Genomic DNA, 61,435 nt, shown 5'->3' with positions numbered 1-61,435 from the left:
GGAATCATGGAGTCCTAATTTGATTAGGATTTCAAACTAAATTAGAATCCTATTTGGAATAGGATTTCTAGAGTCCTAATTGTCTTAGGGCTGAAATTTGAACAAGTCCTAATTAGATTAGGATTTTCTTAAGTCCTAATTAATTTTAATTTTAATCTAATTAATCTCATGACTCCTAATTGGATTAGGATTGAAGAGTTCAATAGAGTCATGGTTCAATTAAATCCTAACTGGATTAGGATTTGGAATGAAAGGAAATGAGTGCACCTAATTCTATTTTGAATAGAATTGAACCCGTGCATTGGACCCAAACCAAATAGCCACTTAATATGATTAAGTGGCTAATTAAAAGGGATAAGAGGGAGGGGCGTATGCCCCTCCCTTGCTGCCGAATGTGGAGAGAAAAGGAGGGGCGTACGCCCCTCCTAACTAGCCAAAAGAAGAGATAAAGATGAGTTCCTAGAAAATAGGAACTCATCCTTATCTCTTAAGGAATTAAAAGGGAAGGGGATTTCGGCCAGCATTCTTAATGTTTTTTCTTGGCTTTCACGGCAGCAAACCTCCTCTCCCATTCCTCCTTCCATCTGCAAGCAACAAGGGAAGAAATCAAGGGTGATGTGATCTCCTTCCCTTTCTTCTTTTGGTTCTAGCGCAAGGAAAAGAAAAAGGCTGCAGAGAGCCTTCATTTCTTCTTCCTTGGCACTTCCTTCTTCTTCCTCCTCTCAAGCCAATCAAAGGTTGATTCAAAGGAGAGGACTTCAACCATCCATAGCCATCTCTGCAAGGGAGCTAGCACCCCGGTGAGATCCAAAGGCTTCGATCGAGTCAGTACTTCGTGTGGATATCTGTAGAGGCCGGACGCGTGTGCGGCTTCCACTGAGCCTTGATCAAATACCACGTAAATCAGATTTGCGGAGACCATCTACCTACATAAGGTGAAGATCTGATCTTCTTAATGATTTTAAAATGGTTTAAAATAATTTAATTCTAATCTATCTACAAACGAATGGTTTTAAAATACGTTCATGCGATGAACGGATCCCGCATATGTTTTTCCGCTGCAATCTGAAAATTATTTCGAAATTTTCATGACATATGAGGGATGCTAACAGTTGGTCCAAATATATCAATCGAGATGTCAAAAAATTTCAATTCCCTCTAATTTTTTCCATTTACCATATCAGCTGATATCAACTGAGATCTCGGTTCATCTTAGTCTCAACCACTCATTAACATAATCGATATGGCAGAATTTAAAAATCTTGCCAAAAAATAAAAAGTGAAGAATTGATTTCAAAAGGAGCACTCTTTTGAGCAACTAAGCCTTAACCTGACTGCTGCTTGGTTCATGATAGTAACATAATACTTGCATTATGTTTCTTAATTATTTTTTAAAAGTTTTTCCAAATATATGGAGAATCCTTTGCCAAGTACTCCATACCTCATTACAATAATAGTCAAAATGGTAGCCAATTATTTAATTCAAACATGAGGGGACAATAGCATCTAGATCTATTATAAGAAGTCACAAGTCACAACATAAAGAGACAAGTAATTAAAATACTTAGAAAATAATAGTAATTAGCATGTCTGAGAGAAAGAAAAGAGCGATATCAACATCATTATCATTATCATATCCTTGTATATAAAGCAGCATGGGGTGCACAATGAGCTTATTGGAAGGTAAATCTAAGTGCTTATCTTCAAGAATTAAAGATCAAGCTAGCTAGTTTCTTTCCTTGCTATTCTAACACAGGATAAATTTGTTACCGTTAGAAAACTTGGCTTGTGCATGCTTTTTGACTAGAGAATCATAATTGCTGAAGGAAACCAGCCCAACAACTTGTGCAACCTTTAACCTATGGATGAGCTAACATGGAAAGAGTACAACATCACAGCCTGCAGCACAATTTGCATCCCATGTACATGACTAGAAGTGCAGTAGCTTGGTCTTCCTCCTATTCTTAAAAACCTACCATGCAAAATATCCAATAGCTAATACTGTTATACTATGATCCTGTTCCCTTGAATTGTAAGGTCAAGACCAACTTTGGCATTTCACCCAATTATTATGACCAAGTGGAAGTATAATTAGCTTCATTAGATCGGTCATGCCGGTTAGGTCTAGATTTGTCCCCCAAATTTGTGGTCCCTGGTTTCGAGCCACCATGCTGCATGGTCGCAGCCGATCGAATCCCAGGAGACCATGCAATTGTAAGTTTGATCAGCCTCCAATTGAAACCTTGGATCAGCCTCCAATATTTCAGCTGCTCCATTTTGTTCCCGGAGTCTTGGATCCTCCCTAGCTAGATGTTTTATCCAGTTGTGTTCAATTCAATTGTTCACCATCCATTGCGGGGTCCCACTAATTAATCAACTGGTACTGAGTACATGGTGGAATTTGTGGATATATCTCCTTACGAGCTACCTTAATTATTCAATTACCTATTGTTGATGGTGAAGTCTCCTACTTGAATAGATGGTACGTGGTTGAAGTAAGAGAGGCACAGAACTGGTGGCTGAAGTGGATAAGAACTCTCTTGAAGTGGCACACATGCTCTCCCTGGTAAAAGTGCTTTGAACTTTGGCCAATATGGGGAGAATGATTGGCTAGAGATGCTGAAGCATTGCACTGCATTGTTTGCATCATCTCAGGGAATGGTTTCATGTGAGGATATGTAACACAAAGGAAGAAATTTCAGGCTTCTTTTGAGAAGGTTATTTGAAGATTGTGATGGCCAGTTGTAGCGAATGCCCTACTGCATGGAAGATTTGCCTCGCTAAATGCTTGGATAACTCCCCAGGTTTCTTTTGAACATTAGAAAATATTGGAGTTGATAGGAGCATGCGAAAGCGGATTGATACAAAAAATCCAATAAAAATACCATGCACACACTAATTTAATAAAAAAAATAAAGATATAATGATGCAAGTGAACGGGTGAGTACTTATATAGGTGTTTAGCCCCAATCAACTATGCATTAGATAGATCTTGAGTTGTTAAAATAGTATTCTATGGTTTATGTGGATTAGGAGCTACTGCAACACAAACCTATTTAGGTTAACTTCGGGTTAGTCGTAATATTTGTGTTTAGACTTATTGTACTTGTGATTGGATTTAAATAAATTTGGATTGTAGCATGGCGAGGATGCTAAGGTTTAAATAAAAGAATTATGTGAGGATCTATGAAGACATGTATTTAGTCCTACATCAACTATCCAAATAACATCTTTTTAGCTAGTCTTTTTAGGTGAGGTCCTTTGCTATCAAGCCTTCTCGACGACTCGATCCAAAGAACACTCTCACCCTTGCCACTTATGTGTGCATATCTTAATGCCCATGAAGTTAATCGCTCGCCAAGTCTTATTATTACTAGTCCAAGCCAATTACTCGCTACTCAGGTACTCTTGGTCATCAAGTCTCTCATATTCGCAAAAAATTTGGTGTGGACACAACTAATTTGAGGTGGACTCCAAGTGACATTTCCATGATCTATCACCATCAGCCATGGCTGAGAGAATTGGTCCTCGAAAACCAAGCCAAGTTAATTCCCACATGTTGAGTCAAAGTAGCAATTTTGCAGTCCATACCGATGCCCATAACGTATTTGATGGAACGCGGCATCAATCATCCATTCGATAATCTCCCTAGGACTAAGTCTATGCATGCTGCTCCTCTGTGCCTTATGAAGGTGACCCAAGTTTCCCTTATTGAAGAGCCCTGAAAAATCTGTGCCAATCAATGGGGATATGGCCAAGAGTGATTGCTTGGTAAGCTTACTTTTTCTTGTCTTTATTTCCAAGTCAGAATTCAAATGAAAACATCCAATTGCATGGAAAACATGTTATCGAGTAGCGATCGCCCATGAGGTTATATCTTCAGATATATTATGCAGTCTTTTATAGCGCTGCCATGGTGATTTATAAGGGTCGTGACGTAGAATTATAGGCTTATTAAGTTCCATCTTACCGTGCGGAATTTTCTAGCTACCCAATTTTTATATTTGGTCTATGGAAGGAGTTAATTAAGGTCACTAGGTTAGGTTGCGTTTGCTTGGAAGACATGAGTTGCTATCAAATTGCTAATTAATCTTCCAAGATATATTAGATATCAGGAAATGGGCAAGCTTCTGGTAAAGAAGGACGAGGATTTTTTTTTTTTTTTTTTTGCTACAACGGATGATTCATATACTTCTAGTATAAATATATTCAAAAAAGTCAAAAAATAGCAAGTTTCAGAGTGCTCCAGGCAACTCCTTCTTACTAACCCAGAGTGCTTTCCTAGTATGGTCAGCCACATACGAGGCCACCCTCATATGCATGTAGATGCATATAGAAACTAGATGAGCCTAAAGTAAACTAGATGTACTCACCAGGAAAGAAAAAAGAGGAGTAAGGTAGATGCATGTAGAAGGAAACCAATCAATGGATAAGGCATCTGAGAGGGATTAGAGACTCAGCCTTCTGCAAAGAGACCTTGAATTCGGCTGTTAACAAGGGAAATTAATCAGTTTATTTGACACTTCTCATGCATTGCCATGCAATGCAAGACCACAAATACAAGCTTAAACTCGTACTGACGGTACTTGGAATGAAAAAGGAAGGAAAGCTAGCATTTAGTTGTAATGAAAGCATAGAAGCCCGCTTCCTTGGCCCACACTCAGAGAGCCAGGTTGGGCTTAGAAAATAAGATCTGTCGTCAAACCCAAACTTGGGTTAACGGACTGCCAACTGGACGTGAGATCCATGTATTTGAAGAAATCTGTTTCAGTAGGAATCCTTTTTTTTTTTTTTTTTTCGTTCAATGAGAATCAAATATTTTTTAAGAGAAAAAAAACAGAATGACGGAAAACGAACAATTAAATAAAATATTAAAAAAATGCGTCTGCCGGGAGTCGAACCCGGGTCTATTGTTTGGAAGGCAATTATCCTAACCGTTGGACTACAAACGCGGAGATGGAATGAATTGTCTAGTCAAATTCATAAGTGATATTGTTCAAATTTGCTCCCTCCTTGTCACTATTTATAATTTATATAAAAAAAATCACTATTTAAATATGTTTTATGATGCTTGTTAAAATTGGCTCCCTTCTTGTCAAGGAGGATATTTCTCCAATAAAATTCATAAGTGAGATAGATGCAAGCAGATTCATCAAGGTTGAATCAACAGGGAGTTAAAGTTGCCAACCCAAACTGTGCATGATTTTTTTTTAAAAAAATTTTGGTTAAGAAAAAAAGAATATATTCATTCCTTAAATAAGTAGTCATCATAATTATGTATAGCTAAATTCCTTGAACTCAAAGGAATATTACCCACCCAATTTTGGTGATCCCTATTGATAGTGACTTGTATGGCTAATCAACTAAATTATATACAAAATACGATCTCCATTATCAAGCATGAGTCCTTAATAGAGCTTAACCTATCTTTGATTGGGTACATGTCTCATAGAAATAAGTTTGATTAAACTAAAATATTCCTAAATATAGTTATTTAAAAGGAGTAAACTAGCTAAAAGATTTGGCTCTTGTCCATTAAATTTAATTAGATGATCTAGACAAATCTGAATCACCAAGCAGATGCATCAAATTTTGGTGTAAATTGTAGCTTAAGTTTAGGTTGAGATAAATCATCTTGATTTCATCGGATTCCACGGTCGGTCCTATTCGCCAATCTTTGGCCATGCACAAAGGGTTTGCCTTTGTTTCTTGGGCACCCCCACCCCCTGGCTATCTCAAGGTGAACTTTGATGGTAGCAGGTCGGTAGATGGTTTGTGTGGAGGGGTCGGATTTGTGATCAGAGACCATCGTGGCAGGATGATAGCAGCAGGAGGACGGCGCACGCCTGGATCTACAGTGGTTGGTGCAGAGCTACAGGCAGCCTGGGAGGGTATATCCTATGCGAGGCAGTCCGGGGCCGAGCGGGTGTACCTCGAGGGTGATTCATCGGTGGTGATTGATTTGATTCGGGGTATGGATCGGTTTGGGGATGGCCATTCCCTCATCCGAGAGTCCCGTAGGATGGCTCAGATGATGGCTGACTTTCAGGCAGCACATGTGTTTAGGGAGGCGAACCGGGCAGCAGATTGGGTCGCCTCCTTTGTCGCTCGGCACTCAGGTGATTTTTTGTGGACGTCTGATGCAAACGTCCCTTCACAGTTGTACTTTTTACTTTTCCGTGATTTGGAGGGCTGTACTCACGTTCGAACTATATGATATGAGTAGCCGTTTTTAACACAAAAAAAAAAAAAAGGGTTTGACCACCAGCCAATATGATTGTTCCCTCGCATACAATTTTGGACGTGATTAAATGGGAGGATGAGCTCCTGGTCAACATAGAATTGTAGCATATCAAATATTTTCATCATTTGAACTCCGTTTTGACGCATGACATGCATGACGCGCGTGCATTGGGCATAGGTTATGCTTGACAATGCATTCACTAACCTGTGCTGCGGCAAGGTTATTGTAGTATCGATTCGTGGACTCGTACCATTCTGCCAACCCGAGCAATCGATCGAGTTGGCAATTTGAGTAGACGACCAGTAGCAATGAGATATATATTTTTGAATGAAAGTATATTTAAGATTATTAAAGCTCGTTAAAAAAACGATTATGATCTCACACACTTAAGAGGGCATTTCATATAGAATGATCATCCTAAGATCAAGAATGATATGAGTGGAGATAATAAGATCACTGTGTTTGATTGTACCACGGTGATTTTATGTGGCTGTGATCCCAAATTACTCCCACTCCTTGAATCACTGCCCAACTCAGTGATGGGATAGATATCCGTCATTGAGGTCAGAAATTCAAGATCATCTCAAGAGGATGATCTTAGGTTGAAAGTTGACGACAAAAATACTTCTCAGTTCAGCAGGAAAAAATTATATATTAATATATCATTAATATATTATATCAATTATATATATATATATTATATTGATATTATATATATTATATTATAATACATTATTAATAATATTTTTGTCGTATTATTATTCCACTATAGTTTTAAATTAGGGTATAAATATACTATTATATCTTATATTTATATAAATAAAATATTTAATATACTACTTTTATTTGCCTTATTTTTCTAATCAAAATAATTATTAGTATTAAAAAAAATATATATATATATATATATAAGTATAAATAAAAATATTAATTCCATAATAATAATTAATATATATTTATAGAATTAATAATTTATTAGGCTAATAAATACATTTTTATGGAATATATTAGTAAATAGTATATCGATAAATATATTAATAATTTTTTATAATATATTTTATATGATTAATAAATATATTTTTATGGAATATATTAAGAGTAGTTTGGGTATTATATAGTAAGTAATCTTAAATTCTCATGAAATACCAAACAAGTTACTTATAGATACTTAAAAATATTTAATCATTGGAATATAGTATATCAAAAATAGTAATCTTAAATTAGTGGAGAACAGATTATTCTGGGATGAGGATCATCGGTGATCTAAAATACATCAGTGATTCTATTTGGGTCACCAAACATCATCTAAGAGGAATGTTGCAGGATGGTTACAGTTTGTCCTATACAATAACGGACATGTGGTGTCTTCCGAGGCATATATCTGTCTCTTTTGGTAATCGATATTGTCCCTCGCTCTAAATAATCAACATGCGTAGAGCCTGCATGTATGCTCTCTTATGATGTGATACTCTTACTTTCTTAAATTTTTGCTATTTTTTAGAGTTCTTGCCCGACTTTAGCTATGGAGGATTCTTTCTTGGACCATCACTTTTTCACCTCTCCAACGCGCGATGGCTGCATCTGAGGTCTACGGAACGCGTTGGGACGTGAGGTAACGGGAACGCTGTCGTAACGGAACTTTCGGGGGCATGGTTGTAATTTCGACTGTAACGCGGGGCCAAATACTCCTTTCCGTCACTAGTGCTCGCCGCGGAAAAGCCGGGACTTCTCGGTTCCGTTTTTCCAGGCACCGGTCTAGAATCCCACTGTTCTCTGGTTCCGCTGTCTCCTATGCCACACCAAAGACAGAACCAAACCAACCAAAACAAAACAATAACACGAATTCCTTCGCGGCTGAGCCCCTAATTCCAACTTTACACAGCTCTAGTTGCTCCGTATCTCTGTTCGACGTGATATAAATTTCTAAAAGACGAAATTAACCTTGAAACAGCGGCCACGGTTTTCGGTTTTCCGCTACTTATGTGTGTTACACGCTAGACTTTCAAATCCGTGCGCTCGTTCGTTCTTAGTTACGAATCACGAGATCGCACGTGGATGGCGATGGCTCCAGAAGGAGCCGACAAGGTTTCGACCGTGGGGCGTAACTAACCGGCGCAGGAATTTGAACGGCTGATTAATTAAAGTAGAATTGGGGCCTTAAGGTCGGTAGCAAGTCGACAAGGGAAAAAGACTCGTGTGGCATCATTTTTATCATTACTGCCACTTGCATTTCCACCCGCTGATATTAATGCGTCAGCGCCGCGAGCCGGATCCGCTTTTGCGCGAAAGAAGGATTCCCCTTCCTTCGCGCCAACCACCGTTGGATCATCCTTCTGTGCGGATCTCAAAGCGACGAGCGGATGATCCAACGGTGGATTCGCGCGAAGGAAGAGGAATCCTTCTGTTCACCCTTGGCTGTTCCAGTCCCGAAGCCGAGCCCATTTCCGTCAAGCTGACCGTTCCCAGACATGCCTCCCGCGTCTTTCCTCCGACCGGAGTATAAAACCCCTCCACTCTTCTCCCTCTTAACCATCCTCCCTTTCTATCTAGTCTTTGGCTTCCTCTCTCTTTCGTTCGCCGCCCGAATATCCGCAAAGCTGGTCAGAGCTCTTGACTGCAGCGGGAGAGTATGGTGGAGACGAAATTAAAAAGCCTGCGATGATGTGAGGAAAAAGGCCTCCTTTTGTCTCTCCTCTCTTTCCTTCTCTCTCTCTCTCTCTCTCTCTCTCTCTCTCTCCAGTCCCCCCCCCCCGGCCCCTCCCCCCCGGGGGCGCTACCGCCATCCTCCCGTACATACGTTACAGCTGGTGGAGCTGAGCGGGGAGAACGAGGAAACGTAGTCTTTGTTGTATCCGCCATGGCTTGAGGGGTTCTTTACAGCTCGAGAGGTATTCAGTCAAACGCTTTCACCGCTCCTTGAACGCTGGGCTCTTCATCTGTTCCTTTCTTTTAAGGGCTTAGCGTTAGAGAGAGTATGACGCCCGCAAACAACTGGATCTCGTTCTCCTACCCTCCGATGGAAATGTTCCTGCGTCCCTGTGGCTACGATCAGATCGGTCCGTTCCAGTCCTTGCTTCAGGCGCCGAAGCTCGAGGACATGCTCGGCGGGCAGCGATCATCGCCGATGGATCCGTGCTCCGACACCCTGACTGACGGCCAGGATTCATCGTCTCTCGGCACGGTACATGATCATCTTCAGAACCCGATCCCGCCGAACCCCCGCTATCTGGGCGCCTTCCCCCTCCCCCTCGGCAACTCCGTTAGCTTGGAGGTGGACGACTCGGCGTCGGCGCCGGGGGGTCAGCTTGGTGGCTTCCCGCCTGAAGCCGGGATGGTCTTGGCCAAGCGGTGGCCGTTTCCGCCTGCGTTTCCAGCGCCGGGAAGCTCCGCTGGAGCCGCGTCGGAGAGGACGGCGGCGGTCGGATCGTGTCAGAGGACATCGGTGTACCGGGGGGTCACCAGGTATGTGATTAATTAAGCGATATTTTTTTTCTTGTGATTTAAAAAAAACATCCATCAATTACGAAGATGAGCGTCGGTTTGGGAAAAGCGTCCGAGAGTGACGTGCGTCGGCACACGTGTGGCGGTTTTGGCAGGCACCGATGGACGGGCCGGTATGAGGCCCACTTATGGGACAACACGTGCCGGCGCGAGGGGCAGAAGCGGAAGGGCAGGCAAGGTACACACGCGCGAACCTGATTTTCCTTGTTCACTTAATTAAATAACAATTATGTCCGTCTTCCATGGCTTAATTTTTTTAATAGAATATTGTTTCTCTCTTAATTATTTTTTAGTATTGTTTATTTTTTGTTTGGTGTTTGTTTGAAATTTTAGGTCGGCACAGTTGATTTACTCTGTATAGTGTGCCATTTTACATGGTATTAGAGTGACGTTGGAAAGTAGTTGAGCAGTCTGAGACTTCAATCAAATTTATTCGGAGCATAGTTTTTAGAGTAATAATTTAATTGTTGGTGGTTCATGTGTTCGAAGCTCAGTATAGTTGAAGAGCTTTTAGTAATTCGTCGTGCAATAGTGCAAGCATTTGGATTCTTGTTTTAATGATTCAAAAAGTGAATCATTATGGCCAATGCTATTATCTTCTCTCTTAATGAGTTCAATATGCCAGGCTTCATCAATATCAATATGGGTATTTTTGCTATTATTATTTTTCTCCGCAAGTTGAACAATTCACAAGTTGAACAATATTTGTTATCCAATTTGGAAGAATATTATTAAGTCATTGAATAGGACAAGGGTTATGAGATATTTTGGATGAGTTAAAGACGATGCCAATAGATAACGATAAGGTTGCGAGAAGAAAAAAAATATAAAAAGGTGATGGAGATTATTTAAGTTTCATTTGATGGAAAAAATTATCTTCATATTCAGAATCTTCAAAATATACTAGAACTGAAGAAATCATGGGATATTTTTATGGCTGTCCACTCAAATTTTAGTAAGGTAGGACATCTTAAACAAAAGTTGGTTGAAGAGTGGATTTTGTTCCCAAGTTTCTCTAAAAATTAAGATTTGAATTATAGGAAGCTTGATCGGTTAGGTACTTGTTTAAGTTTTGAAGATTTAGACCATAATAAAATTGATCAATCTGAGGGTCAGTCGGGCTCAGAAAAAAATGTGGAATAGGAGGAGCTTGATCATATGGGTGTTGTATCAAGTTCAAAAAAAATCATGATGGTTCATTGATCCGTCTGTATAGATTTATATTGAGGAGTCAAATAATATAGACGAGTTTCGTGTCGAAGCTATCTAAGATATGGATATTTTTTGTTGAGCCATGGAATTGAAAATTCGACTAATTTTGAAATAGTTTTAGATATCAAGGAGGAAGGAGATATGTCTTGGAGAGATGATTCATATTATGTCTTGGTATTCGAATTTTTTTTGTGGGTATATTAATTAATTATAAAGCAACTCCAAAGTTTAAGTTAGAAGATTCTATATATAAAGATTTAGTTTTGTATGTAGGGACGAGCTATACGTAGATATTTCATGCTGTTGAAGTAGAGGTGATGGTCGATGCTTATATTGATTGCAATTGATAACTTGATGTTTATATTCAATAAAATCTTAACATGGTGACAATGATGAGGAAAAGTATTAGGGAACATCATGAATTTCAACATATAGATCGAATTTTTAATTATTAATTTAATAAATTATTGCATATTGTTGTTATATTGGCAATATTGGCTGATGTGTCATTTTACGTTATTGATAAGTTCAGCATTATCGGAAAGTAAAGACTTTATCCAAAAGAGTATTTGAGATTTATTGCTAAGTCCAAGTCTTAGTAAAATTCTATTGAGTTATTTCTTCTACAATAATTATTTTTATTCTTTAGCGATTTTTGAGTTCTATTTTTTAAATTTAGATATGAATCAAATATTCTAGGATCGTTGGTGCTGGTTTTTTTTGGTCCGGATGAGAAAATAGAGAGGAGAGAGAGATTTCGTGTCTCTTTTGGTGCGGCGTGCGGAGAGAGGAGGGAGAGAGATTTAGGGCTCGTTTGGTTCGGGAAAAAAGGAGGAAAAAAAAATGTGGTCAACGAGAAAGTAATGAGATGCCTCTTGTTTAGTTGGAGTTTTCAAATAAAAGAGATGGAAAAGTTATATTCACATGAGAATATGATTTTCATGTTTTATGAAAAAAATTTCTATGAGAAACATAAGAAAGTTACTTTTCCGTGAGTCGAAAATTACTCCATTTTTATTTTTTTCAAAAAAACTCTTAGCATTAAAAAAAACATTAAAGATCTAATTTTTATTAAGAGTATAATAGGAATTATACATAACTTTTCCAGAAAAGTGGATGGTCAACAAAACATAAGCATTATGAAAATTTGTCACTTTTCTATTATCAACTAAACATGCAAAAAGTACTTTTCCACGCATCTTCCCAGGAATTTATTTTTTAGGATTTATATTTCTGGGAGGAAAAATATTTTCCGCGAAAACCAAACCAATCGTTATGAGTGGGCAAGTACGTAACTCAATTTTTTAAATATTTTTAATAATTATTTAATATTTTTAAATATTTTTTTATTTTTTATTTAGTATTTGTTTTAGATTATACCATCAATCTATTTTGAGTCGTTGCAAATTCTATTCATTAACGGCCCAAGAGTCTCTCTCTCTCGTGATGAACTATGGGACCAGAGAAGGATTGCGGTCAGACGGGATGGTTGGTGGTATATTTGCGTACGGGAGAAGAGCGCTTTCGCTTTCTGTGAGATGCCGCCGCTATGGGATAGAAGTCGAAAACTGGGGAAAGAAAAGGGAAAGGAAGGCTTATGATGTGACCAGTGCCATCGTCTCAGTCCTCCCCACCCACCTGAACAGGCTTAAATAAAAAAATAAAGCTTTTGAAAGGCTTTAGATGTGACCACTGACCAGTGCCAGCGTCTCAGTCCTCCCCACCCAAGGCTTAAATAAACAAATAAAGTTTTGTTTTTCTAGGGCCTCTTTATTTGATGTTTTTCCTCTCTTAATTTCAATAACATGCAAAACCTTAATCCTCGTAGAAATACCATAAACAGTAGCCTACTTTCTAGCAGTCTCTTTTTGTCCTTTGCTGCAAGCTCTACAGGCTCCAGCTAGAGTGGTTCATATAGGTCTACTTGTGGACTAGTACGGTTGATGTGAAGTTAGTCCCGGCTCTTTATTTTTCTGTGAGAAAGACTTCATTCATTCATGGAGTTATTGTGCTTTGTTAATTTAGTTTTCCACGTGGAGTTTATAACCATGTAGATGTAGAGCATCAAGTCTGTAGTGCAGTGAGTTATGGCCACTAAAATGGCTTGAGAAGAAGGCTGTTTTCTGTGTGGGGCTTCGTAGCGTAGGTATGGACCGATCTTTTGATAAAGCCTCCGTCAAAGTTCTCATCATAAAGCTTTCTTTGTCTGGACTCTGGACTAGGGGCGAGTGATTTGACGACACATAGGGGAAGGATCGAGTCATTTCTATGTGGTGCTGCGGCTCGAAGTACACTGTCGCCCTTTTAGTGTTCAATGCCGAGTCTCCATTCCCCCACCTGTATCTTTGACTGAAGCCCCGTCACCATGGTTTTTTTCTTGTATGTCACCTCATTAGATTGTGATAAGATTACATAAATTTATCATTTTGTTCTGTTGCCCCCAAGCATACACAGATTTTCTTATAGGAGCTCCTTCAATTAATTGGTATCACCTCTCTCCTATCTCTTGTCAGAATAACTGCTATATCTATTGCATTGGTTGGTTAGATAGCATCTGTGGGAGGCCAGCAACCTTGTTAAGGTTTTGCTTGATCTTATTGATTCGGAGGATTGTAGGAAATGAGATTCAAGTAGTTTGATGGACCCCTGTAGTTTCCTGATGGATATTCTAATAAATAATTTGTTAATTCATATAGAACATGGTTAATTTTTTCATTCTATTACATACTTTGCCTTTTTTCACCCTCGACTTACTTCTCTTACAGAGGCAGCTTTGTTTCTAGGATGCCCTATAACCATATCTGTGGGGTCTCAAGCATCAATTTCGACAATTCTGCTTGCTTGATTGTCATGTGCATACTTGACTCGATAAAAAAAAAATTATATAGAATGAGTCATTGAATTGTTCTAGGGGTTACCTCGTATCAGTTTTCAACCTACCTTATGGGTGTGCTTACTGAAAGGACACTAATACACATCGTAGAGGCAGATGAATTATGAAGCTCTACAACTAGGGTAACAACTTGGATTGGTCTCGACCTGAACCCAGCTAGCCCAACTCACTTCTTGACTCGGGTTCGGACTCTGACCCAAAGAATCCAATTCTGACCGATGTTGGGTTAGGTTATTGGAGAGCTTAAGCCCAACTTGAACCCATCGAATTCAACCAGAACCAACCCATCCTTGCCCAACCTAACAAATAAATTAAATTTTTACCTATGTTTCATGTAATATACTCATATTCTTAGCCCTTTTAAGTAATATAATTAGGTAAGCAGACCCCAAATCGGGTCCAAATAAATACCAACGTAACAAAAATGTCTAAAATCTTTCTCCAATCTTAAGTTACTTATACAACCTGACGTAACTTGATTAATCCTATCCAACCTAGCCTAACTCGACACTAAATCAAACCAATCGAAATAATTTGTTTAAGTTGGGGTTTGGTTGGGAGATAATAGAGGTTGGGTTGGGTAGGTTACCCCTCAACCTGACCCAACTGGCCCAAGTTGCAATTCCTAATCATTTATCATTTTCTTCACAGTTGTTAGGCAAAGTATTATATATACATATATATAGCCCTATATTTTTGGGTCTCAGAGTAAAATAAAGGGCTCGTAGGGGCCTCCTTTTACATTATTCATTCAAACTGCAACTATTGTAGTCATTTGAAAGCATACAACTAAATGTAAAATCCCTTCATATCTTATTCCTCTTTACTACTAAGTGTTCAACAAAAGCAATGACAAGAAAATGTCAACTGTGCTTATCTGAGCAGAATCCACAGATCTCCACTATTGTTTTACTTCTCTTATTGTGCCCTTTTGCTTAATTTTTTTCTCAACTATCTGGTTCTTGCCCATTTAAATTGGACCTCTTAACTTTATTGTTAATAACTATGTGGCTGATATGGATTTTATGTTCTCTTTTGCATGGACATGCATTCCATGTTTGTACGATTGTGCATATTCCTCAGTGTACTTGGGTAAGTAACATATATTTTTCAATTCCAATTGCAGCAACCTCTAATTTGAGTTTATATGTGGGTTGACTGTACTGACATGATGTAGGTGGATATGACAATGAAGAAAAAGCAGCAAGGGCCTATGATCTTGCAGCTTTGAAATATTGGGGTCCTATTGCCACTACAAACTTTCCGGTATTGTCTAACTATCAATAAATTCTTATCTCATTGGTTAGCCAAAAACTTTGTCACAAGACTAAAAGGTGGAAAGTAGCTCTTGGCCTGGTTTCAGCAATTAACCTCAGTGTGAGCTAGGTTTTATTCTTTTAATGCTAAATTTGTTCTTTGGTTTTAGCAAGCCTATCCATTGGATCGATGTTAATGGATTAGTTGGATCCCTCTTTCTGTTAGATCTATATCTAAGGCCTTGATGAAGTGATTAAATTTCCTGTTTGTTTAGGTTTTTCATTATGCAAGAATTTTACAGAAAATGCTCATCTTCTGAATTTGTCTGTTTTTTATGACTAAGAACTTGGTGTGATATTCCTTTTCTAGGTAAAAATTTATAGCAGGGAAATTGAGGAGATGAAGAGCATGTCCAAGCAAGAGTTTATTGCATCGCTGAGAAGGTAGTGATATTTACTTATCCACAGCGTACTACTAGTGAGAGGATGAATAATATAGATTCTTATGTATTTATTTTGTATTGGAATCTCCAGAAAGAGCAGCGGTTTTTCGAGGGGGGCTTCTATCTACAGAGGAGTGACAAGGTAAAACTCAGAATGTAAAAATATGGTACTTGTCAGGGAATCAGTATCATACCTACAAACTGCTCGCCGTCGTGCATGTCCCCATGATTTTATCTTACGATGTGTGTAGTGATAGTGGCTTTCTCTGATTGGTTAGGCATCATCAACACGGGCGGTGGCAAGCAAGGATAGGTCGTGTTGCAGGCAACAAGGATCTTTACCTAGGAACATTTTGTAAGTCTGATTTCATGTTCAATTTTCTCCTATATTGACAGAGTATAACTGAAATATCATCATTTATACCTGTTTCATCTCTCTCTCTCTTTCTCTCTGATGATGATGGATTGAAGGGCGGTTGGAATGCCATTGTCTGTACAGAAAAATAGCATTGTAGCTTATATTCTGTTGTGAGTTATGGTAAGAATGGCTTTTCTTTTCTCGAGTTACCCTTAAACTCATCATGCATGTCCTCCTCAGCCACGGAAGAAGAAGCTGCTGAGGCCTATGATGTTGCTGCAATCAAGTTCAGAGGTGCCAGTGCAGTCACCAACTTTGAACTTAGTCGATATGATGTGGAAGCTATTGCAAATACCGATCTGCCCATCGGAGCAACTGCAAGACGGATCAAGCAATCTCTCCAAGCCAGCAACAACCATCTCACTCTCAGCAGCTCATCCATCTCGCAGCAACCAACCCCCATGCCCTCTGCTTTCCTTCACGGCATCTTGCAGCTTCATACTAGTTCTGGACCATCCGGACCCCTGGCTCACTCCGGTTTGGTGCCAAGTGAGCCAGATGTATGCAGCCAGAGTCTGTACTGGCTGACTGCTAATGATCAAAATAGCAGCCAAGTTGACAACCAACCAATGGGAGTGGTATTCTCCAGCTGACACACCTTGCACCTTCCCAGTAATCTTATCTTTTGAATGCTGGCTCCACAGTAGCTCAGATGCGAAGTTTTTTGTATGAAACTAATGCCAACTTCCATAGGTCACAGGTCTCTCTTCAGTAGATGTTACTTTCTGTATAAACACCGGCAACATTCTAATGGAAAACTCTCTCTGAAAGTCTCTTCAGATTGAGTTCATAAATCACAAATGGTTTGATGCTTTGCTACATGGCCAGGCAGTTTGTTCATTTCACTTTTACGGGGGTCCACTCTCTTTGGGTTAAGTATTATTTTCAGCTACAATGCAGTCAAGAAAGCCTGGAATTGATGGGGAATTGGACCAGGAATGTGGAGATCCTCATCCTCTTATTTTTGGTGAACGGATGGTCCTGTTATTGATATTATCAGTTCTGCAGAATTATAAGTTGTGCTGATGTGGTTGCCACGTATTTCCGAGACAATACCTTGGCAAATTCGATTCGAACTTGGGCTCCAGTTGAGTCAAGCCGATTTCGAATATTTTTTTGTTTTTTGTGAGTCAAGTTTGGTGGCTCATAACAAGCTCGAGCTGGACTTATTACATCAAACTGAGCTCAATCTGTAGCTATTTCAATTAAGTTTTTATTTTTGCAGGCCATGTCTACGCAAAAATAGGGGAGACTTCGTAGACCGGTACCATTATATGTTTGTGCTTCACGGTGATGATGCTATCTCTTATTCTCTGAAGCCCCTTCTTAGAGGCGTTCCCAAGGCCTTTTGGGCCGATAGGAGTAGCTCGTTCTACTACTTCCCTTTGCGTAGTCATGCTTATTTTGGGGTCGGAAGTAGGTTTCATTGGACGTACCTTCACAAATGGGAACAATCTTGGTCTTAGGGTAGCAAATCAGCACATTGATAACTCTCTCTGTCATTCTCTTCGCTGTTAAAAACAACTCCCGCGTCTTATCATTGATTTGATTGTCGTTTGACTGTCAGAACCAGTTCAAAATTTTGTCACAGAATGGTTTTGATAGCCCATTAATTTTGAGTCTCTGATTTATGTGTCCTCATATATATATATATATATATATATATATATATATGCAACATGGTATGCAATTTTAATTTTAATTGAATTATCAAAAACTTTTTAAAGATTTATTTTTTTTACATCTATATCAAATAGTTTGTACAATTATACTTACGTCTAGTTAGTGATATTAGTAAAATATTTACTTCATATAAAACATTAAAATAGTTTTAAAATAAAAAAATACATATATTTTTTTATATTTTAGGTGAATGCTATTTTATTTATTTTTAAATATTTTTGATGTGGTATTTAGCTTTTATTTAAAATAAATAGTTTGACTAATATTTAATTAAGTTATAAATTAGAGGTTGCATCAAAATAAATTTACGGAGATAAGTATATTTTTTAAATTATTGTGTAAGTATAATGCACACCCAATCTCAAAATTTTATATTTATTTTTTATTTTTCAGTCTAATTTTATGTCGGATTCGGGTGAGAGGATCCGAAAAGAATTCAACCCGTTCCCGAACTCTTTCGCTCGTACGTACGCCGCCTCGACTCTCCGTCCCAATTCCGATTGCGGCTGCGGATTCGGAAATGGCGCTCGTGGCCCAGTGCTGGAAGCGGCTCCTCGCCGGCGGAGGCGGCGCGGCCGCCCCTCCGCCGCTCCTCCACCGCGTCTACGCTGCGAGATCCTACAGTCGGGCCCAGTACGAAGGTATCTACTGCGACCTCCAAAGCTTGGGGATTTTTATTTCTTGGGGACTGCTAGTGTTTTTCTAGGGTTTTGATGTGGTTCCCGCCGTGGCGCAGTGAAGGTGGGGATCCCGGAGTTCTTGAAGTTGGTGGGAAATGGGGTGGAGGCCCACGCCGCGAAGCTGGAGGCCGAGATCGGGGACTTCCAGAAGCTTCTCGTCACCAGAACCCTTCGCCTCAGGAAGCTCGGCATCCCGTGCAAACACGTACTACTTCTTATTCTATTTGATTCCTGGTTTCTTCTCATTTTCTGAATTAATTTCGATTTATCGGTTCTTTTTCCTATTGTTCTTGTAAAGATTCTAACGGATATTTTCCGTTGATGCGAAAGAAGAGATTTTTTTGTCTCCCGAAAAACCCAAACTCAAAACCTATTTTTCTCTTTAATTTTTTGGAGGCTCTGAGGGAGAAAACGATCAATTATAAAAGCACAAGAAGTGTACTTTCCTGAGAATCTAAAAGATTTGAAGAAATGAACTCCTGATGAATGGAATAATAGATCAGAGAAAAGTTCAGACTCGGTGGTATCTTTGTATAGAGACGATGTTGGACAAGTACTTTTTTTTTTTTAATTTCATGGTAATGCCTTGAACTTAAATCGACATAATGCGTTCGCACTAGGTTTTATCTTTATGAGAGGATCAGTAACTAGTTCTATAACCTTTTTGTTTTTCTGGTAACCTTGGCATTTGATAATCCTTGATATTAATCTGACTAATTTAAGATCCCTGTCTTTGATGGCTCTATCATCCGTGGCTTAGCATCATGCAAGGTAGCCAGTCCTTTTTTAAGGTGACATGTGGCACATAGGATTTTACATAATCTGGACCTTTGGCGTTTCCATTCTTTTCCATTTCTCCCTTTCTCCGACAACCTTGGGGCCCTTTAGATGAAAATAATTCGCTTCTGCATGTTATGTGGATGCTATTCCTAAGCATCTATATGTGCCCTAAAAGCAACGGATGAAGAGATTTCATGTCATCCATTTCTCATGTATATGTTAACAATTGGATGTAAATTCAAAAAATGGATGTTGTACACACACCACTCTGTAGTCATTGGATATTTTGAACTCTTTTCACATGAAATAGCTATATTTACTTATTAAATCACAATTCTTTAGCAGTGTAATATGTTGTTTTTTTATGTTTTCTTGATAGGTACCTTAAGTTATGGATAGATATATGATATGGTTCTTGCTGAAATGCCATTTCATTTTCTTTTGGTTTTTTGGATGCAGAGGAAACTGATTTTGAAATACACTCAAAAGTATAGGCTGGGACTCTGGAGACCTCGAGCTTCGAACTGACCCTCCAAGACCATGATCAGCTTAATTTTAAAGTTTGAAGCAACCACTTTGAAAGTAATATCTAGCTGTTTGTTTCCAACTAGAATGCATGTGAGGCACTAGGTATTTTTTGTGTTATGTCAGCCAGTCAGAATACTTTCTGGTGAAAAAAAGTATAAGTATTATTTTATGATCACAAGTTGCCAATTTGACTGAATAATTTTTCCATATGAAGTATGTTTTGTCAACTCAATTTCTTGGAGTATGGCGACTGTTCAGGCAATTTGATCGTTGGAGTGCCGTCAAGGTCTATTTGGCCTGGGTTCAGTCTTTTACAGTTAACCTTATAAAATTTGTATGGGTGCTAAGATCTTTGTCTAAAAAGACATTGATATCTATGTATCTGCATTTTGGTTATACGTACCTTCTTTTCTTTTAAATCTCAAATTTGATCCCTCAACTCAAGGGAAATATGCAGAAGCCTATTGCCTTATAACATAAATGCCCACAACACTGGAATTTTTGACAATTAAATCATCCTCAATTTCAAGTTACATGAAGTTAAACACTTTAGCTTATTAAAAAAAAAATGAAAGTTAGAAAAAAGATGCACTCCTAAGCTTTCTCAGTTGATGTTCCAGTGTTTTGCCTTTCTGTTCATTGAGAACAAAACAAATCAAATGGAACTCCTTTCCAAGTAATATCAGTATATCACTAATACTCCATCCTATCTTTCATTCATGAACATAATTGTCCTCCTATATAGACATCCTAGCTCCTACTGACCCTTGATGAGAATAAACCATATACAAATGTCAACTCTTATGCATTGCAATTTTTTTTCAGTCTATCAAATCATAAATCTTCACTTAGCCCCCTCTTCGGTATTCTACAGCTGCACTCTGCTAAGGAGAGAGTATAATCATCCACTGAGATCGTGCCTATATCATCATGAATTCAGAATTCTTCAATGAAACATTAAAATCCTTTTTTTTTTACATAGTATGTACTACCACATCCACTAAAATATCTGCATGCCTGAGCATGACACACTACTCTGAACCCTGAAAGTCAGTGATTATATTTTCTGTTACCTTAGAGTAATAATGATACAAACATATAATGATATTGATTAGGCCTTTCCTGGTTCAGTTGGTTGAAGTTTTACTTTGGATTTTATTGTTGAGAGGATATTTCTTTTCTATTTCTCAAACTGTTGCATTTTTTTTGTTGAAGGGAGACTAGGGAGAATATTACATAAGATTTATGATTCACCTGTCTTTTCTTCAGTGTACTATTGATGTGTGTTGGAACCTTTTTTACCCACTTTACATATTGTACTTTAGATCGTAAATTCAAAGTCAATCTTTTAAAATTTGGAAAAGAAAACCTTAATGCATCAATATAGGATAATAATTTTCCCCCTAGAATTAAATTAGATAAATTAGTTGTCATTTTGATTTAATTCTGGGCGCCCTATAATTTTGAACATTGTTTTAAATTTCAGAGCCAGCGAATCTCCAGTTGCATTGAGTTTGGTGGTGGTTGGTCTTAAGATCTTGTCTGACTACACTTCGTGAAAAAGATGAAGTGATTAGATGTTTAGGAAATCAATGGTATGTAATGGATTACGCGAACGCATGATGATGTTAATTGATGCAGGAAAAAATAAAATTAATGAATTTGAATTATGGAGAAAACTTCTGGAAGATCAGTTTTTTTTTTTTTTTTTTTTTTTGATAGCTGAGAAGAGTCAAACTACCCATGAGTAAAGGCATTTACAAGCATCAGCAAACAAAATCTCATGCAGTTCTCTAGAAGATCGAGGTTGAAGTATATGCTGAACTAAACTGTAATATATCTATAATCTGTAAATTTGTGATGACATATGAATACATATTAAAATAGCATTAGCATAACTGATGGCCGAGATACAGCTGGAGTAAATATGTTCGGTACGTCCAGTCTAATCATACCAAAATTTGTAAATATGTAGCAGAAGATTTACCAGAAAGAAATTTGGCAGGGATCAAGTGGTGGTGCTGTTCTTAGTTCTTCCATGATTGATACATGTAGATAATAGGTGCAATTATACTCAGACAGCAGTGAAGTTTTTTGTGATGCTGTACTGGAATTAATTTAGGCATGCTAGGTAGCATTTTTTGGGTAGCTGTCTAGCTGAGGGCATTAGTGTTGTCGAGTTGAGATGCTGGAGGCAAAATGTGATAAAACTTTGTATTAGAGGAATCCTAGGTGTCATGCCTTTAGTGGTAACAAGATGAAGAGCACCATTCTTTAAAATGGTCATTTGCAGTGAAGATGAGATCACAATAACTGCTGATTTTCAGATATATTGGAAGAGTGGGTGGAAAGGAAGTTCTTTTTGAAAATTTTAATGCATGTTGTAAAGAAGGAACCGAATTGGGTAAATCTACCCTTGGAAGGAACAAATGGTAAAGCATTTATCATATGCATTCTCTAGCAATCTGGTAAGGCTTCTTTATTGTGGGATAATATTTTATGCTGTTTGTTATTTCAACAATGTCTGGAAGCATTTATTCTTGGGGGGCTGATCATGCTTGATATCTGGGTGGGTGAAAATTGTGAGGTCATTTCTCTATGAAAGGTTCATTAGCTATTTATTTCATGACAAAAAAGAATACTATCTGTTTATACTGTTATTTTGAAGGATATACATAAATTGTGCAAGCAAAAAATTTGGGAAACTATTTGGCTGGAAAACTGGTTTCTGGATTCCATATGTTATAGTTGGAGTATTGGTGCATCAGTTCTCTAATTAAATGGTAACTAGCGGTGTAGGATATAACTAAGAAAAAGGCCATCAATAAAGGGAGAAAATAGAGATCAAGGGAAGAGGATTTCCTATTAATTCAGATCCTGCAATCACCTCTTTAATAATAGAGGACATCTTTATATTCTGCTGGGTTTGAGACTGGATCGTTCCACTTCTGGCATTGACAGCTACGTGACATGGAAGGCAGGAAAAAGCTAGATGTTGATCATTTTAAGATATATTGTTCCCATACGTTAAACCACACTTTCTGAAGCAACTGCTACATGAAAATATCGCAATGAAGAGTGCCAACAGGTACCACCGAACGTTTGCTGGGACAGTATCGGCCCTTGCCACTTGGAGCAAGAGGGTTGGGATTTAATTCCGGCCGGCATCACTCTTCGAGAGATGGGGCAGGTAAAGATTAGCCTCTTCTGCATCAAAATGCATCGGCAGCTAGACGGTCGAACCTATCGAACGTATATAAAAGAATATCATATACTTACGATGGTACCTGTTAGAGCAGAAAAATAACTGCATTCCGATTAGAAGTATAGTCCGTTTTGGAAAAGTGCATACGTATCGCACGACGCGTGTCGTGTGCAGCTCTTAATGGGCAATATTTCTCTCACAGCCTTATCCTTCTTACAAGGATCCTTTGAAAGGAAAGGAATGGTCCTTTCTTATAAGGCACAATCCTTTCCATAGGACTAAAATTCCGGATCCCCCATCCGACCCCAACAGTACCATCCTCTTGCTACTTGGATAAAGAGGCAGGAGTTCGATTCGGGATGGTAATGATTCTCCACAGGTGGGATGAATATACGATCCAAGGTGGAGATCAGTCACTCCTAATCTTAAAACAATGATATATCGACGAGAATCAACCAGGCTGTAAAAATTTCATCAGCCTCATCGACACAAAAGACCATCCTCAAAGACGCAGTTCTCTTGCAATTGCTGCTACCAACAATGGAACACGTTTTGGTGGTTGATAAGTCTGTCCATCTTACTTCAATGGCAATGTTGTGCATGAAACAAACACGGGGGGGTCAGTATTATTAGTCACACTCCAGCAAGATCGATTAGGAATTGGTTTTTAAGTGCAATATAGCAATTCACATAGCATCATTTGACACTCTTCCTGGCTTGGCTGAGAAGTGTTTCATGACAAAACGCATATGAATGGCAGGTCAGAAGGAAAAGGCGCATGTAAATGCCAAAAGTATGTCAGAAGGCCAAGCAGGATCAGCAAATTGTAAACAAAAAGCTTATTGCCATGTACATGCAATGTCTCCTGAAAGGCGCAGAACTCTTCTTGTATGCATAGAATTATGAGGAAACAGGTTGCGATCACTGGTCCCTGCAATGGGATGAGAATGCCGGAAACACGTTGTATTGGGATGGCTCTTAGAGGATTAGAGGTGGCGCTCATCCTGCACCTCTGCTTGTTTCCCCATGGCCGTCCAGCCCAGCTACTGATCCTACATCCACGCAAACAGAACACCAGATTACAACAAAATTCAAACCAGCAGAGGCATGGCCAAATACCAGCTAGGACACAAAACAAAGCAGTATCTCACTAGTTCCCACTGTTGATGGGTTTGGATATCTAGTGACAGATGCCATGGTTGCCTTGAGTATAGACCAAAAAAAAAAAAACAGTTTAATGCAATTAGGATCACCTGGAAAGAGTTTCAAAAAAAAAAAAAAAAAGGAAAAAGAAGATGAATGGTGCATTTTCCCATCCAGAGGTGTTATGGTGTTCATTGTACAAGAAATAACTGGCTTTCTTAACCATCCCAGGACAAATTATCTGAAGTTAAATTTTGATAAAAGAAAGGTGAGGTTCAACTTTCAAAATCGTGCTAGAGAGCATACTTGGGAGAGATGCTGAACTAGAATCATGCAGCCCAACTTCCGAGCCATTATTGTAAAATTGGACCGAGATCAGTCCGGTCCTTTTTCCAAGCGAAGATCCAGGAGAACCCTGAAAGCTCAAACTAGAACTACCTCTTGAAAAAAATCCTGATAAGAAAAAACACAAGGTTATAAATGATGAGAAATTTAACCATTCAAATAGGGTGTTCAGAAAATAAAAGACTAATGACTAGCATATTTAACTTTATACACTGGCTTCGCTGACACATGATTGGACATTTCAAAAATAAGATCAAGCATTTCATCTGAGATTTTCTAATATATTTTCTCAACAAGCAGCTTACTGCTTATATTTGCCAACCAATTCATGCTCATCCTTCATTTTATGTCACAACTTTGTAGATACCCCAGTTACCATCCAGAACCATTTTGCACATGTAGGTGATATACAAGACTGGGGTAAAAAACAGGTTGAGGGCCAAAGAAATAGCGCTTATAACCCAACAATTCAATTACAACATAGTAAATTCAGAGAATGAAATTAGGAAAGACTTATGAGATCTTACTAGAGATGTCTAGTGATAAAAAGGAAGTTTTACTTTAAAAGCCAGTTACTAATTAGCAGAGATTATATAAGCATTATTGAAGTCTTTAAAGAAGCCAAATGATTAAAAGGAAGCAACTCCAAATGCAAATGACTACATAATACATATAAGAAATTAAAACTTGAAAAGACTAAAGAGATCTTTACAAAGAAGTACAACAATGAGAAAGGAAAATCTACTCTAAAAGTTTGAATCTTTGTAAGATCCTATATGCTAATGAATCAAGTTCTGGAATATGTTTGATAACTAAAAATTAATAGAACTATGACAAGTATCATCGTAAAATTTAAACTAGTTATGCACACACCAGGCAGAATGAAATTACATAAAGAAAGCTATGTAGAAGATCTAATGTGTATTACCCATCTAGGCAGACATTAGATCACCTAAAGCATGTCTTATCAATGCAGCCATAAACTTGACAAACAAGAGTCTCGCAAATCATAAGCGAAGATCCAAAGAACGATATTGCAAATGAAATGCTTCTTCCCATCATTGCAAATGTTGACAATGGAGATAATATCAGTTTGCACAAACAATTGTTTTCATTACTCAGACATCTGAAGAAATAGTTGCTACATGAGGCAAACAACAATAAACAAGTATTTTGTGCAAAATTCTTTTGTTGACAAAACATCAAATGAGTGCAAGAACACACACATATATAAAATTGATGTTTAATATGTTCACCACTCATAACTTACCAACCTAATTTGCAAAGAACACCAGTTATCCAGTCCAAATCACAGTAGCAAAACGCAATGATCAACAAATAGGCAGAAGCAACCATAACCGTGTGTGCTGCTAACCTTGCCAAATTATCACGAGGCAGAAGAGAGCAGTAATAATCAAGGCAACCAAGTTGCTGCTGGAAGATGTTGATTTGGCATTCTTCATCTTCTTCAATGCTTTCATGCGTTCAATCCTTGCCTTTTTCAACATAGCAAGCTCAGATATCTCCCTGATCAGCTTCTGATCAGCAGCATCTAGTGATGGAGACTTGGGAGGCTTCGGTAGTTTGGGGGGCCTTTTAGAGCCCTCCTTCTTAGGCTTCTGTGCTCTTGTCTTGTTCTCCAAAAGGCTCAACTTTTCTTCCCCTCCAAACCTCTTGTCCACCAAAGTTCCCCCATTAGCAAGACTACCCTCTATTGTGGAGCCACCCGAGTACACGGATTCCTCGTCCCTAATGGATCCACCAACGCCAACAAAACCGTTCCATACTCTATTCAGCGTTCTTTTGGCCTTTCGGACGCTGGAGCCACCATCTCCGGATGCTTCCCCTCCATTTATTACAGATCTTATGCCGCCTTCTAGGTCGATCAGAACATCTCTTTCTGTTAAACTCTTTGCATCCATAACAAACATAGGCCCAACGATTCAGGTCATTTTCGGGGATTCCATCACCGGAATCTCCATCCCCTCGCTGCAATCAGCAGGAGAACAACTTAGAACACATCCAAGACTGCACAAAACCTGTCTTCGTCCATTCCAATAAAATAAAATGAAATCTACATTAAGAAAAAATCCAGTCTTTTTACATCATGAAATACGAAACCCAAACTCGAAATGTAGCTCGTCGATCCCCTAGAAAACCAAATGATCTTCCTCAAACCCTAAAAAATAGCTCGACTTATACCTCAAATCCCAAATTCCCAAAAAATACAACAAAATCCTACAATCAGCGTGAAAAATAGATCACCTTCATCAACCGAAGAGGATCGATCAGCGGCGCTTACCGTCAAGCCGAACAGATCAAGATCTTAGGTCCGATCAGGACAACACGTAGGTACCTCGACCTCGCCCCCAGTAGAATCCAAGAACCTCACAGAGAGAGGGAAAGAGATTGGATAAAGATGGGAGACACACGGGTTAGGGTTTTCCGACGCTGTATGGGGTCAAACTATGGGGTCAACATTGGAAGTAGCGAAATTAGGGAAGGAGAAGAACAGAAAAGGAATTACATAAAATAAAAATTAAAAAAAAATGATAGAGCGAGGGTGGGTGAGAAATTGGCACAGGCGCGGAAACATCAGTGAGAAGAATGAAGCCCGCCGCCAGGATTTACACCAACCTCGCTCAGCTCATAGCCTCATAGGTCCGAGTCTGACCGCACCTTGGTTCATGGAGAAGATCCGGCAGGTTAATTTTAAACATATTATTCAAGCAGCCAAACAAAGTGGCTGATAGGTTGGTTAGTGTCGTAATCTATTAAAATTTGATCGTGCAAGGAGAATCACACGTATGTTCCCAATTTGATTAAATATTTTCTTCTATTTAAGGGAGGAGCATGGAGAGAGATCTCTCCTATCCTCGAAAGAGATTTTTCAAATTATAGAAGGGGCTTGGCTTCGCTATCATTCACGACTTGATATAGAAATCTATCTGCATAGCGGTCAGCTTTTCCACCTTCATGCCTCCTTCATTACTTCCTCTTGAGGTATTATAAATACTGGTAAATGATACTATAATATAGCAGACTATGTGAAATAGATAAAATTAATAGATTATGTCTCATGTATATATTTTTTAAAATTTAATAATCAAAAAAATATCAAAGAAGTATACCTAGTTTTAAGAAAATGCCCTTTTAAAAGTGACAAGACATATGTTAAGAGTTTGCTTGGTAAGGAATGATATAGGCATTAAGGAGAATGCTAAAGATCATACATCCAATGATTGGCGAGTCACCAATCCTGTCATGCATCCAATGATTTGATCGATAACAGATAACTGTCACCCCAAAAAAACTAGTCAGAATGTATTATTGTGATTCGCTTGCTCTTTATAAGTACCCAAGATCTACTTAGTGTATAGCTAATATAGGACTAAATACACACCCGCACGGATTCATATACTCCCACCCTCTAAGCTTTGGCATCTTCATGGGTTCAAATCCATTCAAATCTAATCATAAGCACCACGATTAGCTCGTGGTCAACCCCAATGGGCATATGCTGCAGCATTCCTAGTCGACATTGGTCATAAGTCGGGTCTACTTTGATACCATTTGTTATAACCAAGGACCTCATCCAAAAGACTAGCCAGAAGGTATTATTTGGGTTCATTGGTCTTATATAAGTATCTAAGATCTACCCGGTGTATAGCTGATATAGGACTAAATACACGCCCGCATGGATCCTCGTAGGTAACAATGCTAAATTTATAATTTTTTTCTTTTAAAGAGAAGTTCTTCAGCTATTTATGTTTCTTATCTTAGGAATGCAGCACAAGTAATCATCTACTTATGTTGCAGCACTAAATTGTGATAGGACCGGCCCAAAAATGTAGCTGCTACCTTCAAAAGAATTTACCCAAGAGTAATCATCTAAAGTTTAGATATCCACACCACTGTGGCTCAATGACAAGAATTAATTGGAAGGAAAGGAAAAAAATGTTACTGATCTTCCATTTTGCAAAGAAGACTTGTGATCGTAATATAATTAGATGAACAGCAGTTCGTACACCAGTAAACTACTGGCTGGTTTACATCTGCTCATAAATGAAAGAGCTAATAATTGTTGATTAAAACAAATAAACAAATTCAGATCTACAACATGAATACCAATGCGGCTCGGTTGAGAAATACTTAGTCAGATCAGACAATCAGCAGAATACCAGACGACTTGTTCTATGTGTTTTTTTACTAAATATTTGTAACATGATGGGATGCGTAACCCAGTAAAAAAAAAGAAGAAGCAATACACTCCACTATAGCCCTCGAACAGTTATAAATGCTGTACTATGCTTGCTAACCGTCTTCCCATTTAAAAAGCTTGTGCTTGGAATTGCCACAGAATTATTTTTCAGAAACGTAAACTTAGTTATATAAGTTTTTCAAAATCATTCTGGCATCACAAGTAATATATATTTGGAATTAGACATTCCGTATGCTGTTGTTGGACGTGGCAGTTTTGGTCCAAACATATATAGAATGCCACTCATAAGGTCAAAACCTGTATCCGTCCTCAATTTGATGATCCATTTCTTCCGTCCATTCCAGCAACATGCTTGTTATGGACTCCAACTTAGAATATATGTCAATGATGCCGCTTACACCAGCATTTTACATTTAGATTTGGATGAAAGTCAGGAGTTAAGTAACATTATTAAGGGTATTGTTGGTGTGTAATGACTGGACTCGATGTAGTAATTAAAACGGGCCGACCATTCAACCTCTGGAAAAACAAGGAAGAGACTGAGGCAAAGAAAGGAGAAGAAGACAGACAAGAAGAGTTCTCAAACATGAGACATATATAGATATAGATAGATAGATGGTTATAAATATATTACTTAGGGACATGATTGCTTCATATTTTCATAACAGCCCGTAGAATCTCAAAAACAAAGGTACAACACTACTAATCCTGTGATGCAGAACATGACAAAGCCAAAAAAAAAAAGAAGACGACAGAACCCATCATTTGCATCCAACTCATAAGCCCCCATGCAGCTCAGCACCAATGAGATAAGAAACAATTGCATCAGTGGCAGCATAGACCATCTCATCATAGCACAGAACACTGCAAGACCACATGAATCAATGGGAACCGCATTAACGTCCGCCAACAGAAACTACACCCAACGGAGGACAGCTTACAAGAGTTCTAGGAGACTTTCAACTTGGGAGTTCCTGTCTTTAGTATTGCTCTCAGGAAAAGATGCCCCCATTAATCCACTTTTTGAGAAGCTAAGGTGCAGGTATTCCTCGAATTTCGTGGACAAAATGCTGCAAGTGCAGGGAAACTCGGTGTCAAGCAACTCCTACTCGAGCGAAACTCGAACACTTTGCAGCCATTAGGCTTAGGATATAATGGGCCACCTCATGGGCAGTAATTATATTGTTTTGGGCCCGATCCAGGCTTCCATGGACGATGATTCGATCCAGGATACTATGATCAGGGTCCACCTTGATCTAAGGTTTCCAGCCACATGATTCTGATGACTAGAGTTCACAATGTATGGCTGTGATCCTACTTCTACCCTGAAGATTTGGCAACTTCAGCGCCATTCCTTTCCCTCTAAACCTTCCATTCTGTCCATCGTTTCACGCCCGTTTGAATTTATAGCCGTTGGGCTCTTTCCAGTATTGGACTCCAATGCTTACCCTTTCTCGTTAATATATCTTTACAAGATTTCGCTTGACCAGCAGAATATTAGAGCAATAATCTCTGGATTCCATGAAGATCTGTGGAGATTTCTCGTAAGATCTTCGAAGGATCTAGTGAGCCAACAATGTCCAAGTCCACTCGCTGTGCCGCTTGCAGGTACTTGAGAAAGAAATGCGGTGAAGATTGTGTGTTGGCCCCGCACTTTCCATCAACGCAACCTCACAGATTTGCTTGCGTTCACAGAATCTTTGGTGCCAGCAATGTCAGTAGAATGCTGCAGGTGTCCTTCTTTAGCGTATTCTTATTTTATAAATATATATCCTGATGCAATCTCTTAGCTATATTTGCTTTTCCTTTTTTCTTTTTTAACTTATAGCTACTTTAAGATGGGGATTTTGCATTTAGTTGGGCCATTTAATAAATCTCATGTTGATATGGTTGAATGACAAGGATGAATGTACCATTGGACGTTGAAATAGGCGTAGGAGCTAAGAGTCTTACAATGCTCCCATTGTATAAATAACGTCTAGGTCACATGTTTCTATATATGCTCATGTGATGGTAACCTTGTTGAAGTCATTGATTTCTTTTCAGTAAAAAGAAAAAAATTGAAAACAATAAAAAAGAAAGAAAGAAACTTCAAGAGACAAACAATGATACATAGTCAAGATACTCCGTTCATGGAATTTTGAAAATTAAGTTAATCTTCAACTAGGATTCATTGCGGTGCAGTTCGTGCATTGCGAAGTGCTGTGCATCTCTAGATAGCCTCCATTAAAAGATGGACGGTTATCAAATAACACGCTCCATAACACAGCACTCATTCGTGGATTATCTTGTTTGATGGTTGTCCATCTTTTGATGGCAGCTATCTATACCTGTACAACGCTCACTCTGCGAAATCACTAAGGGATCCAAGTTAGCTTCATTGGCGAGGCAAACCACCTTGTTATACATGCAAGGTGTCTTAAAATGCAGCGTTCTCATTTATTTTGTGAAAGCAACCAATTAATGGTGCATCTTAGGATACCATGCACATATCTGAAGATGATTTGGGCGCCATAAGCAGCCATCAGAAAGTTCAATACTTTCTAGCCAGCATTGCTTCTCATAGAAGAAGGGCAACAAAGTAACAACTGTAGAACTGCCTTGTTGGTTATCTAGAAAATGAATCATACATTGCAATAATTTGAGTGTGGTGTAAATATCCTAGCCAAAACCTAGGGTGCAAACCCTGTCTCTCCTGGTCATCACTAAATATTGGTCTCATGCTAAGGATCAAGATCTAGTGACTTGGCTCCTATCCATGAAATGGAACAATGCCTAGATGTATAACCCAAACCTAGAATTGGATGTCCAAGTTTGTTCAAATTTTGTTCCAACCTTGATCTATATATTGATCCACTTGCACCTAATTTTTTGGCAGCAACTCCCCTCCGACAAGCAGCCACCGGCGGCAGACGCCATCTCCTCTGAGGCCTACTGGCGTGTTCGAGATCCGGTGTATGGGAGTGTAGGAATAATTTCAATGCTGCAGCAAGAGATACATATGGTGCAACGTGAGCTTGCTGAGACCCAAGCCCAGATCGCTGTTTACCAGACACAGCTGCAGAGCCAACTGGCTCAGCCATCTGAGGCCCTTCACTTTGATGCCCAGCTGAATGACCACCAGTTTGGCTCCGACTCAACCAACTTCAATGGCTTCTCCCAGTCTCCACATTTTCCTTGACTTGGTCCAAGGAACAAAGAAGAAAGAATAAAAGCTGAGAAGGATGAATTGGAATGTTCTCATGAAGGAATTGTATGGAAAAACTCTTGTTCTTAGATTTTCCGGGACAGATCCTGAACCGATTGGCGTTGAATCTAATTTTAATCGTGCAAAGTTAGCCGAACTAACTCTATCCTTTCTTTAATGCTCTATTACCATTTGTTTTTAATGCACCATATTTTTTCATGATCAATTTCGTCCACCATCCTAAATTTCTTGATTTTGTTTAAAAAAATCATTACAAAATCAGTTATACAACAAGACATGAAAAATATCATAAAGACTATTACCACAAATGTCGTGAATTATTAGATAGCATTTACAAAGCACGGATATTTATCCAAATCCAAATATTCAGGATGCATCATCCAAGATTTTGAACACATTGGAGTTTTTCCTTGAGAAAATAATATTGTTAGAGTTCATGTAGGAGCCAAAATTTAGATTGTAATCTCCCTCCCTCTCTCCCCGCTAATTCCGAAGCAACGCAACTATATACTCCGAGAACAACATAGCCGTCCAAATCGGTTAATGTTTGTGTCATACTTCTAACCCCTTTGCCTAGCTGGATTTGTGTGATCCTTGGCAGTTGTGAAAAATTTATAAGATATATGTTTATTAGATGGTAATGCATATATCTTTTGTATTGATTTGTTATAAAATACATTATGAGAATTGAAAAATCTATTGTTTTTATGGTATTAATATCATATATACTACAATTATTATTGTATATTCTTCATCCTTTTATTTTGAAAATTTTAAATATTTTGATTATTCTAATATTTATTAAATTAATTTATTTTTTATATCATGGGTTTATGGGCCATTGAGCTGGGGTTGATCTAATGATGCCAATACGAGAAGGGCTGATGCACGACCGGGCTTCACAAAGTTGAGTCTGACAAGCAAATTTAGTCTGGAAACTTTTATGAAAAAAAATCCATTAAGCCTTTTTTTTTAAAGAAAATGGTCCATGGTTCATACCTCTTCACAAAGACAGTGCTAATATTGACACCAAGCGCTGAGAATTAGCAGGCAAAGTTTGTCATGCTTTCTGCGAAGGAAAATGCTTTGCAGTCAAAAATATGTGAAAAATCTTTTGGATGCAGTACATGTGAAACAAAAGAGAAACATCAAGTCCATCAATTGGAAGGTACGAATTCCAATGATCCAGAAATTACACCAATCTATGCATATGATGTAACGCTATCGTAGATTGAGATGGTGCAATGGCTACATGCCATAGCCTACACTGATCCAAACTACTTCAAGATAAAAGATTGAGCTGAGTGCTTGTCTCAACTCCTGCACAGGATAAGTATTATTTGCAGCATTTGAAAAAGCTACAAGAATTTGGAAAGCTAGGCGTCAAAAACCGCAATAAAAATATCATGACCAAGCCCTGAGTTTCACCTTTTATGCAGACATCGGCTTCTTCTTTGAAATCGAACATCGGGGAACATGCTTTGGACATTGAGTTCCACCTACCAGGTGCCGCTACAAGCCTTCACAAAATCCTGCAGATTAAGAAGGGAGAAGAATAATGTAGCATGAACAACGAATAACAATAAGCCGTAGAACTGAGAACAAATTGTCTCATCCATTCTGGATTCCGTCAATGGATCCTATTCTGAAATTATATCCTTTTCAAGATCATATTTTCTGAGAGTTCTGGCATTGTCAACGAGAGAGGATGCCAATATTGCAAGTCTCAAAGCTCATAGCAAAATTCGGGCAAAGATTTCTCATTGCTACTGCAGTACTGCATACCTATGCCAATAAGTTTACAAGAACAAGATATTATTACCAACATCAGGTTAATCCCCACAAGTTTCGGCATCAAATAAACACCAACATAAAAAAGAGAAGGTTGATTGTGGCACCTATTTGGATGGAAATTAACACCATCAAAACAAGATTTGGTATCAAATAAACACAAACCATGAAACCGACGACCTGGATTTTGCCAACCATCTTGCCAGCACTTGAGACCATCAAAACAAAATTTTCATTTCACAGAATAAGCAAAATCATAACTACCACATCTACCAAAGTCATGCATAAATTTTCAACCCATGGCAATAAAAATTTAAGGCAATGAAGGTTCATCAGTTAAAGATACATCAGCAGCAGGTATTTCTTATCATTATTTTTCTCATAAGAGGAAGCCAGTTTATCCATGACAAACATTGACATAAAAGCCACAGCAGCAAGCCAGCAACCAAGAGGCATGACAATAGCTCCAAATATGAAAATTTGTTCAAGCCAAACAACATCATAATTTTAAGCCTTCGATTGAGTGGAATGTTCATCTTTTGGAGCAGGTTTCGACATTACCACCTCCAGCGTCTTGTAGAACTCTTCTGGAAGTGGAGCAGGTCGGTGTTGAGGAACATGTTTCGGAATTGGAGTATCGTCCTCAATGACTTCACATTCGTAATCATCTGGAACACCCCACGGATCCCATTCTGCATTCAAAATAACAAAACTTAAGCTGCAGCATAACAGTTTACATAGGCAATGAAATAAACATGATTTCTTGCCCTGTGAACAACTTGTTTGCTAATTATCACATGGAATATCCACAGTAATTTGACAAAGTTTCTTGCAACTATAGCCTAGAAGGCAAGTGTTAAAAAGCAAGGGTTAGACCTCTGGCTATATCAGCTCAAAGCAATGCAAACAATACAGTGGAAGGCATATAGGAACTGCAATGCTTTAACAGCGCCTCTCTGCTGCTAGTCCTCAGTACTGCACAATGACAAATGTTCTTGCTTTCTAATAGGCCGGGAGTGGGCTGAGAAACTCAATTTTTTCACTATGCATATTTCAAGGCCTGGCTCAATATATCCTAAAACTAGGCCTGTTGGCCAACCTCGTTAACATATAATTGCAGTTTGGGGGAAGAGTCATGGAAATAAGATTGCACAAATGAAAAGCTTTATACTAGGTCCCATTGCATATAAAATGCAGTCCAATAATTAGAACCAGAAAACCACAAAAGATTCTTTCTTATATTTTGTATAACTATGTAAACGGATTCTCAAATCCCTATAAATCATCAAATGTGGGGTCAAGTTTCATGACTCCTTCACCAGGCTATAGATTGAACTCCATGTCAGGTTAGCAATCTCTTTGATTCTTACTCACAGACTTGCGGTAAAGCTCAAAGCAGTGAACCCACCATCATTTAATGTATCACTGCAAGCAATCAGTTGGACCTACAGCTACTACTTCGCAGTTTCCGAGCCATGCAGCTTCGTCACTCTAGGTGTAAAAGATTAATTGTGATCCAAGACACAGAATTAGACTAGCATGGAGAGGGTTTAATAATCAAGCACTCACATCATCTTTTAAGGCTGATATTTGAGCAATCCTTATATTAGTTCTCTCAAAAGGGCGCTAGAAGCACCTCACAATTTTCAGGCTTCCTCCAACATTTGGGTTGGATTTGGGTCTGAGAAAATTTAATTGAAGTGTTAGCAAAAGAAAAAAAAGAGCCAAATAACTGGTTTAATCTGATTACTGCTTCGGGGAATCCAACACACAACCTCTTCTAAGGCTGATATTTTAGCAACACTTCACAAATTTCTGATTCCTGGGCTTTATAACTCAAAAAAGACAATTTTTAATTTCTGAAACATTCTAATTACCCTGGGGGAAAACTATTTATAATATAAAAAATCGGAAAGCCTTCATTCCCGAGAAAGCCTATAAAGAAAAAAATACGGGCATATAAGATCGAGTAAAGTTCACTAGTTTCCTCAGAGTTACCACCCAAAAGAAACTAATTTCTAACTTTCACTAATTCGAGAGGGGGCAAAGCCGCAAAGGAACTCATTTCTGCTACGAAGTTTCAGAAAAATCTGCAGGCCAGAGTGAACCGAACGAAGAAAAAGTCCATAGGTATTATACGATCAAATGCACTTCCCTCGTTTCCACCACTCAAATCAATCAATTTCTAATTTATACAGCATCCCCACTACGAAAAAAGAAATCTCCTTTTTTGCCCTAAAAATTTGATTTTTATGCTATAAAATCTCAAAAAGCCTTCATTCAAGAGAGAAACCTAACCAAGATAAAAGAAAGAAATTGACTTCCAGATAGAATCCAACTGCAAGATGGGTTCAGGGTTTTTTTTTAAAAAAAGGTCATCTTTAATCCGATTAGAGACGGGGGACGCATTCGAAAGGCGATAAATTCCAGTCTCAGAGATCATATGCAAGCAATGGAACAAGAGATTAGAAAAAGGGAAAGAGGCGGGGAATAGAATGAAGGACCGATCATCTTGTCTATGAGCTTGAGCTCGTCCTGGGCCTCCTCGATGAGCTCCTCGACCTGGCCGCAACCAATGCGCTTCTCGATCATCTCCCAGTCCTCCTCATCCTGGCAGACCTGGAGGCGGTGGCGGGTGAAGCTCTCGACGGCCTTCCGGTAGCCCTCGTTCTCCGGCACGGCCTGAATCTCCTTGAGCGTCCGCTTGTACATCGATATCAGCACCTCCCGCGCGTTCGGCACCACCTCCAGCCCCACGATCCCCGTCGTCTCCTTCACCTTCGCCATCGCCACCGCCCCCATCCCGCCCGTCAAGATCCGCCGCAGGAACATCGTACCGCAAGCGCGCGGTCTCTCTGTCTCTCTTTCCCTTCCTTCTCGCCCTTTTCTCGCTCTAGAAGCTCTTGGAACGCTTTCTCGCTTTCCGGAGGCACCGAGCAGGGAGGGAATTGGGTTCGGAGATTAAGCCACGTTGCTTACGCTAGGATCCCGATCCAACGGCTGACGGTGGCAGGAGCAAGAGATGGAGGAGAAGACTAGGATTTGGTGTTTGGCTAAAATACATGGACGGCCAGACTGTATAAACTAGCATATAATCCGTACGCAATGGGGAATACAATATAATTTTTTCTTTTCTTAAAATATAATATAATAATATAATAAATTATAATAAATAAAAAGCTTCCAATAATGAAATTTTTCAATAATCAAATTTGCATTAGGCATTAAATAATGAATTCTAATTATCGTCGTTGTAATCCATACCTGCATGCATATGGTGAAAGACTCTGCATAACTTTGAGTCTTCCTGCATTATTAATATTAGTATCATTAATATAGTAAATTAGGTTTAATATCCGAATTTTTTTTTGTACATTAAGTGATGAACATGAGCGATGATCAAGAGTATTAACATTGGCATTGTTTAATATATGTTGTATATTAAACATTGATTTTTCATGATAGTCGAGTATATTAATATTGACGATGTTAATACTAGCATCCATATGACGAATGGAGAATTTTGCATAAGCCGAATCTCCATTACATGTATAATAGATGTCACTGTCACCAAAAATATTTACGGCATGGCAAGCTAAAAAACAAACTTTAATCCCAAATATATTAAATATTATTGGCCTTTGTTTGATCCTTTCTGCCCTCATCCTAACCCTAATCCCAACCCTACAAGAGTTGACAAAATACCGTCAAAAGAAATTTGTCAATTCTTGTGCCAACACCTCCATAAAACACACTGCATAGACTAAAGGGAGTCATCCACATAAATCCTAACCGCTAGTATGGATTAATTTGCTAATTATTAGCATAAAATGGAGAACATTTTCTTCCACTTCTAAATTTCTATAGTTATGTCGAAATTGTGGCATATTTCCCAAAGTGCTTGCAAAAGCAAAATTCTTACCAAATTACCATACAATCCCAGCTTATAAATGCCCATTGTGAATATTGAAGCAAGGTTCATTTTTCCTTACATTGCACCATATTTCTTAATTTAAGCAATATATTTCAACCGTCCTCGTCAACTTTTTGCTCTTATTTTAATGCTTAGCCTCTATTAATGTTTATTTCTTCCTTTACTATCCAAATTTGGGCAGAGCGATTAAGCCCCTGTGGAGAGAATTGAGGGAATCTCCAATAAAGTAGCAGCTTTGATCTTTAATGAGCTGGCTTTAAAATTCTGGTTGATATCTCATAATCAGTTTTACCTAATAGAAAATTTAACATGCTGCCAGAAAGAAGATCAATTTGGTTTAGCTTATATTGGTCGTGCAAGGACAATCTTAAGAAAATAAAATGATCGTGCAATTAATTCTAGAAAACTTAAGTGACAATTTTCACCAAGTTATAAGTACGTAAGAGAGGGGCCAAGAAGAAGTAAAAATACAGTCTCAGTTTGATACACTGCTGCCAAAGATTTTAACAAAGATCAGATAAAGGGTGTGCAATGACCATGAAGTTAGAAGAGGTGTTTTATATACACTGAACAGTACATATATCAAGATATAAAAATTGACATATCAACGGTTATGAGAGCTGGGGACATGCAATGCACGGCAATACATCAGAGAGAAGGGAGCTTTTGATGAATAGCTGTGATCTCTATTTTTAGGAATACCGAAGGATTAGAGGCAGGATCGAAGGAGACTAGAGTTCTTCCAAGCTTCCATCATCTGCCGCTAGGACTAGAGGGGAAACGAATAACAAAAGCGGCCGGTCGGTGGGGTTCAACAAATCATATTGGAAGAAGCGATTCACACTCTTAATCATAATTTTATATATGATTTGACTTTATGTACCTCAAATAAGATCGACCCATTTCCGACTTTGTGATTCGGGTGGAGGGGTGGCGGACGGCCTGGCTGGATGTGGCTTAGATCAAAAATTCATCAATCCTAATCCGATTTGTTTATTAAACAAGTCAAATATTTAAATCTAAATCCAACTTATTTATTAAAGAGATAATTGGACCTGACCCATATAATCCATTTATTAACTCATGTTGGAGGGTTTAAAAGAGATTAAATAGATTTAAACAGGTTAAACAGATTAAGCGGATCGGGATAAATAGGTCAGAAATAGGTTAAACGGATTTCAAACAGATTAAATAAGTTTTAAACGGGTTCAACGGATCGAGTAATAACTTGACCCAATCATTAAATTAATTAAATATTTAAATCTATACTCAATATATTTAATAAATGAGTTTAGACGAATTAACGCATTTACAACCTAAACTGATTTATGCCAAACTCAAGTCTATTTAAAGCATATCGCTCGAATGTTGGGTTGACGGGCCAGATTATAAATTATCACCCCTATTTGAGCGTCCTCAAGCATATGTTTCAGCGTTTCTAAGCCTCTAAATTTATACTTTGCAACGGACCTACGTTACACTCTAGGTACCTACATATGTTTAGCACAAGCACTGGTCATATATGGGATAGACGAACTGAGCATTGCCGTAACAAAAGCACTTAGCATTTATTGCTATTTTTTTCTCTCTCTTGAATAAAGGAGGAGATAGATAAAGCTAAAATAAGTGCATTTATTAGAAGACAATAATGTGTCAAAAAAAAAAACACTCGAGATTTACTTTACCTCAAAGTAATATATGCTTTAGTTCATGATTTAACATCACATATCTAAATATGTGAAAATGTATGATGTTATGAACAATATAGATCATTAAATCTAATCATTTATCAGGATTTTGCCTTTAACATTTCTATCATACTTGATGTGGAGGTTACTACATCTACGCTCTGTAGGTCCAACAAATGGCCCAATCTAATTCCTAAAACTAATATCTCTAAGGGTTGGTCTTTTTAGAGAGACTGAAGTATCTCATCAGTCATCATTCCCTTAGTTTAACAATATTATCCCTTGGCTTCATAACGTTGAAATTTTTATTATTACGATCCCTTACATCTATCATGAGAGTAATTAATATGCTAACTTTCTGCTGGTTAAGACTTCATTAACATGGTGATAATTCCACTGTTTAATAATTCTACCTCTCAAGCAGAATCTCCGAAAAAAGGCAAACAATGCTTAGAAAAGCTATCACCTTATACTCGGCAAGCCCTTGTCGAAGTCTATTGCTCACTCTTGTTTAGCTTCTCCACTCTCAAATATATCTTATAACGTGTAGCAACCTCCTCTTTCTTATATGCTTTTGTTCGTCCAAGACACAATCTTAGATATTTTGCATATCTTCATTGGCTTAAAGTTGATGGTGCATTCCTCCTCCATGTTCTCAGAAAAATTGTCATGTCTGTGACATCCACTGCTCCTTGGGCTTTTTTCTTAGCTCTAAGAGCCCGCTATATTGCCAATTTACTGCATGAAATTGTAGTATGAGCGAGACAAAGCTTCCATATGGGTGCAAAGTAAATGCGGCAAACTGCTTCACCCAATCCATTGGTTATCAAGCAGGATCCACCATCAGCCAGAGCGTGATCCAAAGCTCTGGGATTTGTTTTCGGACCGTAAAGGTCGCACCCAGAGTAATAGCAGGAATCTTGGGAAGCCAACATAAATAAAACATCACAAGAAGGGCCATGAGGCATGAACAACCAAGTCTTCTTTCTACACACCAGGATTAGACATCCAGCGAACATTATAACTCGAGGAGAAAAATATCAAGTACATGTATCCACTTCACGCCTCTCACATTTCACATTCTAACGGGCTCAGAGTTCACAACGTCCAACTCCAACATGACCCCAATATTTTACTACTTCCAAGGCGCCGGCCGACCAGCTGGAGTTTAATTGGTTGGCATCCAAGAGAATATCGCATCAACCAAAACCTATCAAAGAAAAAAAAACAATTGATTGTATATAGTATCCCCATAAATCACATTGATATAGATAATTAAAAATCAAATCTACTACCCTCAACAGAGTAGGAAGAAAAAGAACATAAAATGGTATCCAACAGTTTCAACTATATCTAACATATCTACGACGAGACAATGCCATGTCCCATGCCAAATGAGAGTAGAAATACACATACTATCCAATGCAAACCTTATCTTCCTACCGCAAAAAGCATCTGAAATGCACACTTCAGTTCATAAGAATGTTGCACAACTTGTTAGGTAACTTCGAAAATAGAGGAAATGTACATACCATGAAACCAACATCCTGCCTGCATTAGTGTGGAATCCCCATACATGCACCCTGAAAATTTGGTTAATTGTTTAAAGTACAATCCAGCGGAAGGAAACCGAGAATATCCATCAAAGTTCATTCTCTAGCAAATCTGAACATAAATTAGTTCACATGTACTGGCCTCTAAGGAATTTGCTTCCCCAAAATTACCTCCAAAGGCCACAGCCAGTCAGCAATGGTCCCTCAACTTCTCAGAGATAGGCTGGGTCTAGCTAACAGGGGGAAGCAATTAGAAAGATAAATAGTCCTACTAAGGAAAGAGCTAAAATGGCATAGATCAACTCACCAACAGATCAAATACAAGTTAACATCGCCCATATGCCTTCCCAAAACTTTCATGCCTCTGATGCTGCATCTCACCATAAGAATCATGAGGCCTTGAAGCTGAATAGTTCTCACCATGGTATCGATATCTGCTTCTCGAATCCCCAAGTAAACCAGATCGAACATACTGCATGTTCCTTGAGGCCTGATCGCAATCTGCGTAAGTCTGCTGGTTATAAGCCGTCAGTTGTCCTTGTAGCCACTTCTGTCTATCAAATTGAAGAAATTCTTCCCACTGCTTTGCATGCATACTCCTCGTTCTTGCCAGCTTCTTCATATAATTTTCTCTCAGTTCCCTTATGCACTGCATTACCAAAAAATAAATAAATGAAGAGGACTACAAGATCTGGTACATCAAAAGCCAAAGCCAAATAATAGCAGTAGTTGTCATTATGAGGAACAGTCAGAAACAAGGATTTTCAAGCAACTCGTGATCAGAAGTCTTTATCTTTAGGTTCTCTAAATTTATTAGTGAGTTACTAAGGTAAATGTGGTGGGTCATAAAGATGTTGAGGGGGAGAAAAACAATTGATATTGTGTCAATTGAGGTAAATAATGTCAATGAAACAGCCTTAAGTTACAAGCTTGTGTAACTGGCACTTTCATAGTAGAAAACTATTCATATTACGTGTCACCTTCCTGTCCTAATTCAGCATGTCACGATGCTACCTTGTCGACTAACTGCTGGAGCTTTCCAGCACACCACCCCCCTAAACACGCACAAAAAAAGGATAAATCATTGACAACTTCAATGGAACATGACTTTATTCCAAACTTTATACTTATAAAATATAGTTTCCTTGTTAAAATCTTCGGACATCTCTGAAATATAATTTAGCAAAATATGTGAAACTCAAAGGTCTTCTGGACTTTGGACTGATTATGAGCCTCTTTTCTCATCATATTACCAATTAGGAGTTGTTACACACCTGATGGCATCAGCAACTCTACAACAGTGATCAGAGGTGAATGTTTCTCGAGAAATGAAATTTAGAATCTTTGAACAAACCCTTAATCAAAACACTTAACTTCGATAAGCAAAATTATTTAAAGAAAGTATTAAAAAAATCACAACATGCTATTGATGTTATTCTCAGTTTAGATTATTATTTAAGTACATAAATTTCCTCATCTATCAAAATGCAATTTCTCAGTTTAGATTATTGCTGTGTCGTCTCCTATCATGCTTGCGTTCACAGCTCACTCTAGAAGGCATCAGAATGTGCAAACTCGCTCATTCAACTGAAAGCACATGTATTTGTGCGCAATCCTCCAAACAAAATACATTCACTCATGCATGCACATACATTCACGTACTAATACATGTATTTTCAGCACTGAAGAGTTTGTACATGCCTCAGGGGGCGAGCAACACCATATGCATGCATATCCCATAAACAAAAGGGAGAAATAAAACATTCACTTCATACATTAAAATGATAAATAAATGGGATACGAGTCGAGTGTTTGATGCATCGAGGAAGCTGTCGAAATATCTCTGGGATGTTAAGCATTATATAGCATGTGAGAAAGCTCTTAGTTATGCATCTTATTTATAACCTTAGCACATCTTGCTCGTGCTTGTGATATGTGTGTGTGTCCATAAATGACTGCATGAATCAAGATTTCATACATAAACATCTGCATGTGTTTGATAGCATTTGCATCTGTAAGTAAACCGTGCATGTCATCGTTGAGCAAAGACATCCATGTCCAATGCACATCATCGCACATGATTCAATGCATGTACGTGGTACGCATATTTACGTGTATGAACGAATGCATGCATGTAAATATCTGTATGTTATATAGTAAAGCACATATTTATGTATACGGAATTAGTGATAGCCAAAGTAGGCATACTCAGAGCTAAATACCACTGCACAATTTTTCTTTTGAACTTTCTGACCTAAGAAGAATCAACCCAGAAGGATCTATTAAGTTGCTCATTCCTGAGAAACTGTTTAGAGTCATACCTCACGATGTTTGTAGTTTTCTTCATCCTCTTCTTGGTCACGGACCGTTGCCAATTCCATCACCCCTCTCTTAAACTCCATTTCTAGTTCTTCCAATGTTGCTGGGTAATTAGGGAAGTCAAACTTGCGTTCAGAATGAGAATCTATTCCACACCTCTCAGTATCCCAGTTATTACTCTTGTGCAGCCCAGCACTATAACTGTGCCCATCATATGGTCTATATGCATCACCACCGAAAGCAGGGCGCAGTGGAGATTTTGAACGGGCTGGACGGCCTTTTCCTCCTCCATTAGCATAAGCTTTGCGAAATGAAGAATATGCAAGCGATATCGCACGTTAATTCCAGATGTCTAAGATAGATTGATGCTTTAACTAGAGTCTATCTTATATTCAAGGAGGAATGATGCCAGATTGTATACAGAAATTGCGAGCTCATCCAACCCATAAAAGTCTGTATATGCTTTCAAGAAACAATTTCTTAATCAAGATAATCTGTCTGACCCAGAACCATGCAGAAAATGACTTCATATTCGAACACATAAAGCTTGAACTTACCTTTTGCTGCCCAAAAAAAAGGGATAGTTCAATATGTAATTTATTAAAGCTTTATCGGATAAAAGAGAAACTAGGAAAAGCAACAACACCTGTGTTCAGGTCTCAAAACTTGTATAAATGTCAATATGTGTAAGGGCCTACCTTCTGAAAAACCCCTTGAAAATTTCTGTGGATTTTCACATACACGATCATGAACATATCTGTCCTTGTTGAAACCCCTGCTCTGAAATCGTGACATATTTCTCGGACTAGAATGAGACCTTTGAGATTCAGAACGTCTTAGATCAGAACCCCTGGGGACTTCATCAGGGGATCTGGATCGCATCCTGTCTGAACTAGCAGGGCTTCTCCTTTGACCCTTAGCCTCCTGAATGATTTTGTGCACAGCATCTACACCTTTAGCCAGTATAAGCCTATCTTTCCCACTAACAATCAAAAACTTTTCATCCATTTTTATCTTACAACCAATATCTCTTTCAATTTGACTTATCACCTTTTCAGAGAAAAGGGTTCTTACATTCTTGTCTCTTGCAGGCACCCTTTCAAAAAAATCTGCAGATTTACGGTTTGCTCCAAGAGTAGACGGACATCCCTATAACAAACAGAAAGAAATAGGTGAAATTAAAAGCAAAGACAATATATAATATAAAGATCACAAACAGAATAGACTGAAGATGGGAATAAGCTGTTACTCAATGTTATTATTGTACATAGATTCCTCTCGATTTTTATGAAGCTATACTCCCATAACACTAACCAAGAATCAATATCCCCTCTTTTTGGTATAGAGTACATGAATGCTTTGCCATTTCATAGCTAAAAATCAGGCACAAGCTTTTTCAAGTCTTTCATCATTACATTGTCCATGTTGACTTGCTCCTCCAGCTTCAATATCTGATCCTTCCAAACATTTGCCAGCCCTCTCCTTATTACAGAAATACCCTATTCCTTGCCTACAAAACCATACAATCTTCCTCCCAAAACTCATTTTAATCTAGATTTCACTCCAAAGTATGTACTTGTTCCTAACTTCATACTTCCTAGTTTTACACACATTCGCCAAAGCATTATCATCTCTGTTATAGTCACCATGTGTGTTTGCGCCCTGTTAAGCTGATGATTCACATAATTGTTCAGCATACCACACTATTTGTTTCCTGCTATATTGCTTCAGAAATTTCAATTTACACAAACAACTAATGAGTAGATACACAAAATACATTAAATTTAAAAGGAAATCCTCATGAATGAAATACTAAATGTACAAATGGAAAATCATTTGAATATTGTTAATTGATGAGATCAATAACTTATATCACTGTCAATGACTAAATGCAGAGAAGATATACAGGCAAACAAGTACTTAGACCTCAAGCAGCAATGACTCATGGATAACAGCTTTCACATAACTAGTAATCCTCATCATAACTAACACAATATCTTTAAAAATACACACACACACACACACACACACACACACATATATATATATGATATATACATGCAGGCACATGTGAATTTGTACATATATGCATAGATACATTCAAACTTCATGCTAGGTAGTACTAACACACTTTCTTTTCATTTCCTTTCTTTTTTGAGAAAAAGGAGGGACTACCTCCCACCCAAGTGGAGACAAGACTTGAACCTAGGTTATGGGTACTATTCCCCAATAAGTTTACCAGCCAAACAGGTTGGCACCCATGATTGGGCACTACATGTTAAATGTGTAGAATAAGAAGTAACATTCACTCCATTAAACACAGCATACATCAATATTTTAATCCAATCATTCAAACATTCTTTCATTTATTAAGCAAGTCAAGCAACCGCTTGAGCATTTAAACAGGCAGTTAAGCAGATAAACAGGCTAGAAAAACACTGAGCACTTTAATGGGAACTTAAATGGTTCGCTACTATTCAGCTGTCAAAGTGGTTGCCGAAGCAGTGGAGCAAACATTTTCAACACTCTTGCCAATCACAATAACATGATCAAGATGACTAAGTTTTCATTGATATTTAGGATTATATGGTTGGCTTCAATGGTTGCCAAGCTTGCCAACCACAGAAACCAAAACAATAACATATGTTCTGCAATGAAGGTGCAACAAGAATACTCTGATCTTTTACTTGATTAGGTTGCATGTAGCACAGAACAATCATTTTGATTTGTATGTATAGACTAACTAATAAAAGATATAATAAAGCAATGCACTTTGATATCCAATACAATTTTATGGTAACCTTAGATTTCTTGCAGAGGTTTTCAACAACAGCAATATCAACATACCTGAGTAAAATGACCTGATTCTCCACAAATCTTACAGATCATTTCTTCTTCTTTTCTTTTCTTCCAGTTCCTCTCAGTTGCTTTTGCTTTAGCCTCCCATACCTTAGCCTCTCTGCTGGTAAAATCAGTAGGAACAGCATTAGGATCTTGAGACTCATCTTCCTCATCAGATTGACTACCAGAAGAAGGCCTCTTGTTTGTATTTGCCTTTGCTGACATATTATTGGCAGTTGATCGAGGTGGCCCAGTATACTCCTTTCCATAAACTTCATTAAAAAGTTCATCATCTATCTCAGGACTCGGGCTCCTTGCCATCTAGAGAAAACAGCAACCCATCCCTGAAGCTTTAGAATCCCATTCAAATATCTTCATTCAATAAAAAAAGATAAAGGCTATGGGCCACAAAGGTCCCAAAAAAATAAATGATAATCTAAAAATAAGACAGACACTCTTTGATCATCATATAAAGACATAAAAAAGGTTGGAATTGTCAAGACAGTAACAGTAATCAAATTTAGTGCTTTCCTGCATCTGCAACAAATCTTTAAGGGGTTTTTTAAAAAAAAATCAATAACCTCTACGATAATGTGTCTGGAAGGACTAATCCTTAGAGACCTTTTTTAAGGAAGACATAGAGTTAAAGACTCCACCTCAGTCCACACTCCTGAGATGACCATTAGGGCATTAGAAATCGACAGTGTCATATAAGCATAGAACAATGCAAGAGAAATCATAGCTGCAGAGAGGTTTTTATATAACAGTATTAATCAAGAAAATGAGGATTTACAATAAGTCGAGATTCTAGACAGCCAGATAATGCAGTGATGACTTCACAAGCAGGCTCCACGATATAAAAACAACGAAGGCAATGCTGGGCCTCAATACTACGAAAATAAAATGTGTATGGATGACAAGAAATCGAGTATATGAAACAAAAATTCATCAAAAATTACATCCTTCAATCATTCGTCCCATGGAGCATCCAAAATCTGGGTTTCTCTAAGAATTCATCAAAAATCCCAACAAAAATTTCTAAAAATATGGAATACAACAAAGCCCGTGAACTTGAAATCTATGGTCATAGAGGAAACAAGAAAATGGGAATTGAAAAAAAGAAAAGGGCTTGAAAAAGAAAAGGAAATGAAAAGGAATCTCAAATCCACAAACCCTGGGTGGTTTGAGATGATTCAAAGAAGACTTGAGAGATTGGGAAGAAGAGGGAGATGGGTAGGACGGACCTATTGGGAATCTAATTCCGCAGTGTCTGGCTCGGCAGCGCCGTCGTCTTTCTCTATCTCTATATCTCGCTCGCTCGCTCTCGGAGATAAAATTTACCTAGACGGAGCCCTAGGTTGGGGTTCTGGTCCTCCGCCTGCGTGTGATAAAAAGCGTAAATCTTTAATCTCGCCGACCGGAAGATTGGAAACGGCTCACCAATCCAGATCGTCTACGATTCTTTCAACGGTGGATGGTCTGTTGGCGACCATCGTAGGCTACCACTGTACTACAGAGTGTATATGGGCCGAATCTGCGGCCCAGATGGTCACACCTGGCCCAATGGTAGCTTTTAGTCTACTGATCCCTTTTTACGGGGATCTGAAAAAGGTACAAACCGATACATCGGAGCTTATATAAAGAGCAAGTTACCGTGGAAAATTTTATTTTTTAACCCTTTAAAACCCCATACATCTCTGTTGATTTATTTCAACCGAGACGGAAGCCAAGAAAACTTAGAAAGATCTTATTCTATTCAGGAAGCATTTTTCTAGTGAGAGAAACTCTGGGGAAGTTAACGGCTAGTCACGCCGTACCTCAGAGGTGCTTAACGGCTACTTACGCCGGCGTTTTCCTCCGGCGGTCATCACCGGTCCAGTCCGACAACCCGGAGGGGGAGGGGGTGGCCATCGTCCTCGTTATCCGTCCTCGCAGGCGGCTCCCGCGGGCCCTCGACTTCGGCCTCCTCGCAGGCGGACCCCGGCGTTCGCCTCGAGTTTTCTTTTCCAGCTAACTCCTCTTCTCTCTTGCAGGCGGACCTCGTAGCACGCCCCTCATGGATTGGAAGGGGAAGGGGAAGGCGCCGGCGGGGACGGAAGCGAGCGGTTCGGCGAGAGGCTCAGGTAAGGCCCAAACTTCTGGTGGTGTATCCGATGGCGGTCGGGGGGAGCACCCTGGTGCCTGGTCGAGGCCGGGGCCGTGGGTGACTCAGTGGCCCACGGCCGCGGAGATTGAGCGGCTGAGCCGCCGCTTCCCGGAGATCGTGACGCTCCGGGAGGAACCTATTGCGGCGGCTCGCTTGGACTGGGAAGGCAGGGCTGTCATGGTACGCAGCCTGGGACGCCGAGTTCCGGCCGAGTGGGTAGCCAAGGATGTGGCTACCCGGGCCAAGCTCCAGGATGTGGTGGCCGTCCCTCTTGCGGACGGCTACCTGGCTCTACGGTTCCGATCATCGGCGGACCGTGAGTGTGCCCTAAATTTGGGACCCTGGGTAGTGGGGGGGCAACTCCTTGCCATGACACCCTGGGTCCCTGATTTCGAGCCAGGGGAGGAGGCGGTGTTGCCGGTGGAGGTGTGGCTTCGTCTTCCCCGCCTGCCACCGGAATACTGGACACCGTCGACCATCCTAGACATAGCAAGCAGGGCTGGCCGTCCGATCGCCGTGGATGCTGTCACCGAGCAGCGGCGGGCGATGGCTTTCGCCCGGGTGAAGGTTGCAGTCGATGCATCCACGCCCCTAAAACCTGGAATCCGGATCCAGAGGAAGACGAAGGTGCGGTGGCAGCCCTTCGTCTTCGAGAATATACCTCTCCTCGGCCCCCAGTGCGGGCGGATGGGCCACCTGGAGGCGGCCTGCCGATTCCCGACGGCTTCTGGGGGGGTGGAGGATCCGCCACCTGTGGCGGTGGACCCTGGTGGCGGGTCGGCTTCGACGCCCCCCGGTGTAGGGGAAGAGAACCCAGGGCTAGTGTTCGGCCCCTGGATGGTGGCGACGCGGCGGAGGCCTCCGCCGCGGGAGCCACGACCACCACGGCCGAAGGGGACTCAACCCGTGCCTGGATCTGCCCCGCCTCGGTCGTCTTCTCCGGTAAGCAGATCGGAGATGTCTGTGTCTGACCCGCGACCTGAGCTGCCCGCCGCCCGACCGCCATCGCCAGTTGCCCTACCGGTGTCCCCTGTGGACACCGAAGGCTGGCAAAAGCCGACGAAAGTCGCCAGGCGACGATCGCCGGTGGGTGGGGGGGAGGGCTCGCACCGGGATATCCCGACGATTCCACTCTGGGTCGACTCGGTCGATGACCTCGACGAGGTCAACCGAGTGGCCGACTCGGCCCTGGTCGTCGTTGGGCCTAGTGAGCCGAGTCGGCCCTGCGCAAAGCGGGCCAGGGCCCCGGCGGGCCCTGGTTCGCCAAGAGGCCCAGGCAAGCTGGCCCAGTCGACTAGGCTGGGCCGCCGAGCCTGGGCTTTCAGAGCCCGGCGCGGGGCCCACGGCGCGTCCCGCGCCGATGGCGCGCCCCGCGCCGATGGCGCGCCCCGCGCCGATGGTGGCTTTCCACACGTCGATGGCACGCCTCGAGCTGTTGGCGGATCGCGCGCGGGTAGGGGCCCTTTGGCTTCGCGGCGGGCGGGGAGAGCGCGGGCCCAGCTGGGCGCACGGGCTGTGCCTGCCTCCAGCGCTCTCTCGCGGGCTCTCCGTGGGCTTCGCGGGGTCTACCGGCCTGGTACACGGCCCCTGCTACAGGGACGGGGCCCGCAGGCTCTATCAGGGGGGGACCCTACTGGATCATCAGTGGGTGGCCCACGAGCCCAGTCAGCTGTGTGTTTGAGGATTGAGGCTTCGCAGGACCCTCAGGACTCACAGATCCAGGATGATCTGACCTTGGATCTCGGGGAGCCAGCTGGCCCTTTTCAGTATCGGTCTCCGGGTAGGGGACCTGTCTCAGCGCAGGGGACCCACCTGCTTGCGGGTCAGACCTCTTCTGGGCGGGACCCCTGGGACTCACTTGAGGGCCCTGGGAGAGGGCCTGATGGTGTCTACCGTTTTGGCACCCTGTCCCAAGCTCTGGGCGAGCAGCACGTGGCTAGCCCAGGGATGCCACTGGAGTTAGGTCTGGTAGAGCCTCTGACGCCACGAGATGAGGCGACAGGGGTGCCGTTCGGAGAGGCGCCACTTGAGGGTCTCCCGGATGCAGATGCCAGTGGTGACTGCCCTACGGGTTTACCTACGGCAGTGGGGGTCCACCCAGCTGTCGTGCGACTCATCAGGGCGGCAGTCATGTGCGAGGTATCTGGTGAGGCTGAGCAGCTGGGGGATTTAGGCCGTCAGCTTGAGATAGCTCCCGAGGCCCAGGGGGAGGAGGTACCTGAGGCCGATCGAGCAGTTGTTGATCCATGAGGATTCTAGCCTGGAATTGTAGGGGGGCGGCCAAGCCGGCCTTCATGTCCTCCTTTAAACGGCTAGTACAGCTCCACTGCCCGGAGATTTGTTATCTCTGCGAGACACGTTTGTCTGGTGATGGGCTTGGTCGACTGAGGCGACGCCTGGGGAGGGACTGGGAGACCTACGCAGTCGAGTCCCAGGGGCTGTCTGGTGGCCTCTTGATCCTGTGGAGACGGGGGGTGGCGAGGATTGATGTCTTCCACAACTGTTCTCAACAGGTAGTGATGGTTGTATCGGAACCTGAGGCGGACCCTTGGGTGTTGTGCGGTGTGTATGCGAGCACGGATTACAGGGTCAGGAGAACCCTCTGGCAAGAGATTACCAACCTGCTTGCCCAGGGTATCCCAATGGTGGCGGTTGGTGATTTTAATTGTATCCAAAGTGCGGATGAAAAAGGGGTGGTGCGCCTTTCACTGATAGGATTGACAGGAGGGAGTTTCGCGACTTTGTGCAGCTAAATGGCTTGGTGGACTTAGGTTTTTCGGGACCGCGGTTCACCTGGTGCAACAATCAACCTGGCGGTGCTAGGGTCTGGGAGCGGCTAGATAGGGCCTTTGCTTCCCCAGACTGGATCCTTCGCTTCCCTACCTGCCGAGTTAGCCACTTACCCCGGATTGCATCAGATCACTGCCCCTTGCTGATTTCGACCTCATCGGTATCGGGTCACCATAGTCCTTTTCGCTTCGAGAAGATTTGGCTTTCGTACCCCCAGTCCTGGGACATAGTTCGTGATGCGTGGCATGTTCCGGTGCGGGGGGACGCGATGCGGCGAGTCTCACGCAAACTCGAGTTGACCAAACGGCGGCTTCGCCGTTGGAATCGCGAGGTAGTGGGCGATATCTTCCGGAGATTGGAGGGGGTGGAGGAGGAGATTACGGCACTACAGAGGAGTGAAGACCTACGGGGAGCTCTCCCGGAGAACGACATGACTCATCTCCGGGGGCTTCTTGCGACGCACCACTTACTACTACGGCAGCATGAGACTTTCTGGCGACAGAAGTCTCGAGTCCAATGGGTTAATGAGGGTGACCGCAACACCAGGTTTTTTCATCGGACGATTGTTATTCGGCGTCAGCGGAGTATGATCCACTCACTGCGTGATGGGTCTGGCCGCCGAGTGGAGGGTGAGCCTGCCGTTGGACAGGTTCTACTTGACTTTTTCCGCGCCAGATGGACTGAGGATGAAGGCCCCGGTGCTGATGACCACTTTCCACGGGTTGATGTAGGTATTGCACATGATGAGAATACGACCCTGGTTCGGCCGGTGTCGGCGGAGGAGGTGCAGGAGGCAGTCTGGGCGCTGGCAGCGGACAAAGCTCCAGGCCCAGATGGTTTTCCTCCTTTCTTCTTCCGTAGATATTGGGGTATCATTCGGGAAGCTGTGATCGAGGCTGTTCAGTGTTTCTTCACTCAGGCAGCCATGCCCGAGGATTGGAAAGCCACCTTCATCACGCTCATTCCGAAGCGCCAAGAGGCAGTAGAGCCGGGTCACTTTAGGCCCATCAGTTTGTGCACAACCTTGTACAAGGTTGTGGCGAGGATTATGGTGGGCAGGATAAAGCCCCTACTGCCGGGCATCATTAGCCAAGAGCAGGGGGCTTTCATTGCGGGAAGGAACATTTCCCACAATGTTTTGCTGGCTCAGGAGATGATGTGGGATCTCCAGCGAGCATCGAAGCGGGGCAGTTTGATGGCAGTCAAGCTGGATATGGAGAGGGCTTATGACAGGATCAGATGGAGCTTTCTCCGGAGGGCATTGGAGGCTTATGGCTTCCATAGGCGATGGATTGGATGGGTCTTAGGGTGTGTCCAGGGGCCAAAATTCTCAATCTTGGTCAACGGCACACCTTCGGTGTTTTTTGAGTCTACTATGGGGCTGCGGCAGGGATGTCCCTTATCCCCTTACTTATTTATCATTTGCTCTGATATATTGTCCCGTGCCCTCCAGAGGGCGTGTGCAAGCCGGGAGCTGGAGTCCTACGTTCCAGCACCGGGGGCGGGACCTATCTCTCACCTACTTTTTGCTGACGATTGTCTTCTCTTGTCCAGGGCGCGGGTTTCCGAGGCACGTGCACTTCGCAGAGTGCTGGCAGATTACTGTGCGGCATCCGGTCAGAGAATAAATTTCACGAAGTCAGCCATCCAGTTCAGCCCTAGCACAGAGAGCAGAGTCAGACAGGAGATCAGGAGTATCTTGCAGATGCCCGAGCAGGAGGGGACTTTGGTTTACCTGGGAGTTCCCATCACAGGCCGGAGGCTACGAGTGGCGGAGTGCTCGGGGTTGGTGCAGCGGGTCGAGAGTAGGCTGGAGGGATGGAGGGCATCATCTCTATCCATGATGGGGAGGCTGACACTTGTCAGATCAGTGCTCGGGTCCATGCCGGTATATCTCATGGCCAACACTGTGGTCCCTAAGACGACTCTGTCGAAGATTGAACGTCTTCTTCGGAGCTTCCTCTGGGGGTCCCATGGTGGGGGTCATGGGGTACATTTGGTGGCCTGGGAGCGGGTATGCCGGCCCACCAGTGAGGGTGGTTTAGGAGTTCAGTCCCTTCTGGAGCGGCGGGAGACACTCATTGCACGGCATGCAGCTCGTTTTCTGTTGGAGCCACATGGGCTTTGGAGTCGGGTGATGGCAGCTAGATATGGCCGGGGGAGCCCTGAGGTGGCACGGCGTGGTCGCCGCATCTCTTTCATGTGGCGTGAGATTGGGAGGTACCTGCCGACCGTGTTAGCTCATACCAGGTGGCTGATGGGCGACGGCCGGACCATTGTGGTGACTGATGACCCGTGGGTAGACACCATTCCCTTGAGATATTGGCCGACGACGGTGGATTTCGAGGCAGCAGTGGGGCGCCGGGTGTGCGACCTCTTAGTACCAGGGAGGGCAGAGTGGGACGCGGACAGACTCCATCAGTTGTTCGGAGCACACCTAGCAGAGAGGATCCTTTCTCTCCCAGTACCAGGATGCGAGGGCCCAGATGTCAGGGTTTGGAGCACTTCATGCAGGGCCAGTGTTGGGCTGGGTGATCTGGCCCGGGTGATTCAGTGCGAGCATGAGAGTGGATGGGATGGTGCCTGGATTTGGAGGTCTAGGCTCCCTCCGAGAGCAGCACTTTTTCTATGGAAGGTGATGTGGGACCGCCTTCCGACGAGAGCTGTGCTGAGCCGACGTGGTTTGAGGATCCCTGCGGAGTGTGGGGCCTGCGGTGCGGATGAGTCAGTTGACCATGCACTATTTGCATGCTTTTGGGCGAGGCAGACATGGCAGTGGTCGGGGATCCCAGAGGAGGTCTGGCGGGAGAGGAGATTGTTTCTACAGATGATTCGTCAGTGGCTGGCTAGCCCCCGGACATGTCAGGAGGCTACCCGAGCGATTTGCACCGCCCACCAGATCTGGCTGGCACGGAACGCTCGCACCTTTGGCGAGCATAGGATGTCGCCGAGGTTTGTTGCGGAGTCCGCTCGAGTATTGGCGATGGAGTCCAGACCTACCAGCCATTCAGATACGACCTTGATAGCTCGGGACACCTGGGGTTCTTTCTCTGCTCCGGCAGTTCTTCGGACGGTGTTCTTCACCTGGGAGCCCCCACCCCCGAGTTTCCTCAAGGTCAATTTTGATGGTTCAGTACTAGACAGTGGTACACGAGGCGGTGCCGGCTTTGTCATACGTGACCCTCACTCTAGGGTAGTGGCAGCGGGCGGTTGCCGGCTATTTGACATATCAGTGCCAGCGGCGGAGTTGCGAGCGGCCTGGGCCGGCCTTTGCCATGCGCGGCGGGTATTGCGGGCTAGCTCGATCATCTTGGAGGGCGACTCATCCACTGTCATTGGGTGGATTCGGCGGGAGAGCACTGACCATCCTTTGATCCGGGATATTAGGTTGATGGTGAGAGATGTTGTGGCCTTTGAGGCTAAGCATGTATACAGGGAGGCCAACGGGGCGGCTGACTGGGTAGCTACATATGTAGCACACCATTCGGGTTACGCCCTGTGGTCAGGAGAGCGGGAGCTGCCATCGGCGCTACGCGAGATTTTGTATTTTGATGTTCTTGGGTGTATTCGGACACGCTTTGTTTGAAGAACCCGTTTTAAGCAAAAAAAAAAAAAAAAAAAAAAAAATTCTCTGTGATATATATATTTGGTTTTCTTGAAAGGAAAAGAATAATAAAAAAAAAAAGACAAAAGAATCCCACTGTATTAGTGAATGCTCAAGTAGGAACAAAAAAAAATCCCTATATATTTTTTTTTATAATCTCTAAATTTATTTGTCAATCAATTTTTATTTTCTCCGAGTACTAATTGGCTACCTATCAATTTCTTCGAATTAAATAGTATGATATCCCGAATAAAGCTGGTCACGGGCGGGCCTGGAGTTTAAATTCGATTCATTTGTATTCGAGCTTCAAACCGGACTTATACAAAATTTAATATTTTTTGTGTCCGAGCTCAGTCCACGATGAGATTTAATTGGGAACCGAGTCTAGAAATACCATCTCCAGTGTCCGGCTTTTCTTTTTGAAAAAGCCTTCCCACTTCTCTCTCTCTATTAAACGCCTTCCACCTTCCCGGCTTCGGAAAAACGCACTTCCAACCTTCCCCAGCTAACGGCGTCAAGAAGCAAGATGTCGGTGATGATCGAGCAGCAGGACGCCATCCACTACACCGTCACGTTCAACGGCACCGACGACATCGAGACGACGGTGACGTCCTTTGGGAACGACGCGGCGGAGTGGGTCGCCGAGATCTACCGCATCCACCAGCGCCGCCTCTCCCGTCTCATCGTCGGCTTCGACGTCGAGTGGCGCCCCAGCTTCTCCCAGGTCCAGAACCCCGTCGCCGTCCTCCAGATCTGCGTCGGCCGCCGCTGCCTCGTCTTCCTCGTCCTCCACGCCGACCACATCCCCGACGACCTCCTCGACTTCCTCGCCGACAACCGCTTCACCTTCGTCGGCGTCGGCATCGGCAACGACGCCGACCGCCTCTACAACGATCACAGCATCTTCGTCCCCAACACCACCGACCTCCGGGGCCTCGCCGCCGAGAACATGGGCCGGCCGGGGATGAACCAGAAGGGGCTCGCCGGGCTCGCCAAGGACGTGCTCGGGGTGGAGGTGAGGAAGCCCAGACGGGTGACGATGAGCCACTGGGATAACATGCCCCTCACCCACGAACAAATAATGTACGCTGCGGTGGATGCCTTCCTTTCCTTCGAGATCGGGAGGCGGCTCTTCGCCGGGGATTTCTGAGATGAATCCGGGTTACGTTTTTTCTCTGCCTCTTTCAGTAGTAATGCAATGCAAGCGGTATTAAAATGGTATCATGGTATATATCCATATTTGATGGGATTTTGTTCTAAACAACGTGGTTAGGGAGTCATTGGTCTCCTTATATTGAAACTGGTGTCGAAACTTTGCTTCTTTGCCTGTAGATAGTAATTGTTCCCAACATACTAGTGGTAATGTCTTTGATTTGAATGCATTAATCTCTTTGTAGATGCCTGTGATGTGGAAATGGTTCTTCCTTTTTGATTCTATTCATGCCCAGTGATAGACATAAATTTAGCCTTCAAAGATTTAAAGGAGCATTAGTTATGCTTTTGCTTTACTCTGTTGTGACCTAAAGGGGCTCTAATTATGCTTTTGCTTTACTCTGTTGTGACCTAAAGGGGCTCTAATTATTGTCCGTTGCTGCTTCTGTTTACATGGGGATATTAAGATTGTTTGCAATGGGTTTTATGACTCAGAGAAGGGGCTATAATTATATAAAGCATTCTATAGACATAAGCTGGTTTCAAGCCTAAGCATTGCTTCCAGAGATTTGGAAAACTCTGATATCTTATCCCAAATTATAGCTGATCAACATGACAAGTTTTATACAATAATCGTGCTATTTTAATCAAATTGCAGTGGACTGTAATAAGAGGGGATGGGAGTGTATGTAACATTTTGGAATTACCTTGGATGCTCATATGGTGATTTACTCTGGGTAGAGGGAAGATGTCTCTTTTTCTTATCTGCCTTTTATTTTCTTTTGTGCATGCATATAGTTTCCAACACGAATTAGTTGGAAAAAAGTTGGTGGTTATGGTTACGACAGATGAGATGTCTTACAACCTAATCTTAAAGTGAGGAGTTTTGTTGATTTAATCCTTTTTTTCCTTCAAATGAAACGGGTAGGAAGTTGCTGCTCTTTTGGTGTTCATCAGGACATGATGCACTGCTGTTGGTCTTAATTAAAAGACTTATTTTTTCGTAGGTTTATTTGAAAGTACTCCGTGTGTACGCATGTGCACTGCCTGCCCATGATTTTTATTGTGCAAATAGTTATTTGATTCATGGGGTAACCAATGTAACAGGTCTTTATTTAATCTCCCTATGCTACAAAATTAGCATTATTTTGTTGTTGCTTTCAAGGTTGAAAGCCATCTTGATAATATCATGAGCATTGCATTTGTTTTGAATATTTATGGATTTTCAATCTTTAGGCTTGTCAGGTTTTCACTATTCAAGTCTGATCAGAATGAAAAAGCAGGAAGTTGCCAATTGCAGTCATGAGCAGGGAATGCAAAATATTGGCAAAAAATGTTAAGCTTTGCAACCTCTCTCTTTTTAGATTTTTTTTTTTTTTTTTTTTTTGTAGTAGTAGTGGTGGTGGCGGTATGCAGTTCAGAGAGTTGTAGGCTAAAGCAGTTGAATGATCAGGGACAGCACATGTGGAATATCACAAAGGGGTGAGATCCCAGTGGATGTTTGCATGGTTCTGATAGGTATTTATGATAATGTGATCTTTGAAGTATAGTGTGACATGCTTTCATTTTTCCTAGAAGTTTTTTGAGATCTCTTGACATTGAGGCCAACTTTGATCAGCATTATTGCTCTACTGGGTTTCAATATCCACAAATAATGTGTTATTTATGTGTTATTCATTTTGCTGCTAACTAATATTCTTTCTTGATTTGATGATACGTGCATTTCATTCTGATGTTCTCGCCATATCTACTAAACAAGTGATACCAAGGATTGTCTTATCTCTTTCCCCTCTCAAGTTGTTTGCGAGCACTTGGACATTCCCATGGCCTTCGCATTCCCCCATGCTTGGCACCTCTTGTGAATAATGTCTACTATGTACAAGTCTCCCCTTGAATCTAAAGATGAGAAGGGATGCTAGGTTGAAGAAAGAGAGAGGCCAATCCATTCTCCTCTTAAATTGATAATTTAGAGAGGGAATGAATGATTAAGATTTTGTAGAAGAGAGAAAAAGAGGATGGGAAGGCATGGTTATGATTTGAATTAGAGCCAAAAAAGATTTCAAAGCTAAATAGGTCATTAAAGAGAGGTGTAAGGACCAAACACAATACACTAAGTATAGTCCAATGCGTATCGTTAAAATGATATCAAGTGAGGGAGAGCTCGATATGGATAGAATCTGGCTCTTGTCTTCATGTAAGCTTAAGGGTTTGGTCCGAGGCAGCAACAAGAGAATGGTGTTTGGGAAGACATGTGGCATAAGGGGAGAGGGTGAGAGCTGGGTTATTTATAGAGAATCATGACAGAATCGAGGTGGAGGCTAATGAGGGTGCCGCTTGTCACACTAACAGACTAATAGTTCCGAGAAAGAAGGATTGCGGAGGCTAAACGAGGGTTTACTTAGTGCACACACATATGAAATAGAATATTTTAGGTATATTTGGGTGTGACCAGGTACGATCGGACATGATTAGGTGAGATCGTGTATGATGTGGTTGAATAGCTAGAATTATGTCTGATCGGTTAGGATAGGACCTCGTTGGGTATGATTCGGTATGATCAGTTGTATAGAGTTAAGTTGGATAGGGTAAATCAATTGTGAGATTGGGTTGGAATTTATAGGATTATGTCAGATTGGGTAGGGTATGCTGTATGTCGGTTTGGATGTGATCGTAACCAAGGAAGTTTTTCACCCTTCTGCAGCTGGGAGGTATTTACAACTAGGGGTGGCAAAATATGACCCGACCCGCCAACCCGACCCGTATTCGACCCGCCATAAACAGGTTTGGGTTTGGCCTAAACAGGTTCGGGTCGTAAACAGGTTGACCCATTTAACATGTTTATTAATTGGGTCGGATACGGGTTTTAGATGTTTAACCCGTTTAACCCGTTTAATATGTTTAACTGTTGGGCTGATAGAATATAAGGGCCACAGCCCATAAGGCTCAGCCGCCCAAGGCCGGCCCAACCTCCCGCCGCATGGGCCACAGGCCCACAGCCCGCACCGCACTCGGGCTTCAACTTTTCACCGCGACTCGCGAGCTGCGAGATTTTCCTTAGGGTTACTGTGTTAAGGTTCATCCAAAGCGCCGCGCCGCCGCCCGAGCTCTCTGCTCTCTACTCTTCCCTCAGTGTCCCTCTCCCCTCTCCTCTCCTCTCCTCTCCTCTCCTCCACCTCCACGCCGCCGCCCGACTACTTCCGCCTCCCCATCGACGGCGACCGCAGCTACATCACGCCCCCCGATCGGTTCACGAGGGTCGAGATCATCGTGGCTACATCACCCCGTCGACGCCCCCACGGCTACCACCCTCCCATCTTGCTCTCTCTCTTACCAGAGGCAACCCCACGGCAAGCGGCAAAGAAGCGAAGAAAATTAAGGAGGAAGCCGCCAAAATGAAGTTGGAGGCGGTGGCGGAGACGGAGCCCAAGGCGGCGGCGGCGGAGGACAAGAGCGTGCTCTATCTTTTCCTCAAAGCGGCGAGTACTGGGGAGTCCAGCAGCAGGTATGCCAGTGGAGGAAAATGGTTTGATTTTTATGGTTTGATTCATGGCGAAAGCTAGGGCTTCCAGATTTTTTTCCCCCACCCGAATCGAAGCCGTCGATGATTTCCGGAGAGAAAAAAATTTGGGGATGGCGCCTAGAATCCTAGATCAGAGATTTTGAGGGCTCTCGTTTCCATTTTCTTTTATTTTTTCCAATAAGAAAATTGTAATCTATTAATTTCTCTCTTCCCCTTGTTCGGTTGTTCCTCTCTGTATTTTTTTTTTAATTTCTGGTTAAATTTATTTTTTAAAAAAATTGCTTGACCGTGTTAATATTGGTGGATTTATGGTAAATTATATTGGCTTACACACTGCTAACTGCTAAGTATCTAATTTAAGTCTAACAGTTAAACGGGTCGGGTTGGGTTAAACGGGTCGGGTTGGGTTAAATGGGTTACCTGTTTATTAAACGGGTTAAACGGGTCGAGTCGGGTTACCCGTTTAATAAACAGGTCAGGTTCAGGTTGTAATTTTCTGACCTGTTTAATAAACAGGTTGGGTTCAGGTTTATGATTTTTTGACCCGATTTACATCTGACCCGACCCGTTTATGTCCAACCCGACCCGATTGCCACCCCTATTTACAACACCTATAATTAAACATACGGGTATACCTCATGTTACTATCATCAATTACTTATTTATGAATATGTATCAGTGATGGCACAATAATGCACACATATGAATGGTCTTTACTGGCTGCACCATGCTTCTAAAATAGAAATATTCGATTACAAAGGGGCCTGTTTTGATGGCATATCTCATCCATTGGACAAGATTGGAAAAGGTCTGAACCGAGTCAGCTAACCAGGGAATAGAGACAGCGGTATTAACGGCTAGTTTGCTTTGAAATTCATGCACGATCGGTGATGGCAGAGAAGAACAAGGGGAGCAAGGCGGTGGGCGGCGCTGCCGCCGGTGGGAGCTGGGGACAGCCGGCTCAAGGGAAGGAGATGGGTGGTCGAGCAAAGCTAGGCGGTTGGGCGACGCACCCGATCTCAGAGGCAGAGGTGGAGAACCTCCGGCGGCTCTTCATGGTAGTCCTCGAGCTGTCGGACGAGCTGATCGAGACGTCTCGAAAGGAGTGGGAGGACCGGGCGGGGGTCGTCCGGAGCCTTAGCCGCTGGGTGCCAATGGAGTGGGTGGCCAAGGACGTCAATCCCTGGGGAAAGACGAAGTATGAGGTGGAAGCGGTGCCGCTCGACGATGACCACCTCGCTCCCCGGTTCAAAATCACCACTGATCGGGAACTCGCCCTTACCGGCAGCCCATGGGTGGTGGCGGGCTAGTTGCTAGCCATGGAGTCGTGGGCTTCCGATTTTGTGCCCGATCTGGATGCTGTGAAGACGACTGTAGTCTAGATCCGACTATCTTGGCTCTTGATGGAGTACTGGTTGAGCGAGACGATCCTGCAGATCGTGGCGGTGGCTGGCCAGTAGCCGGCCGACCTCTGGTCGTCGACGAGATAACGGAGCAATAGAAGGTGATAGGTTTCGTCAGAATCAAGATGGCCATTGGCGCCACTGCGCCGCTGCTACCCGGCATTCGAATCAAGGGAAAGGCGAGGGTGTTGTGGCAGCCCTTTGTCTATGAGAATGTGCCCGATTTCTGCTATGCTTGCAGGCAGATCAGGCACGCTGAGGGGCTTGCAGATTTTCAACGTCTGTGATGGAGGAGAGGCAGGCGCGGGCATGGTCCCCTACCCCCATGGTGGTGAAAACCGGCGGAAACCATGGGGAACCAGGCTTGAGCTTTAGCGAAGAGACCCAACAGCCAATCTTCGACCCTTGGCTAGTGGCCATGAGGATTCGGCCATCGCAAGCAACGAAGGGGCTGCCGCGGCCGAAGAAGATGACTGAGTCAACACCCGAGTCTTCTTCCTCTAGGCCGCAATCCCCACCCAACCGCCCGAGCTCTTTTGGCTCGCCACCGGACTCAAACAGTTGGCAAAAACGGACGAAGGTGGCGCGATGGCACTCGCTCCCCCCCCCCCAACCCACCTAAAGAATCAGCTGGCAGAAGAGGGAGGCGACTCTGGCTTGGGGTCAAGGGCGACTCAGGGCAGCTGCCAAGTGGGGACGAGTTTCGATCCATTGACTGACCTAGTCGACTCGGCGGATGCCGCAGTTGGTTTTGAGTTAGCCGGCCCATAAGTGTTGATGATGGATGCGGGCCTAGGCCTATCTAACAAAAGGCCTAGGAGCCCAGCGACCGGTTCAGTCTGGGAGGGCCTTGGCCAGGCTGATCGGGCTAGCCCGGAAGCACGGGCCAACCCGGATGTGCGAGCTGAGCCACCCGTGTGGACGAGTGGGGCG

General features: G+C 41.8%; 6 protein-coding genes and 1 non-coding gene across 14 annotated transcripts; 3 read left to right on the top strand and 4 right to left on the bottom strand.

Annotated features, from left to right (window-relative positions):
* Positions 1–4,880: 4,880 nt before the first annotated feature.
* On the bottom strand, positions 4,881–4,952 carry TRNAG-UCC (transfer RNA glycine (anticodon UCC)). Its single transcript has one exon. It is a non-coding gene; the product is annotated as a tRNA-Gly (tRNA).
* Positions 4,953–8,985: 4,033 nt separating this feature from the next.
* Positions 8,986–17,456, top strand: LOC103709666 (AP2-like ethylene-responsive transcription factor AIL5). Its single transcript, XM_088713623.2, has 8 exons — positions 8,986–9,132; positions 9,199–9,706; positions 9,841–9,923; positions 15,028–15,116; positions 15,477–15,550; positions 15,641–15,691; positions 15,828–15,904; positions 16,148–17,456. Exons 2-8 carry the CDS (start codon positions 9,219–9,221, stop codon positions 16,558–16,560), a joined length of 1,275 nt encoding a protein of 424 aa, XP_088569749.2. The 5' UTR covers positions 8,986–9,132; positions 9,199–9,218; the 3' UTR covers positions 16,561–17,456.
* Positions 17,457–18,127: 671 nt separating this feature from the next.
* On the top strand, positions 18,128–19,865 carry LOC103698406 (uncharacterized). The gene is made up of 3 exons (XM_008780409.6): positions 18,128–18,291; positions 18,387–18,535; positions 19,570–19,865. Exons 1-3 carry the CDS (start codon positions 18,171–18,173, stop codon positions 19,636–19,638), a joined length of 339 nt encoding a protein of 112 aa, XP_008778631.2. The 5' UTR covers positions 18,128–18,170; the 3' UTR covers positions 19,639–19,865.
* A 3,638-nt stretch (positions 19,866–23,503) lies between these two features.
* On the bottom strand, positions 23,504–27,008 carry LOC103698405 (uncharacterized). Of its 3 annotated transcripts, none has more exons than XM_008780407.6 (4): positions 26,634–27,008; positions 25,707–26,320; positions 24,293–24,439; positions 23,504–23,895 (listed from the first exon to the last, which is right to left on the bottom strand). In XM_008780407.6, exons 2-4 carry the CDS (start codon positions 26,260–26,262, stop codon positions 23,843–23,845), a joined length of 756 nt encoding a protein of 251 aa, XP_008778629.2. In that variant the 5' UTR covers positions 26,263–26,320; positions 26,634–27,008; the 3' UTR covers positions 23,504–23,842. The 3 variants fall into 3 exon arrangements, with proteins under 3 accessions (XP_008778629.2, XP_008778628.2, XP_038988829.2); XM_008780406.6 differs by having other exon boundaries at positions 26,597–26,896; XM_039132901.3 differs by having other exon boundaries at positions 25,707–26,370; positions 26,597–26,872.
* A 6,831-nt stretch (positions 27,009–33,839) lies between these two features.
* LOC103712716 (putative NADH dehydrogenase [ubiquinone] 1 alpha subcomplex subunit 5, mitochondrial) lies at positions 33,840–36,484 on the bottom strand. The gene is made up of 2 exons (XM_039132899.3): positions 36,057–36,484; positions 33,840–34,244 (listed from the first exon to the last, which is right to left on the bottom strand). Exons 1-2 carry the CDS (start codon positions 36,382–36,384, stop codon positions 34,060–34,062), a joined length of 513 nt encoding a protein of 170 aa, XP_038988827.2. The 5' UTR covers positions 36,385–36,484; the 3' UTR covers positions 33,840–34,059.
* A 3,657-nt stretch (positions 36,485–40,141) lies between these two features.
* Positions 40,142–47,299, bottom strand: LOC103712717 (uncharacterized). 6 transcript variants are annotated; one of them, XM_088713321.2, is made up of 8 exons: positions 47,132–47,299; positions 45,894–46,208; positions 43,745–44,195; positions 43,049–43,347; positions 41,035–41,376; positions 40,899–40,960; positions 40,707–40,757; positions 40,142–40,384 (listed from the first exon to the last, which is right to left on the bottom strand). In XM_088713321.2, the coding sequence occupies exons 2-5, from the start codon at positions 46,206–46,208 to the stop codon at positions 41,053–41,055; spliced, it is 1,389 nt and encodes a 462-aa protein (XP_088569447.2). In that variant the 5' UTR covers positions 47,132–47,299; the 3' UTR covers positions 40,142–40,384; positions 40,707–40,757; positions 40,899–40,960; positions 41,035–41,052. The 6 variants fall into 6 exon arrangements, with proteins under 6 accessions (XP_088569447.2, XP_088569448.2, XP_088569446.2 ...); XM_088713322.2 differs by having other exon boundaries at positions 40,899–40,956; XM_088713320.2 differs by having other exon boundaries at positions 40,899–41,376.
* Positions 47,300–54,808: 7,509 nt separating this feature from the next.
* Positions 54,809–55,825, top strand: LOC103696885 (3'-5' exonuclease-like). Its single transcript, XM_008778608.4, has one exon. The coding sequence runs from the start codon at positions 54,954–54,956 to the stop codon at positions 55,575–55,577; it is 624 nt and encodes a 207-aa protein (XP_008776830.1). The 5' UTR covers positions 54,809–54,953; the 3' UTR covers positions 55,578–55,825.
* The last annotated feature ends 5,610 nt before the right edge of the window (positions 55,826–61,435 follow it).

The sequence above is a fragment of the Phoenix dactylifera genome, chromosome 17, assembly GCF_051530095.1.
Source record: "Phoenix dactylifera cultivar Ajwa chromosome 17, Ajwa_hap1_PhDact_Kaust_v1.1, whole genome shotgun sequence".
Lineage (NCBI taxonomy): Eukaryota > Viridiplantae > Streptophyta > Magnoliopsida > Arecales > Arecaceae > Phoenix > Phoenix dactylifera.
This window is presented reverse-complemented; position numbering and strand designations above follow the sequence as displayed.

What these genes read in the sequence shown, in the direction of transcription:
- LOC103709666 (XM_088713623.2), top strand. Translation starts at nt 9,219, where the DNA reads ATGACGCCCGCAAACAACTGGATCTCGTTCTCCTACCCTCCGATGGAA. An exon ending in GTGTACCGGGGGGTCACCAG is followed by an intron (nt 9,707 to 9,840) that starts GTATGTGATTAA and finishes CGGTTTTGGCAG; the next exon opens with GCACCGATGGACGGGCCGGT. An exon ending in TTGCCACTACAAACTTTCCG is followed by an intron (nt 15,117 to 15,476) that starts GTATTGTCTAAC and finishes TTCCTTTTCTAG; the next exon opens with GTAAAAATTTATAGCAGGGA.
- LOC103698406 (XM_008780409.6), top strand. Translation starts at nt 18,171, where the DNA reads ATGGCGCTCGTGGCCCAGTGCTGGAAGCGGCTCCTCGCCGGCGGAGGC. An exon ending in CAGTCGGGCCCAGTACGAAG is followed by an intron (nt 18,292 to 18,386) that starts GTATCTACTGCG and finishes GCCGTGGCGCAG; the next exon opens with TGAAGGTGGGGATCCCGGAG. An exon ending in TCGGCATCCCGTGCAAACAC is followed by an intron (nt 18,536 to 19,569) that starts GTACTACTTCTT and finishes TTTTGGATGCAG; the next exon opens with AGGAAACTGATTTTGAAATA.
- LOC103698405 (XM_008780407.6), bottom strand. Translation starts at nt 26,262, where the DNA reads ATGTTTGTTATGGATGCAAAGAGTTTAACAGAAAGAGATGTTCTGATC. An exon ending in CCTCGTGATAATTTGGCAAG is followed by an intron (nt 24,440 to 25,706) that starts GTTAGCAGCACA and finishes TTTTCTTATCAG; the next exon opens with GATTTTTTTCAAGAGGTAGT. An exon ending in TAGTTCAGCATCTCTCCCAA is followed by an intron (nt 23,896 to 24,292) that starts GTATGCTCTCTA and finishes GCGTGGATGTAG; the next exon opens with GATCAGTAGCTGGGCTGGAC.
- LOC103712716 (XM_039132899.3), bottom strand. Translation starts at nt 36,384, where the DNA reads ATGTTCCTGCGGCGGATCTTGACGGGCGGGATGGGGGCGGTGGCGATG. An exon ending in GCTCATAGACAAGATGATCG is followed by an intron (nt 34,245 to 36,056) that starts GTCCTTCATTCT and finishes TTTTGAATGCAG; the next exon opens with AATGGGATCCGTGGGGTGTT.
- LOC103712717 (XM_088713317.2), bottom strand. Translation starts at nt 46,208, where the DNA reads ATGGCAAGGAGCCCGAGTCCTGAGATAGATGATGAACTTTTTAATGAA. An exon ending in TTCAAGGGGTTTTTCAGAAG is followed by an intron (nt 43,348 to 43,744) that starts GTAGGCCCTTAC and finishes CATTTCGCAAAG; the next exon opens with CTTATGCTAATGGAGGAGGA. An exon ending in AAAACTACAAACATCGTGAG is followed by an intron (nt 41,377 to 43,048) that starts GTATGACTCTAA and finishes TTGGTAATGCAG; the next exon opens with TGCATAAGGGAACTGAGAGA.
- LOC103696885 (XM_008778608.4), top strand. Translation starts at nt 54,954, where the DNA reads ATGTCGGTGATGATCGAGCAGCAGGACGCCATCCACTACACCGTCACG.